Consider the following 72089-nt stretch of genomic DNA (forward strand, 5'->3'; position numbering starts at 1 on the left):
GCTTTGTAGTGGGTTCGATCTTACGGTGCTTGATCCCAGTGACAGAAAGGGAAACGACATGTATGTATCGTTGCTATTAATGATAAAATGATGGGGTCTGTCTCTACATAGATAGATCTTGTCTACATCATGTCATCGATCTTATTGCATTACTCCGTTTTTCCATGAACTTAATACACTAGATGCATGCTGGATAGCGGTCGATGTGTGGAGTAATAGTAGTAGATGCAGCCAGGAGTCGGTCTACTAATCTTGGACGTGATGCCTATATAATGATCATTGCCTGGATATCATCATGATTATTCGAAGTTCTATCAATTGCCCAACAGTAATTTGTTCACCCACCATTTGCTATTTTTCTCGAGAGAAACCACAAGTGAAACCTACGGCCCCCGGGTCTTTCTTCTCAAATATTTGCCTTTGCGGTCTAGTTTTCACTCGCATTTATTTTCAGATCTATTAAACCAAAAATACAAAAATACCTTGCTGCGTTTTATTTCAATTTATTTATTTGCGATCTATCTATGAGTTTACTACAAATTTATCTCACTTTCGTTTGCCTATCTTGAGGCGTCGTACCCCGGAAGGGATGGACAATGTCACATCCCTAGTTTGGGTATGCACTAGGCTAGACCTTCATGTGTGCATCATGTTTAAATTTCTCAGAAACTTGAAATGGGGAAGACAGAAACCCCCAGCACCACTTAAACCAACTAGGGTTTACAAAAATCCTTTTCAATGAACCTGAAATGCCCTTGTAAAATGTTCATCATCTTTGCCTTGGTCTAGAACCTCTGACAAAAATGGTGCACAATTTTCTAGGACATCATTGGGTCACTGGATCAAAACCATACACTATTTGCATTTGGGCATTTAAATGCTATAAAATAATTTAAATGTCCAAATAATCATAAACTAAAATGTTTACTGTTGGAAATATTCCAAACAGTGGGCATGAGCAGTTTCATGATTTTTTAGTTAATTTTAGTATTTTTAGAAACGCCACAAAATACAGAAAGAAATAGAAAAGAGAAATAAAAAGAAAAGGGACTTACCTGGCCAAACTTACCTAGCGCCCACCAACTAGCCCAGCAATGTAGCTGGGCGGCCCAGCCCACCATGGGTTCCTTCCTGGCGTCTTCCACCTCCTGCAAGTAGGCAGGAGGGCGTGTGCCCCGCACGCGCGCACGTGGCCCCGGCCACCTCCTCCTTCCATGCTGGGCCGCTGGACTCCCCCGAGGGCGCCACGCACCCCCTCGACCCTCTGCACCTCCTCCCTCCTCGCAGCTCTCTCCCCTCCCCTCTCTGCTCTCTTCCCGAGCGTAGCCGTCGCCGCCGTTCGCCATAGCTGCAGCCACCGCCTTCCCCTCGCCCCCTCGATATGTCCACGAGCTCCGCCTCCGTCGTCTATGCCGCCTTGACGACCCACGAGAAGCCGGACGCCCCGAACGCTCTCCCCGTTGTCGTCTTCAACCTCGGGAAGCCGAGCTCGCCATGGACGTGTCGTCTGCTCCGAGCCTTCCCCGAGCCCACTTCGGCGCCCCCTGCACTCTCCGTGAGCTCCTTCCCCAAATTCCCCTCTTCTGTGCTTCGTTTTCATGCCATAGTCGTCGTTCTATCGGAGACCGACCTACGCCGCCGCCAAACTTCTCGTCGTCGTGGCCACAACCACCGCAACTCGTGCCTGAGCACACCATCGTGCTCAGCACGATCTCATGAACCCGTAGACACCCGCAACGCCTCCTCCTGTGCTCTGTAGCGCCACCCTGAGGATGCCCGAGCTGCTGCCGGCGCTGAACCTCGTCGCCGGCCACTTTTCCGGCCACCCCAACACCTACCGCTGCCACCACTCAATGCGCGCCACTGCGTGCGTTCGAATGCAACAGACCGCGGCCAAAATGATGCCTTGTGGCTCATTTCCATGCCCCTCCGCCGCGCCTGTCGTCAACGGCATCGAGCCGCCGGCGAGTTGACCTCGTTTGACCGGGGTTTTTACTCCCCTGGGTCAATCACAGGTGGGTCTAGAGCCCTGCTAATTTTAGCTTAGCGCTAATTAAACTTTAGTTAATCAACTAATTCACTGGCATGTGGGCCCAGGCCCCACTCACAGTTTAGTTTGTATTAACTTAACCCTGTTAATTAGTTGTTTCACTGACATGCGGGACCCACACATCAGGTTTGACCTGGCATGGTCAGTTGACCGCTGACGTCACAGTGACTCCATGCTGATGCAGTAATCCATTTCTGGAATTTAAATAAATCTTAAATGATTTATTTATTTCAGAAAAATAACCAAAACTTCTAAAAATCATAGAAAATAATCTATAACTCCAAATGCAAAGATTTATATATGAAAAATGATCAGAAAAATCCAATCTATCCATCTGTACTGGTTTCATGCATGTTTAAGCAACTTAACCTTTCCGTTTAGTGCAAAAAATTTTAAGGCACTATTTAAATTCATAAGTTGAGTTTGGGATTGAACCTTTGGTTCAAAATGACTCAAACCCATCTGGTTGTAGTTGCATTAGGCCAACACACTCATTTTGCCATGTCATGGTCGTGCATCATATTGTGCATTGCATTGATTGTGTTTCTTTCTCTGTTGCCGGTATTTGTCCCCTCTCGATAGACGTGGTTTCGACGATGAGATCGATGACAACGATGAAGAGCTATACTATCTTCAGAAGCGCCAGGCAAGCAGAACCCCCTTGTTCATTCCGATACAATCCCACTCTCTCGCTCCTGCTCCCTTTTACTGCATTAAGACAACAACGATTCATCTGTTACATGCTGCGGTAGTTGAACCCCTTTCCTCTGCATGACCTGTCATTGCCACAGTAAATAGATGAAACCCACTAGCATGAGTGGGAGTTGTTTGAGCCCTGATGTGCCTACTCATTCATGCTTGTTTTCATGCCTGCTACTGCTTAGAGTTGAGTTAGGTCTGATTCATCGGGGATGAATTGGAATGTGGTGAACATGTCCTACTGTTGAGAGTTAAGTGTGTGAACACGATTTGGTAAAGGTAGCGGTGAGAGGCCATGTAGGAGTACATGGTGGGTTGTCTCATTGCAGCCGTCCTCAGGAACTGAGTTCTGTGTTTGTGATCCATGAACAGTTACTACCACACATTGGGCTCCGGGCGCTCCAAGCTCTGTCGACTTATGAATCAACCTGATCTCTGTCTAGGAATTGCAACTAGTTTCTGGTGTTTGTAGGTAGTGTTAGTAGTCTACCAAGTGGCACCCGGTACAGGTGGGCTTGGGACAGACTAGGCATCGTGGCACGGTGTACCAAGCGTAGATCCATCCATCGAGGTGGGCTTGGGAACCATGCACACATCGTTTGGGGCCGTGAGCGAAACCCCGGCCGGATTTCCTTGCGGATGGAACCTGAATAGGCGATAAACCTGGACTAGAGACTTGTGTGGTTAGTCAGGTCATGGCCGACTCCCTCGCCAGGCTTCCGCTTGAAGGTTGCCGAGATACACGACGTGTACATGGTGGTAAGTGGCGAGAGCGTGTATGAAGAAGTACACCCCTGCAGGGTTAACATCATCTATTCGAATAGCCGTGTCCGTGGTAAAGGACTTCTGGGTTGCCTGTACAGTTCATAGACAAGTGAAAGTGGATACTCTAAAATGCGCAAGATAAGCGTGAGTGCTATGGATGGCGTTCTCGTAGGGAGACGGGCGCGGATCCATAGTGGTGTATTGAAATGGTGAATATGTGGACTCATGTGCGCCACCTCAAAAGAGTTACTTGCAGTCATAGTTCAGGTTAGCCAGTGAGTCAAAGCTGGTTTGCTGCAGTTAAACTCCACCACCCCCTTTGTTGATACCGATGCATATGTAGATAGTTCTGATGTAAGTATTGTTGGGTACATTTCTACTCACGTTTTCCTATTTTATGTTTTGCAGAGAGACGTAATTCTCGCTAGTAGTTCCGCGTGGACTTCGACGTTTAGCTTGTTACCTCAGCTATGATCTTGTGCCCTCGGCAGGATCTGGTAGATAGTCAGGCTTCTCCGCCTTTTTCATTTGTAGATGTCTGTACTCAGACATGTTAAGCTTCCGCATGTGCTATTGCTTGTATGACTTGAATGCTGGGTCATGAGACCCATGTTCGTAATATCTGACTCTTCAGAGTCTTATGAATAAATACTTTGAGTCGTAGAGTTTTGTTGTGATGCCATGTTGTATTTACACATATCGAGCATATTGTGTGTATTATTGAAATGCTTGGTATGTGTGGGATCCGACAACCTAGTTGTCTATACTTGGTAGCCTCTCTTATGGGGAAATGTAGTCTAGTGCTTCCACTGAGCCATGGTAGTCTGCTACAGCCCGGTTTACCGGAGTCCTGCTAGCCCAGTTGCTACTGCTCTGGAACACTTAGACTGGCCGGCATTTGTCCTTCTTCGATCCTGTGTCTGTCCCTTCGGGGAAATGTCACGCGGTGTCTTTCGGAGCCCTGTTATCCTGCTACAGCCCGGAATCCTGGAGTCCTGCTAGCCCAGTTGCTACAGCCCGAATTCACTCGCTGATGACCGACACGTTCATTGCTGGGTCATGTATGCCTGTCCCTATAAGTTAGTGCCAATTTGGGTTCACTACTAGTCATGTCGGGCCGGGTTCTCTGTCATGTGGATGCTAGCAACACTATCATATACGTGAGCCAAAAGGCGCAAACGGTCCCGGGCCAGGTAAGGTGGCACCTGTGGGAATACCATGCGTGAGGCCGCAAAGTGATATGATGTGTTACATGCTAGGTCAGTGTGACTTAGGATCAGGGTCCTGACAACTTTGGTATCAGAGCCTGACTGCCTTTAGGATTACCAAGCCAAACTGGTCGAAGTTGAGTCTAGAAATGCTTTAGTTATATAAGGGAATTGATTGTGGGTGGGGACGTAACGCTCTTTTTACTTCTTTACCTCATGCCCTTCTGATCCGAGTCGTCCTATCTTTCCTACGGGGATTAAGAACTAGGATTTCTCTTCTTTCTATCAGGATCATGAGTTACTAATCTGTGGACTTATAGGATTGATGGATTCAAATCTCAGTTCAGTTTCTAGTACTTCCGTGTGTTAATAGTTGGTCTCGGAACCTTGATATTGTGATGTTAAGTGGTTTTGCCACCATTTTTACTGAATGTCTCGAATCTTTTTGAGCATTTACAATCGTTATGCCAGCCGAGTCATCCCAGGTTTGTAAATGGTCTGATCCATTTGCAAATCCTTCCTCCTAGTTCCCGATATACTTTTGGGCCAGATTAAGCACACTAAATGGTTTGTTGAGGTACTACATTGCCTTGACATATATGTTGGAGCTAGTATTATGACCCTAGGCATCCTAGAGAACCACCCACTAATCTAGCAACGCTTTATATTCCTAGTGTGATGATTCCGGTCGTCATTCTCGAAAGCATCCCGTGATGCCATTTAGTTAGTAGGCATTCCATTCCTGGGTTCATGAGTAGTGTTTGCTAGTTCCTTTATGATATTACTAACCTTTGCGATAGTCCTCGAGGTCCGTGGTATCTCATTCTTCCAATACCATGAACTATCATGGCAGAAGTTGTTTTGAACCAAAAGATCACAACAAGGGTGCTCTTGAGGAGTACTCCATTCATATTGTGAATCTGCCAATTTGTAGCGACCAGACCTCAAATAGTCTAGTCTCCGTGCATTAGTGTCATCCCTGTATCGGTAATGCTGACACGCACAGTACTTTGAAGGATTTATAATAGAGTAGCAATCACACACTTATTACATCGAATAGTTCAAGAGAACAAAATACAAATAAATATGGCTTAAGGCCATCTAAAAACGATAACAGCGGAAGGCTTGGAAGATAAAGTGAGTCCATCAACTCCAACGGCATCACTGAGTATAAGACCACGACCTAAGGCTCCTTACTCGTTGTCTGAAAAGTCTGCAACATGATACGTTGCAGCCCGAAAACGGGTCAGCACATGGAATATGCTGGCAATGTAACACATAGAGATTAATGAACAGAATAATGCTATCACTACATGCATATTTGGCTGGTGGAAAGCTCTATGGTTACCGTTTTGCGAAAAGCCAATTTTTCCCTACCACAAAGGAATAAATTTTATTTAACTATCATGGTGGTTGTTAAACATTGAGAAGGTACCTCCAACTCAATTCCAATTAAGAATGTGATTAACCCAATCATATTAAATTAAGTAACATGATGATGAGATTCACATGATAATCCAAGAACTAGATACTCAAGACGCCCATAACCGGGGACACGGCTAACCATGATTAGTTTGTACACTCTGCAGAGGTTTGCGCACTTTTCCCCACAAGACTCGATCGCCTCCGCTTGATTTCTCGCACTACATGGTGTTTGAGAAACGGATGACCGAGACACAGTCTTTCAGAAACACTACTCTTTACTCCGGGTGGACAGTTACACCTACTTTCCCCTACATCTGCTAGCCCACCTCTTCAAGAGGTCATGTAACCTACTCAACTATGCTAGAGCCCATAATAGCTTGTGGCTGCACACGGAAGTTTCTAGCATGAATAATCTCATGATCCCTTTAAGTCTGGGTGGCAGTCCATAGGATGATCACACGGGTACTCCGGGATATCCAAAAATACAGGCAACACTGGGTTCTCCATGTGCCTCAATCCACCCAAATGTAAATTAAAGTAGCCACCTTAAGTTGATCCATTAATTAACAATCTCACATCTGTCATGAAATACACTCAAACCCAAACCACGTCTACGAGCATAGCATAGCAATATAAGCAAACGTAGAAGTAACTCCCAAAGGTTTGATAGTAAACAGGGCAATAGGTAATACCTCATCTACTTCCCAAAACCCACATATTAATCAGATCCTAATCATGCAATAGTTTGAGGATTGATCTAATGCAATAAAACTGGGTGGTAAAGAGGTATGATCAAAGTGTTACTTCCCTTGCTGATGATCCGTGAAACCTAAAGACACGTAGTAGCACGCTTCGCAATCAAGCAAGAGTGCACAAATAAAAATCAAAATAAGATATCTAACCAGAAATTTCAACTTAAGAACTCCGGTTTGCAAAAAGAATCAAATCGAACGAAGCAACGAAACTCAAACGGCGAACGAAACAAGCTTCGTTTACTAATCTGGACCTAAGTCAAATTTTACAGTACCAAAATCTTGTTCAAGTTGGTTAAACAGAAAGAGGGTTTCGAGACGAAACTCTAGGCGCTTGAATCGCCTGATTCCGATAAACGAGCGAAAAGTTAAACTGAAACAAAAATCGGATCAGAAATCGCGATCGAAAATAATCGCGGAAAATCCGAGAAAAAGAAAAGCTAACGAACAGGCTAACGAACGAACGTTCGCAGTCTGCGGTTAAACAACGAAAACCGTTCGTTAAAACAAACGTACGAACGGGCGTTCGCTATTTAGTTAAACGAAAAAAAATAAAATAAACCGATGTAATATAAAAATATGCATCTCGGTTTCGAAATAAAACCGAACGGTTTTTCGAGAAAACCGGCGGCTACCTCGGTTCGCGTGACGGCGGCGGCGGCGAGCAACTCCGGCGCGGCGGCGTCGGGCGAGGGGCGGCGGGGCTCCGGCGGGCGGCGTCGGGCGGCGGGGTCGGTGACGAGCGACGGCGGGGGCGACGGCGTCGGGCGGCGGCGTCGGGCGTCGGCGGCGGCGGCAGCGGATCGGTTAGGGTTAGGGTTAGGTGGCGGCGGCGACTTGGGCTGGCGGCGGGGTCGCGGCTTATAAAGGCCGGCCCGAGGAGTCCCGCTCGGGTACGGCCCGGAGTCGGTTGACTTTTTTTTAAATAATTCATACGTGCAGAAAAAGTACGGAAAAAACTACTAAACAGAATCCAAAAATCCTGAAATAAATTTTCCCCGTCCTCTAAAAATAAGCCGGACAAGATGAACATTTATTTGGTCCTAAAATGCAAGTTTGAAAAACGCGTATTTTTCCTAATTCAAATAAAATCAATAAAATCAAATATTTGTTTTTAATATTTTTCCTCCAATATTTCATTATTTGTGGAGAAGTCATATTATCTCCTCTTAGATATTTTGATATGAAATATTTTCGGAGAGAAAAATAATTAAAACAAATGATCCTATTTTCAAAATTTTAGAAAACCCAAATATGAAATTAATGAAATCCCCAACTCTCTCCGTGGGTCCTTGAGTTGCGTGCAATTTCTAGGATCGCAAAACAAAATGCAAAAAAATATGATATGCAAGAATGATCTATGTATAACATTCCAAATTGAAAATTTGGGATGTTACAAATCTACCCCCCTTAAGATGAATCTCGCCCTCCAGATTCGGGTTGGCTAGAAAATAGGTGAGAGTGGTCCTTCCGTAGATCTTCCTCTCGCTCCCAGGTGGCTTCCTCCTCGGTATGGTGACTCCACTGGACTTTGCAAAACTAGATAACCTTGCTGCGGGTGACTCGGCTGGTATATTCGAGAATCTGGACTTGTTTCTCCTCATAGGTCAATTCACTATCCAGCTGAATCGCTTCTAGTGGCACTATATCTCTCAGTGGTATCTCAGCCATCTCTGCGTGGCACTTCTTCAGCTGAGAAACATGGAACACATCATGAACTCTCGACAATCCTTCGGACAATTCCAAATTGTAAGCAACTTCACCCATACGCTCCAAAACTTTGTATGGTCCTACAAAACGTGGCGCTAACTTTCCCTTAACTCCAAAGCGCTTCACTCCTCGAAGTGGTGATACTCGAAGATAAACTCTGTCTTCGACTTCGTAAACTGTCTCCTTGCATTTAGAATCCGCATTACTCTTCTGCCTGGACTGGGCTACCTTGAGCCTATCACGAATCAACTTCACTTTCTGTTCAGACTCTTTAATCAAATCTGGTCCAAACAACTAGCGGTCTCCAACTTCGTCCCACAACAACGGTGTCCTGCACCTCCTTCTGTATAGAGCTTCGAAAGGGGCCATCTTCAAACTGGATTGATAACTGTTGTTATAAGAGAACTCTGCATATGGCAAATTGTCATCCCAACTAGATCCATAATCTAGCGCACAAGCTCTCAACATGTCCTCTAAAATCTGATTGACTCTCTCGGTCTGTCCGTTTTTCTGTGGATGAAAGGCTGTACTGAACTCTAGCCTGGTACCCAAAGTCTCGTGCAACTGATTCCAAAATTTTGAAGTAAACTGGGTTCCTCTATCTGATACAATGGTCGTCGGAACTCCATGCGGACATACGATCCTGGTCATGTATATCTTTGCCAATTTAGCACTTGTATAAGTGGTCTTTACTAGGATGAAATGAGCTACCTTCGTCAAACGATCGACTACAACCCATATCGAGTCATAGCCTAAACGAGTCCTGGGCAAGCCTGTGATAAATTCCATGCCTAGCTTATCCCACCTCCATTCGGGTATCGGCAATGGTTGTAAAAATCCTGCTGGCTTCTGATGCTCTGCCTTTACTCTCTGACATACATCACAAACTGCTACATACTCCGCAATATCCTTCTTCATTCCGGTCCACCAGAAACTGTCCCTTAAATCCAGGTACATCTTGGTATTTCCTAGGTGAATCGAATATGGTGAATCATGGGCCTCTTGCAAGATCAACTTCCTGATCTCCAGATCATTGGGCACATAAATGCGGTCCTCAAACCATAAGGTATCATGCTCATCCTCACGAAATCCCTTGGCTTTTCCTTTACTCATCCTTTCCATTACATCGGCAATTTCCTTGTCTGTCTTCTGAGCGTCTCTGATCTTATCCATCAAAGTACACTGAATCTCCAATGCTGCTACATAGCCTCTCAGAACTATTTCCAAACATGGTTCACGAAGATCTTCTGCTAACTCCTTGGGTAACTCTTCGGTCATGAGTGTGTTGACATGGCTCTTGCGGCTCAACGCATCGGCTACTACGTTAGCCTTCCCTGGGTGATAATGCAATCTCATATCATAATCCCTAATGAGCTCCAACCATCTCCTTTGCCTGAGATTCAACTCCTTCTGCGTGAAAATGTACTTCAAACTCTTGTGATCCGTGTACACCTCACAATGGTTTCCGATGAGAAAATGTCTCCACATATTCAACGCATGCACTACGGCTGCTAACTCCAAATCATGTGTAGCATAATTCAACTCATGGGGTTTAAGCTGTCGTGAGGCATATGAAACAACTCTTCCCTCCTGCATTAGCACTGCTCCAAGTCCTCGACGAGAAGCGTCACAATATACTTCATAATCCTTGCGTTGATCTGGCAAAATCAACACTGGCGCTGTAACCAAACATTTCTTCTACATCTGGAAACTAGCCTCACATTCCTCAGTCCATTTGAATTTGGTGTCCTTCTTCAACAACTCCGTCATAGGCTTTGCAGTCTTCCAGAAATTCTCGATGAATCTCCGGTAATATCCTGCGAGTCCCAGAAAACTCCGGATTTCTCCAACTGTCGTGGGCGACTCCTAATTTGTCACAGTGTTAACCTTGGTGCGATCTACTGCTATTCCTTCTCCGGATATAACATGTCCAAGGAATCCAACTTCCTTTAACAAAAACTCGCACTTGCTGAACTTGGCATATAACTGATGTTCTCTGAGCTTTCCAAGTACCAAACGAAAATGCTCCTTATGCTCTTCTTCATTCTTCGAATAGACCAGAATATCATCAATGAACAATACGACGAACTTATCCAAAAACTCCATAAACACTTTGTTCATCATATTCATGAAATAGGCGGGTGCGCTAGTCAGGCCAAATGACATAACGGTGTACTCATATAGCCCATACCTTGTGGTAAAAGCTGTCTTGGGTATATCCCGCTCTCGAATCTTCAACTGGTGGTATCCTGATCGCAAATCAATCTTGGAAAATACTTTAGCTCCTTATAGTCGGTCAACCAGATCATTGATCATCAGCAGTGGGTACTTGTTCTTGATTGTTACTTCATTCAATCCACGATAATCAACAACCATCCTCAACGATCCATCTTTCTTCTCCACTAGAAGTACTAGTGATCCCCAAGGTGACGAACTTGGGCGAATATATCCTTTATCTAGTAACTCCTTAATCTGCTTCTTAATTTCTTCCAAATCCTTAGCGGGCATCCTGTACGGTCTCTTAGATATTGGCCCAGTGCCTGGCAAAAGCTCAATCAAAAACTCAATGTCTCTATCCGGTGGCATGCCTGGCAACTCCTCTGGAAATACGTCAGGGAAATCCTTCACCACTGGTACTTCCTCCTGTACAACTCTTGATAAGGAATTTACTTGAGTCCTCTTCGGGACATGCCGGGATACATACTTAATCCTTCTTCCTTCTGGGGTAGTAAGCAAAATCGTCTTACTGGCGCAATCGATGTTTCCTCCATACATCGATAGCCAATCCATTCCCAAAATCACATCCAAACCTTGCGACTCCAAAACTATTAGGTCTGAGGGGAAAACATGCCTACCTATGGCCAATGGCATCTGAAAACATCCTTGGCTTGCCATATACTCTGCTCCTAGCGAGGTTACTAACATAGGTGTTCTAAGAACTTTGGTGGGCAACTTAAACTTATCCACAAATCCCCTTAATATGTATGAATGCGATGCACCAGTATCAAAAAGAACGATTGCAGTAAATGACTTAACCAAAAACTTACCTATTACTGCATCAGGCTGTGCTTCAACCTCCTCCACATTAACGTGGTTCACCTGTCCCCTGTTGAAAGGGTTCGGCTTCTTCCCCGAGCTTCCATTGCCATTTCCATTCTTAGCTTCCGGACATTCAGTTGCATAATGTCCAGTCTTCTGGCTCTTGAAACAAGTAACGTGGCTTAGATCCCTCTTGGCTGGGGTTGATGGGTTGGTACGGTTCTGTCCATTGCTTCCTCCGTTTCCATTGCCATTCTTGGGGCCACTATGATTGTGCGAGCTCCCTCCATTGTGATTGTGACCTCCATGGTTATGCTGAAGGTGTCCTCCCGAGTTCGGGGTAAAACGAGGCTTCTGGTGAGCTCCTGTATTGTACTTTCCTTGTCCATACTTCCTCTTAGGGCTCTCAATCTGCTGCTGCTTCCCTTCAATTATGATAGCTCTATCTACCAACTCCTGGTAGTTGTTAAAAGTTGCCACCATCAACCGCATGCTCAGCTCATCATTCAGTCCTTCCAGAAACTTCTCCTGCTTAGCTGCATCCGTAGCAACGTCATCTGGGGCATAACGTGCTAACTTACTAAAATCCTCCACGTACTGGCCAACGGTACGTCCTCCTTGGCGTAAGTTGCGAAACTCACGCTTCTTCATGGCCATAGCTCCTGCTGAAACATGGGCAGTATGGAAAGCTTGCTGAAATTGGTCCCATGTGACAGTGTCAATGGGGTGAGTGGATGTGTAATTCTCCCACCATGATGTTACGGGTCCATCGAGCTGATGTGCGGTAAAACACACTCTCTCCGCATCTGTGCATCCTGCAGTGGTCAGCTCTCTTCCAACCTTGCGGAGCCAATCATCTGCCACAATCGGCTCGGTGCTACTGGAGAACACCGGTGGATTCAGCCTAAGAAAACGGGCTAAGTGATCAACAGGTGGTGGTGGTGGTGGGTTGTTGTTGTTGTTGTTGCCTTGGTTCTGAACTAGCACTTGCATCAGGGCATTCTGCTGCGGAATCAACTGAGTGATCTCCGGTGGGAAAACAAATCCGGTGTCGCGTCTCGGAGGCATCTGATGGTTTAGAAAAGATGAGAAAATAGGATAGAATGAGGTCTAAAGGGAAAACACTACCGATATGCACATGAGACAAGCACAATCATATCACTCCAATCAATTCAAACAAGGCATACAATCGATCTAACTATCGTTACAAAGTGCTTGAACTATACTATATTCATGGTGGAATACTACTACTAATTGAAGGAAATATGCCCTAGAGGCAATAATAAAGTATTATATATTTCCTTATATCATGATAAATGTTTATTATTCATGCTAGAATTGTATTAACCGGAAACATAATACATGTGTGAATACATAGACAAACAGAGTGTCACTAGTATGCCTCTACTTGACTAGCTCGTTAATCAAAGATGGTTATGTTTCCTAGCCATAGACATGGGTTGTCATTTGATTAACGAGATCACCTCATTAGGAGAATTTCGTGATTGACATGACCCATTACGTTAGCTTAGCAACCGATCGTTTAGTATGTTGCTATTGCTTTCTTCATGACTTATACATGTTCCTATGACTATGAGATTATGCAACTCCCGTTTACCGGAGGAACACTTTGTGTGCTACCAAACGTCACAACGTAAATGGGTGATTATAAAGGTGCTCTACAGGTGTCTCCAAAGGTACTTGTTGGGTTGGCGTATTTCGAGATTAGGATTTGTCACTCCGATTGTCGGAGAGGTATCTCTGGGCCCACTCGGTAATGCACATCACTATAAGCCTTGCAAGCATAGTGACTAATGAGTTAGTTGCGGGATGATGTATTACGGAACGAGTAAAGAGACTTGCCGCTAACAAGATTGAACTAGGTATCGAGATACCGACGATCGAATCTCGGGCAAGTAAGATACCGATGACAAAGGGAACAACGTATGTTGTTATGCGGTCTGACCGATAAAGATCTTCGTAGAATATGTGGGAGCCAATATGGGCATCCAGGTCCCGCTATTGGTTATTGACCGGAGAGGTGTCTCGGTCATGTCTACATAGTTCTCGAACCCAAAGGGTCCGCACGCTTAACGTTACAATCACAGTTTTATTGACTTTTGATGCACCGAAGGAGTTCGGAGTCCCGGATGATATCCGGGAAATGACGAGGAGTCTCAAAATGGTCGAGACGTAAAGATCGATATATTGGACGACTATATTCGGACTTCGGAAAGGTTCCGAGTGATTCGGGTATTTTTCGGAGTACCGGAGAGTTACGGCAATTCGTATTGGGCCTTAATGGGCCATACGGGAAAGAAGAGAAAGGCCTCAAAAGGTGGCCGCGCCCCTCCCCATGATCTGGTCCGAATTGGACTAGGGAAGGGGGGCGCCCCCTTCCTTCTTTCTCCTTTCCCCTTCCCTTCTCCTACTCCCACAAGGAAAGGAGGAGTCGTACTCCCGGTGTGAGTAGGACTCCCCCCTTTGGCGCGCCTCTCCCCTTGGCCGGCTGCCTCCCCCTTGCTCCTTTATTTACGGGGGCAGGGGGCACCCCAGAAACACAACAATTGATCCTTGAGATCTCTTAGCCGTGTGCGGTGCCCCCCTCCACCATATTACACCTCGATAATACCGTTGCAGAGCTTAGGCGAAGCCCTGCGACGGTGGAACACCATCATCGTCACCATGCCGTTGTGCTAACGAAACTCTCCCTCAACACTCGGCTGGATCGGAGTTCGAGGGATGTCATCGAGCTGAACATGTGTAGAACTTGGAGGTGCCGTATGTTCGGTACTTGATCGGTCGGATCGTGAAGACGTACGACTACATCAACCGCGTTGTGATAATGCTTCCGCTGTCGGTCTACGAGGGTACATGGACAACACTCTCCCCTCTCGTTGCTATGCATCACCATGATCTTGTGTGTGCGTAGGAATTTTTTGAAATTACTACGTTCCCCAACAGTGGTATCAGAGCCAGGTTTTATGCGTTGATGCTATGCACGAGTAGAACACAAGTGAGTTGTGGGCGATATAAGTCATACTGCTTACCAGCATGTCATACTTTGGTTCAGCGGTATTGTGAGATGAAGCGGCCCGGACCGACATTACGCGTACGCTTACGCGAGACTGGTTTCACCGTTGCGGAGCACTCGTTGCTTAAAGGTGACTGGCGGGTGTCTGTCTCTCTCACTTTAGTTGAACCGAGTGTGGCTACGCCCGGTCCTTGCGAAGGTTAAAACAGCACCAACTTGACAAACTATCGTTGTGGTTTTGATGCGTAGGTAAGAACGGTTCTTGCTAAGCCCGTAGCAGCCACGTGAAAACATGCAACAACAAAGTAGAGGACGTCTAACTTGTTTTTGCAGGGCATGTTGTGATGTGATATGGTCAAGACATGATGTGATATAATGTGTTGTATGAGATGATCATGTTTTGTAACCGAGTTATCGGCAACTGGCAGGAGCCATATGGTTGTCGCTTTATTGTATGAGATGCAATCGCCATGTAATAGTTTTACTTTATCACTAAGCGGTAGCGATAGTCGTAAAAGCAATAAGTTGGCGAGACGACAACGATACTACGATGGAGATCAAGGTGTCGTGCCGGTGACGATGGTGATCATGACGGTGCTTCGGAGATGGAGATCACGAGCACGGTGCTTCGGAGATGGAGATCACAAGCACAAGATGATGATGGCCATATCATATCACTATATTGATTGCATGTGATGTTAATCCTTTATGCATCTTATCTTGCTTTGATTGACGGTAGCATTATAAGATGATCCCTCACTAAAATTTCAAGATAAAAGTGTTCTCCCTGAGTATGCACCGTTGCGAAAGTTCTTCGTGCTGAGACACCACGTGATGATCGGGTGTGATAAGCTCTACGTTCAAATACAACGGGTGCAAAACAGTTGCACACGCGGAATACTCAGGTTAAACTTGACGAGCCTAGCATATGTATAGATATGCCCTCGGAACAAAGAGACCGAAAGGTCGAGCGTGAATCATATAGTAGATATGATCAACATAGTGATGTTCACCATTGAAACTACTCCATCTCACGTGATGATCGGACATGGTTTAGTTGATATGGATCACGTGATCACTTAGAGGATTAGAGGGATGTCTATCTAAGTGGGAGTTCTTAAGTAATATGATTAATTGAACTTAAATTTATCATGAACTTAGTCCTGATAGTATTTTGCAAATTATGTCGTAGATCAATAGCTCGCGTTGTTGCTTCCCTGTTTATTTTTGATATGTTCCTAGAGAAAATTATGTTGAAAGATGTTAGTAGCAAAGATGCGGATTGGATCCGTGATCTGAGGATTATCCTCATTGCTGCACAGAGAAATTATGTCCTTGATGCACCGCTAGGTGACAGACCTATTGCAAGAGCAGATGCAGACGTTATGAACGTTTGGCTAGCTCAATATGATGACTACTTGATAGTTTAGTGCACCATGCTTAACGGCTTAGAATCGGGACTTCAAAGACGTTTTGAACGTGATGGACCATATAAGATGTTCCAGGAGTTGAAGTTAATATTTCAAGCAAATACCCGAGTTGAGAGATATGAAGTCTCCAACAAGTTATATAGATAAAAGATGGAGGAGAATCGCTCAATTAGTGAGCATGTGCTCAGATTGTCTGGGTACTACAATCGCTTGAATCAAGTGGGAGTTTATCTTCCAGATAAAATAGTGATTGACAGAATTCTCTAGTCACCATCACCAAGTTAGTAGAACTTCGTGATGAACTATAGTATGCAAGGGATGACGAAAGTAATTCCCGAGCTCTTCGTGACGCTGAAATTGACGAAGGTAGAAATCAAGAAAAACATCAAGTGTTGATGGTTGACGAGACCACTAGTTTCAAGAAAAGGGCAAAGGGAAGAAGGGGAACTTCAAAAAGAACGGCAAGCAATTTGCTACTCAAGTGAAGAAGCCCAAGTCTGTACCTAAGCCTGAGACTAAGTGCTTCTACTGCAAAGGGACTGGTCACTGGAGGCGGAACTGCCCCAAGTATTTGGTGGATAAGAAGGATGGCAAAGTGAACAAAGGTATATTGTATATACCTGTTATTGATGTGTACCTTACTAGTGTTTATAGCAACCCTTCGGTATTTTGATGCTGGTTCAGTTGCTAAGAGTAGTAACTCGAAACGGGAGTTGCAGAATAAACAGAGACTACTAAAAGGAGAGGTGACGATGTGTGTTGGAAGTAGTTCCAAGATTGATATGATCATCATCGCACACTCCCTATACTTTCGGGATTAGTGTTAAAACTAAATAAGTGTTATTTGGTGTTTGCATTGAGCATGAATATGATTTGATCATGTTTATTGCATTACGGTTATTCATTTAAGTTAGAGAACAATTGTTGTTCTGTTTACATGAATAAAAACCTTCTATGGTCATACACACCAACGAAAATGGTTTGTTGGATCTCGATCGTAGTGATACACATAATCATAATATTGAAGCCAAAAGATGCAAAGTTAATAATGATAGTGCAACTTATTTGTGGCACTACCGTTTAGGTCATATTGGTGTAAAGCGCATGAAGAAACTCCATACTGATGGGATTTTGGAATCACTTGATTATGAATCACTTGATACTTCCGAACCGTGCCTCATGGGCAAGATGACTAAAAACGCCGTTCTCCAGAACTATGGAGAGAGCAACAGATTTGTTGGAAGTCATACATACAGATGTATGTGGTCCAATGAATATTGAGGCTCGTGGCAGATATCGTTATTTTCTCACCTTCACAGATGATTTGAGCAGATATGGGTATATCTACTTGATGAAACATAAGTCTGAAACATTTGAAAAGTTCAAAGAATTTCAGAGTGAAGTGGAAAATCATCGTGACAAGAAAATAAAGTTTCTATGATCTGATCGTAGAGAAGAGTATTTGAGTTACGAGTTTGGCCTTTAGTTAAAACAATGTGAAATAGTTTCACTACTCACGCCACCTGGAACACCACAGCATAATGGTGTGTCCGAACGTCATAACCGTACTTTATTGGATATAGTGCAATCTATGATGTCTCTTACCAATTTACCACTATCGTTTTGGGGTTATGCATTAGAGACAACTACATTCACGTTAAAAAGGGCACCATCAAAATCCGCTGAGACGACGCCTTATGAACTGTGGTTTAGCAAGAAACCAAAGATTGTCGTTTCTTAAAAGTTTGCGGTTGCGATGCTTATGTGAAAAGGTTTCATCATGATAAGCTCCAACCCAAATCGGAGAAATGTGTCTTCATAGGATACCCAAAGGAGACAGTTGGGTACACCTTCTATCACAGATCCGAAGGCAAGACATTTGTTGCTAAGAATGGATCCTTTCTAGAGAAGGAGTTTCTCTCGAAAGAAGTGAGTGGGAGGAAAGTAGAACTTGATGAGGTAACTGTACCTGCTCCCTTATTGGAAAGTAGTTCAACACAGAAATCTGTTCCTGTGACTCCTACACCAATTAGTGAGGAAGTTAATGATGATGATCATGTAACTTCAGATCAAGTTACTACCAAACCTCGTAGGTAAACCAGAGTAAGATCCACACCAGAGTGGTACGGTAATCCTGTTCTGGAGGTTATGTTACTAGACCATGACGAACTTACGAACTATGAAGAAGCGATGGTGAGCCCAGATTCCGCAAAATGGCTTGAGGCCATGAAATCTCAGATGAGATCCATGTATGAGAACAAAGTATGGACTTTGATTGACTTGCCCAATGATCGGCGAGCCATTGAGATTAAATGGATCTTCAAGAGGAAGACGGATGCTGATAGTAGTGTCACTATCTACAAAGCTAGAATTGTCGCAAAAAGGTTTTCGACAAGTTCAAGATGTTGACTACGATGAGAGTTTCTCACTCGTATCTATGCTTAAGTCTGTCTGAATCATGTTAGCAATTGCCGCATTTTATGAAATATGGCAAATGGATAAACAAAACTGCATTCCTTAATGGATTTATTAAAGAAGAGTTGTATATGATGCAACCAGAAGGTTTTGTCAATCCTAAAGGTGCTAACAAAATATGCAAGCTCCAGCGATCCATCTATGGACTGGTGCAAGCATCTCGGAGTTGGAATATACACTTTGATAAGTTGATCAAAGGATATAGTTTATACAGACTTGCGGTGAAGCCTGTATTTACAAGAAAGTGAGTGGGAGCACTACAACATTTCTGATAAGTATATGTGAATGACATATTGTTGATCGGAAATAATGTAGAATTATTCTGCAAAGCATAAAGGAGTGTTTGAAAGGAGTTTTTCAAAGAAAGACCTCGGTGAAGCTGCTTACATATTGAGCATCAAGATCTATAGAGATAGATCAAGAAGCTTGATAAGTTTTTTCAATGAGTACATACCTTAACAAGATTTTGAAGTAGTTCAAAATAGAACAGTCAAAGAAAGTGTTCTTGCCTGTGTTACAAGGTGTGAAATTGAGTAAGACTCAAAGCCCGACCACGGCAGAAGATAGAAAGAGAATGAAAGTCATTCCCTATGCCTTTGCCATAGGTTCTATAAAGTATGCCATGCTGTGTACCAGATCTATTGTATACCCTACACTGATGTTGGCAAGGGAGTACAATAGTGATCTAGGAGTAGATCAATGGACAGCGGTCAAAATTATCCTTAGTGGAATAAGGATATGTTTCTCGATTATGGAAGTGACAAAAGGTTCGTCGTAAAGGGTTACGTCGATGCAAGTTTTGACACTAAATCTAGATGACTCTAAGTCTAGGTCTAGATACATATTGAAAGTGGGAGCAATTAGCTAGAGTAGCTCCGTGCAGAGCATTGTAGACATAGAAATTTGCAAAATACTTACGGATCTGAATGTGACAGACCCGTTGACTAAAATTATCTCACAATCAAAACATGATCACACCTTAGTACTCTTTGGGTGTTAATCACATAGCGATGTGAACTAGATTATTGACTCTAGTAAACCCTTTGAGTGTTGGTCACATAGAGATGTGAACTATGGGTGTTAATCACATGGTGATGTGAATTATTGATGTTAAATCACATGGCGATGTGAACTAGATTATTGACTCTAGTGCAAGTGGGAGACTGAAGGAAATATGCCCTAGAGGCAATAATAAAGTATTATATATTTCCTTATATCATGATAAATGTTTATTATTCATGCTAGAATTGTATTAACCGGAAACATAATACATGTGTGAATACATAGACAAACAGAGTGTCACTAGTATGCCTCTACTTGACTAGCTCGTTAATCAAAGATGGTTATGTTTCCTAGCCATAGACATGGGTTGTCATTTGATTAACGAGATCACCTCATTAGGAGAATGACGTGATTGACTTGACCCATTCCGTTAGCTTAGCACCCGATCGTTTAGTATGTTGCTATTGCTTTCTTCATGACTTATACATGTTCCTATGACTATGAGATTATGCAACTCCCGTTTACCGGAGGAACACTTTGTGTGCTACCAAACGTCACAACGTAAATGGGTGATTCTAAAGGTGCTCTACAGGTGTCTCCAAAGGTACTTGTTGGGTTGGCGTATTTCGAGATTAGGATTTGTCACTCCGATTGTCGGAGAGGTATCTCTGGGCCCACTCGGTAATGCAAATCACTATAAGCCTTGCAAGCATAGTGACTAATGAGTTAGTTGCGGGATGATGTATTACGGAACGAGTAAAGAGACTTGCCGGTAATGAGATTGAACTAGGTATCGAGATACCGACGATCGAATCTCGGGCAAGTAACATACCGATGACGAAGGGAACAACGTATGTTGTTATGCGGTCTGACCGATAAAGATCTTCGTAGAATATGTGGGAGCCAATATGGGCATCCAGGTCCCGCTATTGGTTATTGACCGGAGAGGTGTCTCGGTCATGTCTACATACTTCTCGAACCCAAAGGGTCCGCACGCTTAACGTTACGATGACAGTTTTATTGAGTTTTGATGCTCCGAAGGAGTTCGGAGTCCCGGATGAGATCGGGGACATGACGAGGAGTCTCGAAATGGTCGAGATGTAAAGATCGATATATTGGACGACTATATTCGGACTTCGGAAAGGTTCCGAGTGATTCGGGTATTTTTCGGAGTACCGGAGAGTTACGGCAATTCCTATTGGGCCTTAATGGGCCATACGGGAAAGGAGAGAAAGGCCTCAAAAGGTGGCCGCGCCCCTCCCCATGATCTGGTCCGAATTGGACTAGGGAAGGGGGGCGCCCCCTTCCTTCTTTCTCCTTCCCCCTTCCCTTCTCCTACTCCCACAAGGAAAGGAGGAGTCCTACTCCCGGTGGGAGTAGGACTCCCCCCTTTGGCGCGCCTCTCCCCATGGCCGGCTGCCTCCCCCTTGCTCCTTTATATACGGGGGCAGGGGGGCACCCCAGAGACACAACAATTGATCCTTGAGATCTCTTAGCCGTGTGCGGTGCCCCCCTCCACCATATTACACCTCAGTAATACCGTTGCGGAGCTTAGGCGAAGCCCTGCGACGGTGGAACATCATCATCGTCACCACGCCGTCGTGCTGACGAAACTCTCCCTCAACACTCTGCTGGATCGGAGTTCGAGGACGTCATCGAGCTGAACGTGTGTAGAACTTGGAGGTGCCGTACGTTCGGTACTTGATCGGTCGGACCGTGAAGACGTACGACTACATCAACCGCGTTGTGATAACGCTTCCGCTGTCGGTCTACGAGGGTACGTGGACAACACTCTCCCCTCTCGTTGCTATGCATCACCATGATCTTGTGTGTGCGTAGGATTTTTTTTTGAAATTACTACGTTCCCCAACACTAATTTGGTGGTCTGCTAGAAAAATTGCTCAGTCGAAGACTCCATGATATCTGCTCCGGCTTCATCCTCCCAATCATCATCACTGGGGTCTGAGTCAGTGTCATCGATGATGATGTAGTTCTCCGGGCAAGTAGAATCATCATCATCTCCTCCTGGTGTGGGGTCTCCCATGAAAACTCCTAGCTTCTGTGTCAGGTCGCCTTGAGTTCTTCCTCTAGTTCCATGATCCTAGTCTTTGCCTTCTTCAGTTCTATCATGTCTGCGCACATCTGGTACTCCTGGCGACGAATGTGCTGGTTTAACTCCTGAATGAAAGCTGTAATAGATCTATCCTTCCTGTTGCTAATCATCTCCCATTGCTCGTCTTGGCGCCCACAAATCTGATAGATAGTATCCTTGAGATCATTGTGGTACACTTCTCCAATGCGTCCCATGGTGATGTGGGCTGCCATGCTCTTTCCTAGACTCCAGGTTGGTGCATCAAAGGAAAACTCTATGGGCTCAGTGACTGGCGTGAACGTCCTTCCTGGAACTTGCTTGAATCATCCAGCGCTCCTCTTCTGGTAGTGTGGCGTTGTAGGTTCCGGTGAAGCTTGGTATTCCGATGTGCAGATACTTAGTAACTTCCTTCAAGTATCGTCCAAAAGGTGTATCCTCATCTGGTTGCGCGAACTTGTTCCTTGCATCCGCCATCCTAAAAGAGTGGAAGAGAGGAGAGGAGTCAGAAATGAGAAGAGAGTAGTGATCTAGGGCTTTAGCTTAGTGGTCGTGTCCTACAGTCAGCGTGTGCTCTGATACCATCTTTGTAGTGACTAGACCTCAAACAGTCTAGTCTCCGTGCATCAGTGTCATCCCTAGATCGGTAATGCTGACACGCACAGTACTTTGAAGGATTTATAACATAGTAGCAATCGCACACTTATTACATCGAATAGTTCAAGAGAACTCAATACAAATAAATATGGCTTAAGGCCATCTAAAAACGATAACTGCGGAAGGCTTGGAAGATAAAGTGAGTCCATCAACTCCAACAGCATCACTGGGTATAAGACCACGACCTAAGGCTCCTTACTCGTCGTCTGAAAAGTCTGCAACATGATACGTTGCAGCCCGAAAACGGGTCAGCACATGGAATATGCTGGCAATGTAACACATAGAGAGTAATGAACAGAATAATGCTATCACTACATGCATATTTGGCTAGTGGAAAGCTCTATGGTTACCGTTTTGCGAAAAGCCAATTTTTCCCTACCACAAAGGAATAAATTTTATTTAACTATCATTGTGGTTGTCAAACATTGAGAAGGTACCTCCAACTCAATCCCAATTAAGAACGTGATTAACCCAATCATATTAAATTAAGTAACATGATGATGAGATTCACATGATAATCCAAGAACTAGATACTCAAGACGTCCATAACCGGGGACACGGCTAACCATGATTAGTTTGTACACTTTGCAGAGGTTTGTGCACTTTTCCCCACAAGACTCGATCGCCTCCACTTGATTTCTCGCACTACATGGTGTTTGAGAAACGGATGACCGAGACACAGTCTTTCAGAAACACTACTCTTTACTCCGGGTGGACAGTTACACCTACTTTCCCCTACATCTGCTAGCCCACCTCCTCAAGAGGTCATGTAACCTACTCAACTATGCTAGAGCCCATAATAGCTTGTGGCTGCACACGGAAGTTTCTAGCATGAATAATCTCATGATCCCTTTGAGTCTGGGTGGCGGTCCATAGGATGATCACAAGGGTACTCCGGGATATCCAAAAATACAGGCAACACTGGGTTCTCCACGTGCCTCAATCCACCCAGATGTAAATTAAAGTAGCCACCTTAAGTTGATCCATTAATTAACAATCTCACATCTGTCATGAAATACACTCAAACCCAAACTACGTCTACGTGCATAGCATAGCAATAGAAGCAAACGTAGAAGTAACTCCCAAAGGTTTGATAGTAAACAGGGCAATAGGTACTACCTCATCTACTTCCCAAAACCCACATATTAATCAGATCCTAATCATGCAATAGTTTGAGGATTGTTCTAATGCAATAAAACTGGGTGGTAAAGAGGTATGATCAAAGTGTTACTTGCCTTGCTGATGATCCGTGAAACCTAGAGACTCGTAGTAGCACGCTTCGCACTCCGGGTACTCTATCGCAAACAAACAATACATACATAAGCAATCAAGCAAGGGTGCACAAATAAAACTCAATATAAGATATCTAACCAGAAAGTTCAACTTAAGAACTCCGGTTTGCAAAAAGAATCAAATCGAACGAAGCAACGAAACTCAAACGGCGAACGAAACAAGCTTCATTTACTAATCTGGACCTAAGTCAAATTTTACAGTACCAAAATCTTGTTCAAGTTGGTTAAACAGAAAGAGGGTTTCGAGACGAAACTCTAGGTGCTTGAATCGCCTGATTCCGATAAACGAGCGAAAAGTTAAACTGAAACGAAAATCGGATCAGAAATCGCGATCGAAAATAATCGCGGAAAATCCGAGAAAAAGAAAAGCTAACGAACAGGCTAACGAACGAACGTTCGCTGTCTGCGGTTAAACGACGAAAACCGTTCATTAAAACGAACGTACGAACGGGCGTTCGCTATTTAGTTAAACCGGAAAAAATAAAATAAACCGATCTAATATAAAAAAAGCATCTCGGTTTCGAAATAAAACCGAACTGTTTTTCGACAAAACCGGCGGCTACCTCGGTTCGCGTGACGGTGGTGGCGGCGAGCAACTCCGGCGGGGCGGCGTCGGGCGAGGGGCGGCGGGGCTCCGGCGGGCGGCGTCGGGCGGCGGGGTCGGCGACGGGCGACGGCGGGGCGACGGCGTCGGGCGCGGCGGCGGCGGCGGATCGGTTGGGGTTAGGGTTAGGAGGCAGCGGCGACTTGGACTGGCGGCGGGGTCGCAGCATATAAAGGCCGGCCCGAGGAGTCCCGCTCGGGTACGGCCCGGAGTCGGTTGACCTTTTTTTAAATAATTCAGACGTGCAGAAAAAGTAAGAAAATAAATACTAAATGGACTCCAAAAATACCGAAATAAATTATCCCCGTCCTCCAAAAATACACCGGACAAGATTAACATTTATTTGGCCCTAAAATGCAATTTTGAAAAACGTGTTTTTTTCCTAATTCAAGTAAAATCAATAAAATCCAAATAAAATCAAATATTTGTTTCTAATATTTTTCCTGCAATATTTCATTATTTGTGGAGAAGTCATATTATCTCCTCTCATATATTTTGATATGAAATATTTTCAAAGAGAAAAATAATTAAAACAAATGATCCTATTTTCAAAATTTGAGAAAATCCAAATATGAAAACAATGAAATCCCCAACTCTCTCCGTGGGTCCTTGAGTTGCGTAGAATTTCTAGGATCGGAAAACAAAATGCAATAAAATATGATATGCAAGAATGATCTATGTATAACATTCCAAATTGAAAATTTGGGATGTTACACAGTTCTACCTTTCTGCATGGGTTATCCGGAAGAAGTATGTTGATCTCATTCGACATGCTAATCTATGCATCCACAACTCAGAAAACCATATGATCCTCTGAGTTGTTCCTCTGTAGTTGTATTCCGATCCTTGTCTATCAGTGGATAGTTAAGTTTACGTGTGCATTCGTGTTTCTCAGTGCGCATTATTCTCATGGTCCATCAAGCCATTCTATTCCGGAATGACTAGGAGAAACAAACTCCAGCACCTCATCCATTTCTTGGACTGGTGTAAGTAGTTCTATTCCGCAGATCAAAATGCCAATCCAGCTTTTGTTCTGTTCTACCTCGGAGTATTACCCTCTTTATGTCAAGAATGTCATGAGAATTGCACCACCTCTTATGAATTCCTGATTTAGTGATACTTCTTGCCATCATTGATCATTCCTCGGTTCCCGTGTTATTGTAACCGGAATGCCGACCAGTGAGTCGTGATGTGCGAAACCAATACTCCTAGCAACTCCGTTGCTTGGTAGTTAACGGACAATATTCTCATTCTTAGCGTGTTGGTCATTAAATCATCATCCTAAGATTGATCGTGCTACCTAGTCCTTATTTCTGGTGCACTCTTCAATCAATGAGTTAGGATTGTGTCAATCCCTCACTCTTTTGATCGTATCTTCTTGCCCTGAAAAGCAAGGTTGTTCTCGAGCTTAGTCATATCAGTCGTTCATGATTTTCCGGATATCTTCTCGGAAGTATTACTAGGTTGTCCCCTGACTGTTATGTTGAGCTCTTGATCAAGTTGGTTTTTCTCTAAACCAGCCATTCTCCAAGAATCTGTATTGCATACCCTTGAGCTAGTTGGTTAAGCTAGACAACAACTTGGAGAGTTGGAAGATAAAAGCTTGTCCGACCTAGCTCATCCCTAAAGGATATCTTGCATCTGTGTTGAAGAAAGATGGTATTTTCATCGATTGATCCTCGTGATCAGTTAATGGACCTATCGTCTTATCCAAACTTTGATTTGAGTGTGGGCTATCGTCAGATCAAATCAGAACCAACAATATTCGTAATGTTGTCTTACTTGTGGTTGTTTCCTCGAGCATACACCATTATATCTTTTGGGTCTGACCAATGCTATCACCATGTTCACATAATTGTGGAATTCCACTTATATGGAAGCCTGGATGAACTGTTGTTGAGCCCATCGGCAACATTTCTATCTCCTCCATGATTCATGATGAACATTAAAGATAGCATTGGAAACTTTGTAAGCATTACCTTCATGTTCCGCTCATGAGGTATACGTTTGGATGAAAGAAGTGACTTCCTCTAATTCATGTGCATTTGATGCAAGTTGCTGCCATGAACTCGAGAAAGCTTGTTTTTGCTTCCTCTGGAATCATCCCAAGTCAATCATGCATGTGCAAAGTATTCTATGGTCTGATAGACTGATCATCTTCATTCCATATGAATTCCATAGCACACCAAGCCACTGACTGATTTGTTCGAGGAAAAGGAGTTAAGTGCTAATCCATGGTAATGCACAAGACTTCGATATCCTCAATGATGGTTCCCCACCTGGACTCCGTAGTATTTCATTGTAAGACTACTATGTGGTCATGCTTGTCTTGGACAGCGTGTTCATAGGTATGTAGCAGAACCAGCTCATGTTTTGGAGCTTGCTATCGTAGTTCATTTCTCGAGAATCTCGCAACGTCATCTCGTCGATTTGTGTTGCAACCTTTCCTTTTCCAGACATGCTGTCTGAAATATCCCGTTACCAAGCAGATCTGAATCTCAGGCAGATATGATGGTTGGAACATTCCCAACATTTGCATTCTGTTCCCAGCTTGCACCGCCATTGTGCCGATCTCCCATGGGCTGCCCTTCTCTGCAGTTGCTGTTCAGGATCATCTTCAAAAGTGGTCCTACCATGGGTCCCATCCATTTCCGATGATAAGCAAAATCATCCATTGCGTTGTCTTCAGCAAGGTAGTCCACATCATCCATTCGAATCCGGATATGCCATTCCTTTGAACTCCTTCAAATGATCGTTGTGAATTTCCTTAGCCTGGTATAGAGAGTTTCAATGATCTCTGTATCAAAAGTAATTCGTTTTGCACTTAAGGGAATAATTCTACGAGAAACCTCCTCGATGGTGCCCTGTTATGGAATCATGACAATTATCTCCTCGCTACGTTGACAACCGTTCACCACCTTCTTAAGTGTGGAATTGTTGCCTACCTAGTGAACCTTCGTCATCTGTTTCACTCCATCCCTCTGATTGTATACTTAATGTCTCAGCTCGAGAGATGTTTCAATGTCTCGCTCCATGAGTTGATAGTCAATTGTTCGATCCTCGAGAAGATCGATTCTTCTAGAGTTTTCCTTTTTCTCTCGTTGTCGTGTTGGTTGAAGTTTCTGAAGCAAGACGTCGAGACAAAGATGGTGACGAATCAACGTTCTTACGAAGTGCAACCTGGATCGTGAAGATTGTGTTAGTCTGCGTCCAAATAATCAGAAACTAAAATGTTTACTGTTGGAAATATTCCAAACAGTGGGCATGAGCAGTTTCCTGATTTTTGAGTTACTTTTAGTATTTTTAGAAAAGCCACAAAATACAGAAAGAAATAGAAAAGAGAAATAACAAGAAAAGGGACTTACCTGGCCAAACTTACCTAGAGCCCACCAACCGGCCCAGCACTGTAGCTGGCCGGCCCAGCCCACCAGGGGTTTCTCCCTGGCGTCTTCCTCCTCCTGCCAGTAGGCAGGAGGGCGTGTGCCCCGCACGCGCGCATGCGGCCCCGGCCACCTCCTGCTTGCCTGCTCGCCGCTGGACTCCCCCGAGGGTGCCACGCACCCCCCTCGACTATCTGCACCTCCTCCCTCCTCGCAGCTCTCTCCCCTCCCCTCTCTGCTCTCTGCTCGAGCGCAGCCGTCGCTGCTGTTCGCCATAGCCGCAGCCACCGCCTTCCCCTCACCCCCTCGATATGTTCACGAGCTCCGCCTCCATCGTCTACGCCTCCTTAACGACCGACGCGACACCGGATGCCCCGAACGCTCTCCCCGTCGTCGTCTTCAACCTCGGGAAGCCGAGATCGCCATGGATGCGCCGTCTGCTACGAGCCTTCCCCGAGCCCGCTTCGACGCCCCCTGCACTCTCCGTGAGCTACTTCCCCAAACCCCCCTCTTCTGCGCTTCGTTTTCACGCCATAGTCGTCGTTCCGCCGGAGACCTACCCGCGCCGACGCCAAACTTCTCGCCACCGTGGCCACAGCCACCGCAACTCGTGCCCGAGCACACCATCGTGCTCAGCACGATCTCATGAGCTCGTAGACACCCGCAGCGCCTCCTCCCATGCTCTATAGCGCCACCCTGAGGATGCCCGACTGCTGCCGCCATTGAACCTCATCGTCGGCCACTTTTCCGGCCACCCCAGCACCTACTGCTACCACCACTCGATGCGCGCCACTATGTGCGTTCGAACACAAGAGACCGCGGCCAAAATGATGCCCTGTGGCTCATTTCCGAGCCCCTCCGCCGTGAATGTCATCGCCGGTGTCGAGCCGCCGGCGAGTTGACCTCGTTTGACCTGGGGTTTGACTCCCCTGGGTCAATCACAGGTGGGCCCAGAGCCCTGCTAATTTTAGCTTAGTGCTAATTAACTTTTAGTTAATCCACTAATTCACTAGCATGTGGGCCCAGGCCCCACTGACAGTTAGTTATTATTAACTTAACCCTGTTAATTAGTTGTTTCACTGACATGCGGGACCCACATGTCAGGTTTGACCTGGCATGGTTTGTTGACCGCTGACGTCACAGTGACTCCATGCTGACGCAGTAATCCATTTCTGGAATTTAAATAAATCTTAAATGATTTATTTATTTTAGAAATATAACCAAAACTTCTAAAAATCAATAATCTATAACTCCAAATCTAAAGATTTATATATGAAAAATGATCAGAAAAATCCAATCAATCCATCTATATAGGTTTCATGCATGTTTAAGTAACTTAACCTTGCTGTTTAGTGCAAATCATGATAAGGCACTATTTAAATTCATAAGTTGAGTTTGGGATTGAACCTTTGGTTCAAAATGACTCAAACCCATCTGGTTGTAGTTGCATTAGCCCAACACACTCTTTTTGCCATGTCATGGTCATGCATCATATTGTGCATTGCATTGATTGTGTTTCCTTCTCTGTTGTCGGTATTTGTCCCCTCTCGATAGACGTGGTTTCGACGATGAGATCGATGACACCGATGAAGAGCTATACTATCTTCAGAAGCGCCAGGCAAGCAGAACCCCCTTGTTCATTCCGATACAATCCCACTCTCTCGCTCCTGCTCTCTTTTACTGCATTAGGACAACAATGATTCATCTGTTACATGCTGCGGTAGTTGAACCCCTTTCCTCTGCATGACCTGTCATTGCCACAATAAATAGATGAAACACACTAGCATGAGTAGGAGTTGTTTGAGCCCTGATGTGCCTACTCATTCATGCTTGTTGTCATGCCTGCTACTGCTTAGAGTTGAGTCAGGTCTGATTCATCGGGGATGAATTGGAATGTGGTGAACATGTCCTACTGTTGAGAGCTAAGTGTGTGAACACAATTTGGTAAAGGTAGCGGTGAGAGGCCATGTAGGAGTACATGGTGGGTTGTCTCATTGCAGCCGTCCTCTGGAACTGAGTTCTGTGTTTGTGATCCATGAATAGTTACTACGACACATTGGGCTCCGGGCGCTCCAAGCTCTCTCGACTTACTAATCAACCTGATCTCTGTCCAGGAATGGCAATTAGTTTCTGGTGTTTGTAGGTAGTGTTAGTAGTCTACCAAGTGGCACCCGGTACATGTGGGCTTGGGACAGACTAGGCACCATGGCACGGTGTACCAAGCGTAGATCCATCCGTCGAGGTGGGCTCGGGAACCCTGCACACATCGTTTGGGGCCGTGAGCGACACCCCGGCCGGATTTCCTTGCAGATGGAACCCGAATAGGCGATAAACCTGGACTAGAGACTTATGTGTTTAGTCAGGTCGTGGCCGACTCCCTCGCCAGGCTTCCGCTTGAAGGTTGCTGAGATACACGACATGTACATGGTGGTAAGTGGCAAGAGCGTGTGTGAAGAAGTACACTCCTGCAGGTTTAACATCATCTCTTCGAATAGCCGTGTCCGCGGTAAAGGACTTCTGGGTTGCCTGTACAGTTCATAGACAAGTGAAAGTGGATACTCTAAAATGCGCAAGATAAGCGTGAGTGCTATGGATGGCGTTCTCGTAGAGAGACGAGAGCGGATCCATAGTGGTGTATTGAAATGGTGAATATGTGGACTCGTGTGCGCCACCTCAAAAGAGTTACTTGCAGTTATAGTTCAGGTTAGCTACCGAGTCAAAGCTGGCTTGCTGCAGTTAAACTCCACCACCCCCTTTGTTGATACCGCTACATATGTAGATAGTTCTAATGTAATCCTTGCTGGGTACATTTGTACTCATGTTTGGCTATTTTATGTTTTTGCAGAGAGACGTCAGTCTCGCTAGTAGTTCCGTGTGGACTTCGACGTTTAGCTTGTTACCTCAGCTACGATCTTGTGCCCTCGGCAGGATCTGGAAGATAGTCAGGCTTCTCAGCCTTTTTCATTTGTAGATGTCTGTACTCAGACATGTTAAGCTTCCGCATGTGCTATTGCTTGTAAGACTTGAACGCTGGGTCATGAGACCCATGTTCGTAATATCTGACTCTTCGGAGTCTTATGAATAAATACTTTGAGTCGTAGAGTTTTGTTGTGATGCCATGTTGTATTTACACATATCGAGCATATTGTGTGTATGATTGAAATGCTTGGTATGTGTGGGATCCGACAACCTAGTTGTCTATCCTTGGTAGCCTCTCTTATGGGGAAATGTAGTCTAGTGCTTCCACTGAGCCATGGTAGTCTCCTACAGCCCGGTTTACCGGAGTCCTGCTAGCCCAGTTGCTACTGCTCCGGAACACTTAGACTGGTCGGCATGTGTCCTTCTTCGATCCTGTGTCTGTCCCTTCGTTGAAATGTCACGCGGTGTCTTTCGGAGTCCTGCTAGCCTGCTGCAGCCCGGTATCCCGGAGTCCTGCTAGCCCAGTTGATACAGCCCGAATTCACTCGCTGATGACTGACACGTTCGTTGCTGGGTCATGTATGCCAGTCCCTGTAAGTTAGTGCCACTTTGGGTTCACGACTAGTCATGTCGGCCCGGGTTATCTGTCATATGGATGCTAGCGACACTATCATATACGTTAGCCAAAAGGCACAAACGGTCCCGGGCCAGGTAAGGTGGCACCCGTGGGAATACCGTGCGTGAGGCCGCAAAGTGATATGATGTGTTACATGCTAGGTCGGTGTGACTTAGGATTGGGATCCTGACAGACAACCCCTTTAACAGGTCGAGTTGCGAGGATTTGTTATCTGTGTGCAGGGGCTGTTTACGTAGTGTTGCTTGGTTCTCCTACTGGTTCGATAACCTTGGTTTCATATCTGAGGGAAATACATACCGCCACTCTGCTGCATCGTCCCTTCCTCTTTGGGGAAATACCGACGTAGCTTCAAGCGACATCAATCCACATAGATTAGATGCATATCAGGATGTAGTGTTTCATCTCCTGCATAAGGATTAGTTAGTGGTTTCTCTATCATACCCAAAGGAATTTCATAATAAATATTTTTAGTAGGTGCAGTAGGTTGAGGAGCAACTTGTTATTCTTAGGGTCGACGGGAAGATACCCCGAACAAACCCCTCAAAGGATGATTTCCAAAATGACAAGTAACCGTAAATTTCAGCATGTAATATAAAATTTTCATTACCAAAATCCACTCACAAAAAAAGACACATCCATGACATTTTGGGCCGAACAAATTTTTTTCTGTCATACTTATGACACTTCTATGGCGATAATTGTGACAAAACCCGGTATCATCATAGATGTGGTGGGATCCTACTTCTATGACAAAAAATCATGATAGAAAATGGGCTTTTCGTCCTGGGCGGGACGGAGACGCGGCTGCATGACATTCTTTGGGCCATCCATGACGGAGAAAACCATGGTAGAAGCAAGGGCGAGGAAAATATTAGGGGAGTTCCCGATTACGGTGGGTGGTCAGGGGCCGAGCAATGCATGTTTCTCTCGTACGTACACGCGTGTGTGCGAGGCGTTGCGCTCTAACTGAACCCGAGCGAGGCGTTGGGCTCTAAATGAACCCGAGCGATTGCACTGTAGGCTACGCATTACTGAACCCGAGTGATCGATCGATCCCTTGCTGTTAACTGAACCCAAGTGATTCCTTCGCTAGTGCTGCCCACTGAAGCCGATCAAACACTGCTGCCTCCTTCCCTGGATGAACAGTGAGCTTGTTGAGGGGGTTTGGATGAACAGTTCCCGGTGGGGTGTTGGATGAACAGGACCCCATGGTAGTAGAGGCCGTTGCCGCTGGATGAACAGTACCCCGATCGATCGAGCCGGTGGATGAACAGGACCCCGTGGAGGGCTGGATGAACAGGACCCCGTGGAGGGCTGGTTGAACAGTAGCCGGTGGAGGGCTGGATGAACTGTAGCCCGTGGATGGGTGGTTGAACAGGACCCCGTGGAGAGGGCTGGTTGAACAGTAGCCGGTGGAGGAGCGGTGGAGGCTGGATGAACAGGAGCCCATGGATGAACAGTCGCAGGTGGAGGCTAGAGGAGGTCAACGGTGGATGAACAGGAGCGCGTGGAGGCAGTCGACGGTGGATGAATAGTAGCCCGTTGTCGGATCACGGGTTCTGGTAAAACCCTCACGGTTCGAACACTAGGGTGCGCGCGAAGTTCTCCCCCTACCGATCCACGTTCTAGCATGCTAAGATCTCAAGAACGAACTCGACAAACTCACAACACAAGGGACGCAAGATTTATACTGGTTCGGGCCATCGTTCTGGTGTAATACCCTACTCTAGTGTGGTGGTGGTGGATTGCCTCATGGGCTGATGATGAATAGTACAAGGTGAAGAACAGCCTCCTGAGGATGAGGTGTTCTTGTGCTTGGCGAACTTGTGTGGGTGAGGATTCGATCAGCTCAGGCTTACTTGCCGTTCATCCCCTTCTACTGTGGTGGCTAGTCCTATTTATAGAGGCCCTAGTCCTCTCCCCAAATATTGAGCGGGAAGGGAGCCAACAACGGCCAATTTGAAAGGGGACAACTAGTACAGCTTATCCTGACAAAAGCGGTCTTCCCCTGCAAAAGGCTCTGGTGATGACGCCGCCTTGGGCTCCATGATGACCTCCGTCTTGCCGTCCTGCTGGTCTTGGTCTCGTTGCACCGATATGGAAACCTTTGCTTGATGCCTCAGTACTTCGTGCCTGCGCTTGCCTCCTTAGCACCAAAGAGGAAATAAGGACGCTGTGCGCGCTGGCGCCCGCCTGGTCTCGATCGTCATGGCTCACATCACGAGAACCTCGCGAGGTTTTCCTTGCCTTGATCTCTCCGCCCCTCGCGAGCCTTCCTGGCGAGGCCGCTCCCGAGGAGGTCTTGCGTCGTCCGCCTCGCGAGGCTTGGCCCCTCGCGAGGGTCTTGAATGCCTTGTTGATGAAGATGGGTCGTACAGGCCTGCTAGCACAGCCACGCTGTGGGCCGCAGGCAGGCAAGTCTGGGATCCCCGTTCCCAGGACACAGACAGTAGCCCCCGGGCCCAAGGCGCGCTCGGGCTTGGATTTGAGGTGAAGCCAAAGGTCAAGTGCGGAGCGCCGTGGGCCCCAACAACCTGCGGCCTTATTCGACGCGTGGTGGTTGATTGGACGTGGGCGTCTCCGCTTCCCCACGCTACCTTGGCAACTGCCCGACTTGACAAAAAGGCTGGTGTGGACAGTGCTTGCCTTCATTGCTTCCCTTCGCCTTGCTCAGATCCCCTTTCTTGCGCCCTGCTTCCGAAATCCTTAGATCTGCTCTCCATCTTCTCCCGCATCAGCGACTAATGGCGCCGCGCAAGGTCAAGCCCTCCACATCGCTGGCCTGGTACGAACCTGCTCTCGACGTGCCCAACGTCTCGGAGAAGAGCCTCGCCGCCACGCGCTTACTGACGGCGGGGGAGAGCAACGAGAAGGGGAAGACGAAGGTCCGGGTTACCTCCGTCGTGCCGGAGCCCGAGGGAAGCACGTTCTTCCCCTTCTTCACGAGCAGCATCGCCGCGGGGTTGATTCCTCCCTTCTCTGACTTCTTCTCTGAGGTCCTTGGCCACTACGGGCTGCAGGTGCTGCATCTTCATCCCAACTCCATCCTTCTCCTGTCCATCTTCCCCTACTATTGCGAGGCGTGTCTGGGCGTGATGCCGTCCGTCACTCTGCTGCGCCACTTCTTCCTCCTCCGCGTCAGCGAGGGCCACATCTCCGGGTGCGCCAATTTCATTGCGGCCGGCAAGGCCAACTCGATCTCAAACACCGGGAAGAAGGCCGACAACCTCAGGGCCAAATGGGTCATGATGGGCGCCAAGTGCATCCACCCGCGCTTGGCGCTGCCGACGGAGATGCCCCAGTCCGACAACGGGTGGTCTCATGCAGAGCTTACTGATGAGCGGGTGTCGTCGGTGTTCGAGCAGATGAAGGCCGACCTGAAGCCGGGAAATGCGAGGGCGGCCAAGGTGACGGGGGCTATGCTTCTGAGGGAATTCTTGACGCTGTGTGTTGCTCCTCTTCAGGCGCGTGCGCGCCCCTTGTGGAGGCTTGCAGATGAAGAAGACAAGATTCACCTGAGCTCGGAGGCCTTGCCCGACGACGAGCAATCCGTAGTCTTGCGCCTTTTGGTCGGGGACAACCAAGAGTACCCACCAAGCGCCATTATTCCTCTATTTCGCCGCATAGACTGGGAGCAGGTCGTGGCCGCCAGGCCTACCTTCGAGGGGCACGGGCTGGTGCCGCCGGCGCCTAATGGGGTCCCTGCAGCGGCGAAGCCGGTGGAGCTATCTTCTAACGAATCCTGCGGGAAGGAAGAAGGGGAGGAGGACTCGGAGGAGACCCCCGAGGAGATGGGGGAAACCTCCCCCTTGATCAAGGCTGACATCCACCGCGCCCTTCCTCACGACGCCGAGGTCGACACCCGCCAGGAGGAGGGAGAGCTGCCCGTTATCCCGACGAGGGGCAGGTCGTCGCTGATTTCTCGAGGTGCTGCGTCCGCCTTGATGCCGCCTGGAGCTGGCTCCCGCGCTTCTGCTGCGCCGTCTTCTACTCCCGGAGCCCGTTTTCCCACTCCTCAGGCTCCGACACTTTGGGTTTTAGGCTCCCCAAGCGGAGGGTGGACTATGTCACGGTGGATCAGTAAGTGCTTCGAGCTTCGTCTTGTTCCTACTTGTACTTGCTATTTTCTGACGTTCACCCTTGGTTGATCAGGCTGATTCCTTCGGCGAAGAAAAGGAAGGAGGATACAGCGGCCGCGCCCACCTCTGTGGAGAAAGGAGGTGACATCACTCGCACCTCCCCAGCCCGGTCACCCTCGCGAGGCCAAGAGGAGCATCGTCGGGAGGAGTCGGCCCCCGTGGCCCCGCTGGCTTCGGAAGTGCCGGTGCCTAGCTCGGCTGATGAGGTCCCGAAGGCTCAGGAGCCCTTGATCTCCCAGGCTCTGGTAACAACGTCGCCCCCTTCTCCTGCTGCGCCCCTGGCCCTAGGTTCTTCTGCTTCCTCTGCCATCTTGGAGCGCGCCCTTTCGGAGATGGCCTAGCTGCGGGAAGATCTCCTGGGCGCGGACCCGCGCCTGGTGGCTGGGCGCCTGGAGATGGCCTCGGGCTGGCTTCACTCCGCCTCGGTGGTTCGAGCGTCACTGAGCCAGGCCACGGCAGCCTCCGAGAAGGCAAAGCAGGCCGCCGCCAAAGCTGTGGCCGATCGCGAGGCGGTGCTGAAGGACGCCGAGGCCGCCCGCGACCGCTGCCGGGAGCTGGAGGACGAGCTGAAGAGCCTACACGACCAGCATGGAAAAGAGGCACGTGGTCGCCAGGCGAGGGAGGAGGAGATGAGGGCTCGGGAGGACGCCATCAAGGGCCGCGACGCCGAGCTGGGAGAGCTAGCGAAGGCGCAGGCCATGGAGCGCAGCCGGCTGGAGGAGTTTGAGCAGGAGGCGAAGGCGAAGGAGGCCGATCTCGACGCCAAGGCAAAGGTCCTGGCTGAAGACCGCGTGGCTTCTCGCGTGTCGAGGAGAGGTCCAGCGTGGCGCTGAAGTCACTGTACGAGAAGGGCTTGGAGAGGCCGCTGACCACTGACGAGGATGGCTCTGCTCAGCTACTTCTCCACTTGGTGAAGGCGCTTGAGGAAGTCGTGGAACACATCGGTCCCATGGCTGAGCAGAGGCTCGTGTCCTTTCTTCAGCTGCACTGACGCGTGTCTTCAGCCATCTGTACCTTCATGACCCCAGTGCTCGTCTTGACAAGCTGCTGGAGCCTGTAGCTGATGAACACTGCACGTCTGCCGCCGCAGCCGTGAAAGGTTAAGTGGAGGCCCTGCTGAAGAAGTTCCGTGGCTTCGTCCTCGCGCCTTCGACCGGCGATGCCCCCAATCCTGCGGCCCCGGCTGATGGTGCAGGCGATGGCGATGCCACCAAGGGAGGAGCAACTTCTGCGGGTGACGGCAGTGTCCAGGGGTGACTTGCTTGCGGCTGCTTCCTTGTTTTATTCTTGCAACATGCATGATGCCTCGTGGAGGTGTTTAAAACGTGCTTGGTATTGGGAGAACGATATGGCTTGTTATATTTGCTTTGAGATTTTGCGATTTTTCTTCCTATTTGCTTTATGTTCTGCGTCGGCAGAGCCCAGCCCCGCGCATACCTCAACCGCCGTTGGGCCGACTGGAGACCAGGACAGACCAAGGAGTGAGGGGCTACGTGACCAGTTAGGCTCCTGAGTCGCGATGCTCAGGAGTCCCCCTTGACGCGCAAACAGCTTATAGGAAGGAGATGCGAGGATAGGTTAATGTTCTACGTCGGTAGGGCCCGGCCCCGCGCATACCTCAACCGCCGTTGGGCCGACCGGAGACCAGGACGGACCAAGGAGTGCGGGGCTATGTGACCAGTTAGGCTCCTGAGTCGCGATGCTCAAGAGTCCCCCTTGACACGCAAACAGTTCCATACCTTTGCCCACGCCGAGGCTCGGCTCGGGAGGGGCGTGCGACGACTAGGTCCGAGGGACCTGGCTTGGGCAGCGTACGCTCGGGTGTGACCCGAGCGCAGCCCCCGTGCCCAGCCCGCTCGCGCGACTCTCCCGATTGGAGGTGTTGCGGTGAGGCCGGACACTGAGCTCTGGGCTCCCTGACGTTGGTACGGCTGTGAGGCCGCCCTCAGTTGTTTATCACCAGCGCGGAGCGTAGTGCTTCCGCTTGTGCACGGGCATAGCCGCTCCTCGGCAGTGTCAACGGCCAGCGCGGAGCATGGTGCTTCCACTGGGCGTGGGAGGGGGACTCCCTACTGCGGAGATCCCCCGGGTCGTGTACAGCCCCGCGTTGACACGTGGCTTGCACGGCAGGGCTAGACGAGGTGTATCTGGGCACTCGTGAGCCAGCGCGGGACTCACGAGGCCCTACCTCAAGGCGGGTTGCGCCTGGTCTTCGTTCTTGTTTGCTGTGTTAGTCCTACGAGGTGGTCAGACAACCTACGCCGAACGAATCTCCTAAGGTTATCGCGTGAGAAAGCCAAGCACCAACGGCCCCAGGAAGTGACACGAACGGGGCCGGCCCGCTAGACAGAGCTCAGCCACTGGATTTATCGACGCTGCAGGGACGGTCCCGAGCACAGACGCCGTGCCTAACCTACTCACGCAAAGGATCCTGAAGAAAGACGGCCAACGCGCAGCTCCCATGACGGGTGACGATCGAGCAGGTAATAGTTATAGGTAGATTAAGCATGGAAGCAGCAGGCTTAAGTAAATGCGGGAAAGGTACATGCCACTGGGTCAGGCCCGAGCGGCTTGGGGATGATGCAGCCCGAGGGGCACCCCCAGCAAGGTAAGCTAAAGCCATAAAAAGGGATACATGCCACAGGGACGGACCCACGCGGCCTGGGAATGATGCAGCCCGAGGGGCGCTCCCAGCTAAATGAACTTGGAAAATGTCACCTGGCTCTGTTTGTGAAGGAGAGTTGGGGCTCTGGAGGTCGAGGTGGTTCCTTGAGGACCGTCTCCATCTCCGTTAGCACAGCGTGGTGCCTAGCCTCCTGAGCCGCCAGGATGCTCCACAGGTTGCGCTGATAGGCGGTCGCCACGCACGGCAGGACAAAAGGCATGCGTACGTAGCTGTGAGGTGGTCCCTGGCAGCGTCCCACGCGCGAAGGCCAGAAAAGCTCCTGAGAGGCGGCCCTGTTGAGCCCTGGGACGTCGATGCAGATGCGCAGCCCGGCATCCTCGCCTGGATGGGGAGCTGCGCCCGGTGAGCGGCGGCCGCCGCACATGGCCCATGCATCTTGCAATTCCTAAGTGGTCTTGGTGATGAACTCCTGAACGGTGGGCACTCCTTGCCATGTGTCTTCCTGAGGGAAATGTGCCGCGAAGCACGCCTCCAAGTGGTGCCCAAGCGCCTCCCTCATAATGTCAGCAAGGTCTGAGGCCCTCTAGAAGAGAGCCCCCAAGCCCTCCCCGAGAAGGGCGCCGGGCGCGCTTTCCTCTGCGATGGAGGGAGGCGCCCCAGGTGAGGGCGCCGGTCCTGACGAGGCGCCGCTTGCCTGAGGCCCCGCGTGGTGCTGCTTCCTCTTCTTGGGGGTGGCCTCAGGAGCGCGCTCGCCCTTGTTGTCGGGGTCGTCGATTGCTGCGGGTTGTAAGGCACGCTCGAGGGAGCACACCGCATCTATTTCTTCGCACGGGACCATGATGATTCCGCCGCTTCCCGGCATCTTGAGGACATTGTAGCCATGATGGGTCACCGCCATGAACTTGGCCAGGGCTGGGTACCCGAGGATCGCATTATATGGCAGGCGGATGTAGGCGACGTCAAAGTCGATGAGCTCGGTGCGGTAGTTGTTGCGTTCTCCGAAGGTGACGGGGAGGCGGACCTACCCTATCGGTGTGGTGGAACCGTCGGTCACTCCTGAGAAAGGCTTGGTAGGCTGAAGCTGGTCATATGGCACTTGGAGGTTGTCGAACGTGTCGACGGACAGGATGTTGAGCCCTGCGCCACCGTCGATGAGGGTCTTGGCAACTTGCACATTGCTGATGACTGGGGAGCAAAACATCGGGAGGGCGCCTGCGGTAGCCACGCACTTGAGTTGATCTACCGAACTGAAGGTGATGGGGCACTTGGACCATCTGAGCGAGTGCGTGGCCTCGAGCTTGGGGAGGACTGCATTCACTTCACGACCAAACTGTTTGAAGATACGCTGCGAGGCTGGGGTCTGAGCTCCGCCCAAGATGCAGGCGATTGCACGCGGCTCTTGGAAGCCCCCAGTCCCTCGTCTTGATGGTGGTCGTCATTTCTTCTTGGCGGTGGCAGTAGTGGAGGGAGTCGGGCATTGCCTTGAGGACGATCCTCACGAGGCTGGTCCCTCCAGGTGCCCTCGGGAGGCTGGTCCTGCCAGCGGTCCTCACGAGGCCGGTCGCGCCACTCCTGGCGCGGGCCACGGTCATCCCAGCGTCCGCCACCACGTCCTCGTCCTCAGCCGTAGCCCCAGTCGCTGCGCTCGGGGCATCGACCGAAGCATCCTTCTCGAATGGTCGTGAGCTCTTGACAGTCACTGGTGTTGTGGGTATGCAGGTTACGGAAGGCGCAGAACGGTCGGCTGCTCTTGGATGACTCGGGCTGGTCTCTCCCGTGCTTGGTGTCCGGCTCCGCCGCGAGCACGGCTGCTCCCTTGCGCTTCACATCCTTGGCCTTGGCTTTCTTCTCCTCCGGGTCCACAGCTGGGAGCTCGAGGAGGGAGAGGCGCCCCTCCTCAGCTCTTGCGCACTTGGTCGCCAAGTTGAACAACTCCAGAAACATCCACAACTCCTCGTGGATAGTGAGCTCCTCCTTCATCTTGATGTCGCAGACGCCATCAGAGAACGTGGAGATGATGGCCTCGTCCGTCACCTTGGGGATCTTGAGGCGGACGTTGTTGAAGCGCTGGATGTACTTCTGGAGCGTCTCTCCTGGTTGTTGCTTGACGCGGCACAGGTTACCCGCGGCCGGCGGGCGGTCGTGAGTCCCCTCGAAGTTGGCAACGAAACGGTTACGCATCTTGACCCACGAGGAGATCGAGCCTGGGGGCAGGTTCAGGAGCCAGGAGCAGGCTCCATCCTTGAGAGCCATGGGAAACTAGTTCGCCATGACTTTCTTGTCGCCGTTGGCTGCCTCGATATTCAGCTCGTAGAGACGCAAGAACTCCGCGGGGTCGGGGGTGCCGTCGTAGCGAGGAGGCAGATCTGGCCTGAAATTGCCCGGCCAGGCGACGCTACGCAGCTCGGGGGTGAAGGTGCGGCAGCCGGCCGTGGTCACCGGGGCCCGCCTTGGAGGTGGAGCTTAGTCTTGGCGCCCGCGCGCCGCTACGGCAAGGGGCGCGGTGCCTAGCTTGCCATAGCAAACAATCCTGGGGCGGTGGTGCGAGGAGTGGTGGAGCGTTCTCTTGCGGTCGAGGGACTTCTTGACAGCTTCTTTCTTCACGCGCGGGCGCCGGACGCGGTGGGTCGCGCCACGGAGCCGCGCGCCTTGGCGCCAGGGCGCCGTCTTGGGGCAGAGGTGGTGGAGGTGCTCCGTGAGCTACGTCGCCCGTAGCTGGCGGAGGGCGAGGTGGAGAGAGGGACGGCACAGGGGAGCCCCTTACGGCACGGACAGGCTCGGCGATGCGGTCGAGCCAGTCCTCGTAGAGGTCGTCGACTGGGCGGTAGCGCAGGAACTCGTGCGCCATGAGGAGCGCGGCCCGCGCGTCCATGGTAGCGCGACGTGCATGGGACGAGGAACCGGCCGAGGTCAGCGATGGAGTGGCGGCGCGGCCGTCCCGTTGCACCGAGGGGTGTAGCGAGGATGCTTGCTGCTCGTTCCCCGCCGGGCTGGTGGCGGTGTTGGCGGCAGGCGACGGAGAACGATGAGGTGGCCCACCGACGGGAGCCGTCTGAGCGACACGGGTGGCGAGGGCAGCCCGACGCTCAGCACAAGCGCGACGAGCGTCCGCCATGGGGACGACTGAGCAACTGGACGCGGAGCAACGGAAAGGAAGCTTCGGCGCACCCCTACCTGGCACGCCAAATGTCGGATCACCGGTTCCGGAAAAACCGTTAAGGTTCGAACACTTGGGTGCGCGCGAAGTTCTCCCCCTACCAATCCACATCCTAGCATGCTAAGATCTCAAGAACGAACTCGACGAACTCACAACACAAGGGACGCAAGATTTATACTGGTTCGGGCCACCGTTGTGTTGTAATACCCTACTCCAGTGTGGTGGTGGTGGATTGCCTCTTGGGCTGATGATGAACAGTACAAGGGGAAGAACAACCTCCTGGGGATGAGGTGTTCTTGTGCTTGGCGAACTTGTGTGGGTGAGGATTCGATCAGCTCAGGCTTACTTGCCGTTCGTCCCCTTCTACTGTAGTGGCTAGTCCTATTTATAGAGGCCCTGGTCCTCTCCCCAAATATTGAGCGGGAAGGGAGCTAACAACAGCCAATTTGAAAGGGGACAACTAGTGCAGCTTATCCTAACAAAAGCGGTCTTCGCCTGCAAAAGGCTCTGGTGGTGACGCCGCCTTGGGCTCCATGGTGACCTCCATCTTGCGTCATGCTGGTCTTGATCTCGTTGCACCGATATGGAAACCTTTGCTTGATGCCTCGGTACTCCGCGCATGCGCTTGCCTCCTTAGCACCAAAGAGGAAACAAGGACGCTGCGCACGCTGGCGCCCGCCTGGCGCCCTCCTGGTCTCGATCATCATGGCTCACATCACGAGAACCTCGCGAGGTTTGCCTTGCCTTGATCTCTCCGCCCCTCGTGAGCCTACCTGGCGAGGCCGCTCCTGAGGAGGTCTTGCGTCGTCCGCCTCGCGAGGCTTGGCCTCTCGCGAGGGTCTTGAATGCCTTGTTGATGAAGATGGGCCGTACAGGCCTGCTAGCACAGCCACACCGTGGGCCACAGGTAGGCAATTCTGGGGTCCCCCGTTCCCAGGACGCCGACACCCATGGAGGCAGTCGACGGTGGAGATGAACGGTATCCCGTGGAGTCCCATTTTGCGGTATGCCACACCACTCTCAATGAACAGGACCCCCGTTTCAACCATAGTGCTCCACCACAAGTCCGTTTACTCTGTTTTGCGGTATGCCACACCCCTCCCGATCAACAGGACCCCGTTTCGACCGTAGGAGGTCCGTTTCCTCCGTTTTGCGGTACGCCAGACCCCTCCCGATGAATATGATCCCGTTTCTGCCATGGCCGGTCGAACATAAGGCCCTTTCCTCCGTTCTGTGGTACGCCAGGCCTCGTTTCCATCGGCTATTCCGTCCAAGCCGGTTGGCTCCCAATGAACACGACGACGCATTCCATTCCGACCCAGCCGGTTGCCTCCCCATGAACACGACGACGGCCAGCTTCTCCGTTTCGACCCAGCCATGTACATGAGCCCATGCCGTACGTATGCGTGAGTAGGTGTTCGAGACCCCGCCCGTATGTACGTAGGTGGCCATATTTTATTTCTTGCACCCTGGTCGCTGTACGTACGTGTACATGCTACGTGCGCGCCTCTACTACAACACGTGCGCGCCTCTTCTACGACACGTGCCCTTCCTTACACGGCCACGGTTCATCGCTGCAGCCTGCAGACAGACCGATCGTGTGTACGTGCGTACACGTTCACGACCAGAATGACAACGCTACGTACGCTTCGACCAGGTGGGTCCCGACTGTCATGCATTTCCTTTCGTGCGAAGATGTAGCTGGTGGGTCCCAACAGTTAGGGTGTGAATGTTTTTTTTGCCCGTAATACGGACGCACTTCCTTGCATGCGCAGATATAGCTGGTGGGTCCCAGCATTTAGGGGCGAAACGTTTTCTTTCGTGAAATACGGTGGCCCGTCCGGTGGGTCCCTGCTGTCAGGTGGAGGAATAATTATTTTGCACGTAATAAGGAGGCACTTCCTTGCTGCGGCCGTGGACCCAGCTGTCAGCCTCTCAACGTACAGTACTCTTCCGATGGAAGTCGTTCATTGACCACGTTGACCATGCAGCGCCGAGAACACCAAGGCGGTGGACGACGGCGAGGCCTAGATAGGGAAAGACGCGGAGCCGGCCGGGGAAGACGCGGCAGTGGATGCCCACACGGAGAGGAGTACGAGGGTTCACTGGTTCGACTACGGTGTGAGCCTGCCGTCGTTGCAGGGGCTGGCTAGCGGTGGGTGTAGTAGGGGGCGGTGAGGCCTCCGCGGCAGCACAGCCGGCCACGGGAGGCAAGAGAACGCTGTGGTTTGGACGGCTGGAGCAATAAAATTAGAGGTTGAAGAAGCAGGACGACCATTTGATGTTAACAATCCAACGGTCACTAGTGATAGAATCGTTTGTTGACTAAGTTGACAAAGCCCTCCGTCCACGTCAACTTAGTGGGCCCACAAGTCAGCCTCCCACTATGGAGGGTCCCAGCTATTAGGGGGAGTATTCATTTTTTTTGGTGTAATAAGGAGGTGCTTGCGTGCGGCCATGGACCATGTGGGTCCCAACTGTCAGCCTCTCCATGTACGTCCCTCTTCCGATGTTGTCGTTTGTTGACAACGTTGACCACGCCGTGCCGAGAACACCAGCGCGATGGACGACGGCGAGACCCAGGAAGGGAATGACCCCGAGGCGGCGAAGTCACAACAGTGGAGGGATGTGGGTGAGTAGAGGGATGGCCTGGCCAGCGGTGGGAGTAGTAGGGGCGGTGAGGCCTGCGCGGCAGCACAGCCGGCCACGGGAGGCGAGAGCAGGCGGTCCCGCCGGCGCTGGATTTGGCGGCTGGAGCAAGAAGGTCAAAGATTGAAGAAACACGATGGCCGTTGGATTGACATCCAACGGTTACGTCTGCTAGAATCGTTTGTTGTCGTATATAATAAGTAAAAGAAATCTTGCATACACGTCAACTTAATAGGCCCACAAGTCAGACCATTCCCTATTTTTTTAACAATTTATATATAGCTCATTGCAACTTCTTATGCAATTTATTGTAGTACGTTTTTTTGTCGGCCAGGGCGAGGGTTAAAAATTTAAACGAAATTTCGCATATTTCTGTGGGTTCCAAATTATTTTTAATACCGAAATGTCGTGCCAGATTTAAAGTACTTTGAATATATATTTGAATTAGGTTGAAGCCCAGTGAAATTGGAATCTGAAAATGTGAAAAAATTCAGAAATTATAAAGTAATTGCCAATTTGTCAGCTGTTTTTATATATACAGCCCATTTCATATTACTTTCAAGATTTGCAGGCGTCTTGAAAGAGTTGCAACCCATTAGGGCGTAGAAAATTAAGTAGGCCTGGATTGGGTATTCTTCATAAAAAATAAACTGGGCTCATTTTCACAAACAAAAAATAGCTGGGCTGGTCATGTGGCGCACAGAAAATATAAGCCTGCGCTAGACGGGCCACAGCCTAGTTGAAACCCTGCTCCGTCTCAACAACAACAACAAAATACTGCTCGAGTAGTTACATCCTAGGTGTCAGCCGATCTTGTGTTGTTCTCTTGCCTATTGACAATATACGCTGACAATGTTGTGGGTCCCAGATGTCAGGAAACCACTAGCAGGAAGCATTTTCTTTTTCCATATGCTCACAATTGAGTATATATATAACAAAAAATGAGGAACTTCCTTGCGTCCGGCCATGGACATGGTGGGCCCCTACTGTCCTCCTCTCCACGTATAGTCCTCTGCCGATTCCTCTTGTTTGTTGACCATGTTGACAACGAAAGAGGGCGGTGCCGCGGCGAGCGCAGCAAAGCGCGCGGAGGACGACGGTGAGGACGCGGAGGGACGGTGGGGCGGTGATGCGTGCGCTGAGGCACAGCCAGCCGTGGGAGGCGGAAGCAGGTGGCCCCGCCGGCGCTGGTTTGGTTTTGGCGGCTGGAGGAACACAGGACTGAAGAAACACGACAGACTGTAAAAGTAGCAGCAGTACTTAACAACCTTAACTGAAACCAGCAGGGGCACTTAACAACCATAGCTGAAAGCAGTATGAGTACTTATACTGGTTCAACCGTACAAAGCACGCCTCGAAAAGTGCTACTTTGCCAACAGTTAACCAAAGGGTGAGGCCGCCAAGCCCCAGGACAAGGCCCAGGCGCCACCCTGCGCATCCACAACCTTCTAAAAGCGGTTTCATCTCACAATGTGGTTAATAAACAGGATATTCGCTTTAGAGCCATGGAAAAGCAGGAACATAATCTTCTATCCTATTCTCCAACATGGACGGGCCTTCATTATTTGAGACCACCCATGAATAAGTATCTTTTCACCTCCAAGGGCAATGGAGTAGGTCGACATAAACATCATGTTGTGACCAAGCACAAGTCTGACCCGATCATGGTCAGGCATCTGTATAGGAACAATAGACCTGGGCAGTTCCTATTTCAAGAAGATCACAGTTGTAAAACTGTGCATAAGCAAGAGTTTATGATCATCATACACTACAAAAAAATACACTTCCGTGATGATACGTGTTTGTCACAGTAGGTCGCGTTTTTTGTCATGACAAATTTATGACAGAATCAAGATAGTCATATCTATGCTGTCGTACAAGTGTTCCGTGACATTACCAAAATTATCATCACGGAAGTGTCCACTTCCATGACGATAAATCGCACGTCACAGAAGTGCTTTCGTCAAGGGTGACCGACACGTGGCATCCACTGTAACGGAACGCCGTTAAGCTACCGGGTCCGGTTTTGGATCCGATAACCCGTTAACAGCCCCAACCAATGGGGATTTTCCATGTGTAAAATCATCATTGGCTGGAGGAAACACGTGTCGGCTCACCGTTGGGACAGATGTCATCCACTCATTGGACCCAAAGCGCCTATGATACGTCGACACGTGGCACGGCCCAACAGAGGCCCATTTCTGTGAAAAGGCCAGCCCATTTGACTTGATCAAAAGTTGGCGGGCTGGCCCACGGCAAGCCTGCTAACAGCCTGTTCGCATATAGCCCATTTACAGCCCGCTAACCTAGGGCCCATTTACGGCCTATCCGAATTAGGCCCAGTAGCGTCATCTGGGTCTTCCAATATAATTCCAGCCCGTTTTAATTTCCGGCCCATGTATGGCCCATGACGTCTTTTGGCCCATCTGAGGCCCTTAGTAACCCTCGGCCCGTTAACGGCCCGTGGTAAAACTGGCCGTGATGAACAGTGTATCACTTTATACCCATTAACGGCCCATTATACCGTTGGGCCATTTCCAGCCCATGTTATCTTTCGGCCTTCTCAGGGCCCATTTATTCTTGGGCTCATTTCCAGCATTCGTTTACTTATGACCCGTTACGGGCCTTTTCTGCTTGTGGGCCAAATTCAGCCCGTGGATACAGTCGGCCCGTTTGTGGCCCGTTAATCTCTTGGGCCATTTTCATAGCATCATCAAATACGGCCGTTTAACGGCCCGTTATAGTCAGCCCATAAAACGTATGATTTCCACTCTAGCCCTTTTACGGCCCCTTATATGGCCCGTACAAGGCCCATAGATGAGACGGCCCGTAGAAGGCCCATTGACCCGACGGCCCACAGAAGGCCCATTGACCCGACGGCCCATCGAAGGCCCATGGATCCACTGGCCCATGGAAGACCCATCGATCCGACAGCCGATAGAAGGCCCACGGATCCGACAGCCCGTAGAAGGCCCATGAATCCGACGGCCACAGAAGGCCAGGGATCGTCCATCCCGTAGATGGCCCATGGAACGTACGGCCTATGGAGGGCCATGGTCACTACAACGTTTGGACGACTTGGCCCCCGTTTGAACGATATAGCATATTCAAAGAATTATCCTACTGTCGGGGGTTGGGTGCGACATATGCCAAAGGATGGCTTATCATGGTGGGAGCGAGTAGAATGTCGCCGGTGCCTGGAAGCGGGATGAGGCGTAGACACGTACGCCGACAAACTTTACCCAGGTTCGGGGCTCTCCGTGGAGATAACACCCCTAGTCCTGCTCTGCGGGGTCTCCGCATGATCACTAAGGCACTAGTGGTACAATGGTGCTCCTTGAGCTGTTTGCTAGAGGTGGAAGAAGGCAGGCACGCTCTCTCCTCCTCTAGGTATGAGTCTAGTTCTAACAGGTTGGAACCCATTGCATGGGTGCCCTGGGGGTTTATATAGGCCTCCCCCCAGGGGTACATTGGTAATCTGCCGGGTGTAGGACTCGGCTGTCAGTGTCTCTGGCCGCCGGCTTCTCCACCGGCTGAGGGGGCCTGCCGCCTGGTGAGGCCCGCCGACTAGTCTGGTACAGAGCCGACAGGCCGCTCCCGCCGCTCGCGGGTCTTGCCGGCTGCTGATCACTGTAGCCGTGATGCTAATGACGCAGGCTCGGTCAGGGGGGCGTGGCTACAGTCCCGCCGCCTCGCGGGCGATTACTATAGCCACACCGCGTCTCATCTGGTTGATGATGCACGGGGCCCGAGGGAGGGACAAGCCGCCTGCTGGAAGCCGGCTTCCCTCAGGTCCGGCTGCTCTGGCTTCCTCCATCTTCAAGGCTCTCACTGCCTGGTAGGGCACGCAGCCTGCAAGCCGTACCGACAGGCCGTCGTGGGAACAGGGCTCCGCCTGTCAGGAGCAACGTTCAGGGGAGAGAGGCAACAGTGCCACGTCGTGCGGAGATCTCCGCCTGTACGGGGCACTGTGGCCACGCCCGACCCTGGATTCGGGGGGATGGGCTACGCTGTAGCCATACCCTGTCTTGTCTCCTTGGTGAGGGCGCAGACTTTGAGGGCGCCACTGGCCGACTGCTAGGGGCCGGCCTCTCTGGAGGCCGCCCACCAGGAGTCAGCCTGTTGTGATGCCGTCTTCTAGAACTCGGCTACCTTCTGACAGTCGGTCGTTTGGCAAACCGGCCGCCAGAAGGCGGGGATCCATCTTGACGTCTTCAGGGGCGCAGCCGGCCCCGATGTCTGGAAGGGTTTAGGGCGTCGGGTAAGGTTACCCGTGGCCCATTACTCCGACAGTAGTCCACGAAGCTGGTGAGGGGCCACGGTTGAGGAGCCAGGGAGCCTCAACAGTTTCCTCCTCTGGGTGCTCTGAAGGAAGCTCCATCCGACTTCTGGGAGCCAATCGACAGGAGTCGGGTAAGTCTAGTCGGATCCTTTTGGAATTTCGAATGCATCGGCGGGAACCAGGTGGCGTGCTTGCTAAGCTTCTCGGCCCGCCGCCCGTCGTGGGCGTGCCACATGGCGCCAGCCAGCCGGGTCGGCCTGCCAGCCCACGCGCATGACGAGACGCGACCGCAGGCCGGGCCCTCCACCACCAGGCCTTGGTCCGCGAGCGGATCTGCTGCGGCCGAGGCGGGTGGTTGGATTTCCCCGCGGAGTTACTGCACGCAGTAACCCGCGCGGTAAAGGCGGGAGCATGGGGTCATGGGCGCAGTTAATCCCACGATCCCACGCCGACCCCCTCGGCTTCGTAGCCCGTAGGCTATAAGTAGGGAGAGGAGAGGGAGCGGCGAAGCACGCGCGCCTCTCCACCCCGCTCTCCCTTCTTCTTCTTCCTATCGCCGCAGCGCCCCGAGCCCCGCCGAAGCGCTGCCGCAATTTGTCTCGGTCGAGTCCGTCCGTCAACCTCTCGTCCCCATGGCGCGCTCCGGAGCCTGGGACGGCTCCACAGTCCACGAAGACCACATAGACTTCCTCCGCTAGACACGGCGGCTGCCCAGCAAGGACTATGTGAAGGTTCGCCTCGCGCCGGAGGGGGAGACCTCGCCGGCGCCGGAGGAGGGCTAGCGGGTCGTCTTCCGCTCGCACTGCCTGCGCGGCCTCGGCCTGCCGGTGAGTGGCTTCTTCCGGGCCTTCCTCGAATTCTACAATCTCCAGCCGCACCACCTCACCCCAAACGTGGTGCTGCTGCTGTCCGCCTTCGTCACTCTGTGCGAAGGCTTCCTCGGTGTCCTCCCCACTATCGAGCTTTGGGGGGAGTTTTTCTACCCCAAGCTCGGCACCATCGTCGCGGGCGTGCCGGCTCAATGCGGCGCCTTAATCGCGGTGTGGAGGCCGGGAGGCGACAATCCATTTCCTCCCATCACGCTGATCTAGTCGGTGCAGATGTGGCAGCAGTCGTATTTCTACGTGAAGAGCATCTTCGCGGAGGGTGACTGGGTCAACCTGCCGGCTTACGCTGCCGGCCCGCCAGCTGGGAGGCGGCCCAACTGGTCGTACCGGGCCAAGACACTGTCGCTTTCTGGAGCCGCCGCCATCGCGCGGCTCCGGGTGTTGATACAGTCGGAGGGCCTAACCGGGCCCGACTTGCTGTCCGCCTTTGTGGCGCGCCGGGCGCTCCCGCTCCAGGGCCGCCCTCACATGATCTGTCAGGCGAGCGGGCATCGGAACCCGAGCCGACTATGCACCAAGGAGATGCCTCACGCAGAGGTAGCTCATATGGTGAAATACCTTGCGAACTGCAAACTCATGGAAGAGTGGCGGTTCGGCAAGGAGCCGTATTCTCGCGCCGACCTCCCGCCTATGGTAAATTTCCTTTCCTTCTCTATCTATTTCTTTTTACCGAGTTCCGTTCGTCTAACCCGACCAACCGGCTCTTCGAACAGAGCTCCGTCCTCCAGCCGGCAGCCGATGCTGCGGGGCCGGAGCATCAATTTCTCCCCGACCGGGCGGAGAGTGATGTGGATGACCCCAACTTGGGGGCGGCGGCCTTGGAGGACGACGCCGAGAGAGGGGGCAGCGCAGCAGGCGGCTCAGGGCTCGGCGCCAGCCTCGAGGACAGGCCAGACGACGACGCGGGGGAAGTCGTCCCGCGCCGCCAGCCGGGGTTCGACCAGCAGGGCGCGAGCTCGTCTACCGCGCCGGCAGCCCGAGGCGGTGCGCACAAGCGCAGGGCCGCGCCGAGCCTGTTCGGCAGCTGGCCGAAGAAGCCCAGGGGCTCGGCCGCGGCGCCAAGCGGGATGAAGCGGCCGCGAAAGCCATCCGCTTCCGCAAGGTAGTGAAGGAGCCGCAGCTGGTTTCCGCGTAAGTACTGTCTTCCTCTCGTACTTTCTCCTTCCTTGCCGGTCTTGTCTGAGTTTCTTCGCTTTGTTTCCCTTTATCTAGGGCCCCGCTCTCTCTTAAGAAGTCGGCCGCAGCCTCCATCGTGGGGTCGGCGGAGACTTCCACCACCACCCGGAGGATTGATCCGGCCGCCGACCCCCGGGAGGCGAGGGAGCAGAACGGGCGGGAGGTGTGCGAGGAGCAGGATGCCGCCCGCCTAGAGAAGGCGGAGGCAGACAGGGCGGAGGCCGCCGCTTTGAAGAAGCTCGCGGAGGCCGAGGCCGCTACCGCGGCAAAGCAGCAGGCCGAGGAAGCCGCACACCGTCAGTCGGCGATGTTTGTCACCCCCCTGAACTCTGCGCCGCCACCACCGGAGTTCGTGGCGCAGACTAGGGAAGCCGGCGGCGAGCACCCTATCATGGAGAGGGACAGCGGCGACGTCGCCATGTCGGACGTAATCGTGCCCCCACAACCACCTTCTGAGGAGGCGCGAGACAAGCAGCCGGCCGACCCGCCAGCACCACCGGCCGGAAACGAGATGGTGACGGGCCCGACTCCCGGGGTCCGCACACCCTTACGTCGCCGGCTCGCGAAGGCGGCCTCGGCACCATGCCCGCTGGAGACCGGCGCCGCAAGCTCCTCGATCCTGGACACCAAGGCAACCAGCGCCGCGCCCACTGGGTGGGTGCGGGGAGGCGGGATGGGCCCTCTGAGCAAGGCGATCATAGACGTTCAAGCCAAACTCCGTGCCGAGGTCGACGCTCTCAAGCACTGCAACAAGGCGTTCCTGGAATCACGAGAGGCCATCCGGGTACGCTCCTTGCCTCTTTGTTTTTAATTCTTGTACTGTTTCGTGGAGGCGCGCCAGCGCACCCACTGGGTGTAGTCCCCGAGTTTTGGGCCGGCTGCTGAGCAGGCGGCTCGGAACTTTAATTAGCAGGCTCTGAGTGCTATATTCCTTGCTACAGGACTATCATAACCTCCGTGCGCCCGCCTTCAACTCCAAAGTCCAGGAGTTGGATCAACATGCCGTCGACTTGTCGGCGAGCCGGAGTAAGTCCTCTTCTTTCTCTGCGGGGGCGCGCTGGCGCACCCGCGGGCTGTAGTCCCCGAGATTCGGGCCGAATGCTGAGCAGTCGGGCCGGATCTTCCTGGCAACTGCTCTTCTTTTGTTGACATTTGATAGCTTCTTTCTCCGCGGGGGCGCGCTGGCGCACCCACAGGCTGTAGTCCCCGAGATTCGGGCTGGTTGCTGAGCAATCGGGCCGGATCTTCCTGGCAACATCGTCTTTCTTCACTGATTGTTGATGTCCTTTTCTTCTTCTTCTTTTTCAGAAGCCAACGCCACCCTGCAGCAGCAGCTGGGAGAAGTCAACGCCGCGCTGCGCGTCTAGGAGGTGGACTGCAACAAGCTGGCCGAGGAGCATGAGCGGCTGGTCACGTAGCTGGTGGAGCAAGCGAAGCTTCTCAAGAAGGCCTAGAAGGAGGCGGAGGACAAGGACACCGGCCTCCTTGCTGAGTTCGCGGCCGAACGCTCCGCCTGGACAAATAAGGAGGCAATGCTGACTGCCTGCCTCGGCGAGGTTGAAGACATGGTCGACGGTAGGCTGCCTTCTTTACTCCTTCTTCAAACTGCCGGCCTCTGATCAAGCCGACTTCTTGTTTCTAATCTGACTCTTAGCTTCTTTTTTGTCTGAGCAGACTTCTTCCCAGGTCACTCTGGTGCTGCCAACCAGGCTATCGAGGCCGACCGTGAAGGACGGAGGGCGGAAGGCGAGGAGATCGCTGTCGACTCCCCCCGCACTTTTGGCGAGCAACTTCTCAGCATCCAGGCTCGTATTCGGCCGGCTCATCGGATGTTGCGCCGCCTTCAGCGTGTCGGCGCCCAGGTGATCGCCGCCCTGTGGCTAGACATGCCGGCCCCACACACGCCCAGCCAGACTGCCGACTAGCTGGAGGTGGCGGCCGGCCGTCTTGAGGCGTGGAAGGGCTACTCGGCCCGGGCTGCAGCACGTCGAGCCTTGGAGTTCGTCAAGGCATGGTACCCTAGGCTAAATCTAGCCCAGTTGACCACGTTTCGACTGTAGGCTCAGGAGGAGCTGGCGGCGATGGAGGATGATCTTGTCAAGCGGGCGGCGGCAATCGCTGAGTACACCAACACCAGCATCTTCATCCCGGAGCGGGCCGAGAACGGCGCCGAGGCGCCACCAGAGTGGTTCGGGCTGAACCCAGAAGACAGCGAGGATTCGGCCGAGGTGGTCGACTCTAGCAGCGAGGAGGAAGACGAGGAGGAGGAGGAGGAAGGTGAAGAGGAGGCGCCAGAGGTCGGAGCGGACGACCAGCCTCAGCTCGACCGCGCCTCCAGCAACGAGCCACGCCTGAGCGAGCCGGCTGCTGCTGAGGGCGACCAAGCGGAGACCGACCAGCCGGCCGCCCAACCAGCCGGCACCACCGACTCAATCACTCCGCCAACTCCGACTGCTGCATCGTAGGCTGCCATTTACCTTTGTTCTTTTCCTGCTTATTGGTCTCGACAAACTTTGTTAATTTCGCACAATTCCACCCGCGGGGTGCGTTCAAAACTTTTGTTGAATGTCGGCCGAGGGCCTTTTGATGTGTAAATATCTTATCCGAGTTCTATCTTTCCTTGCTTTCTGCTCTTTTGGCTTTTTTCCTTTGCCGCCTTCCCTTGGTTGCCGTCTTGCCAGCCGAACAGCCGCTGTGCGTACTGTGGCTGGGTCAAGTACTTAACCACTTTAGGGAAGGCAAGTACTTAACCGGCTAGAGTTTGCTGGCAAGTTAAATAGAAGCCGGCCGACCAGCTGCTCGGCAGCCGGTCGGTGAGGCGAGAAGCCGGCTTGCACTATGTGTATGCTTTTAGGTACTTAGCCATTTTTCATGCAGACACCCTTTTCGCCTTAGCTCCTGCCGACCGAACAGTTGCTCTGCGAGCTGCGGCCTCTGGCAGGAGAAAGCAAAGGTGCCAACACATTACTTGTCCGGCTGCAGGAAGCATTTCATAGTACAAACCGGCAAGTCCCCAGGTCGACTGGTCGAACCCGATGCCAGACGGTCTAATGGGATAACACAAATGACAGGCATAATACTTATCATATAGATAAAAGAGGGCAGTCCCCGAGCTCTTCTCGGGGGACCCTGAGTCTTCGTACGTAATACAAAAGTTGGCGTGGTACATACTGCTTTTAACTATAAAACCTTCGAAGGAGATTCGCATTCCATGGTCGCTCCGTCTCCTTGCCAGAGTCATCTCTTTTACATGCTCGAGGCTTCTGAGCATCGATGAGGTAGTAGGAGTCGTTGCCCAACACCTTGCTGATGATGAAGGGGCCTTCCCAAGGTGCCGAGAGCTTGTGCTGGCCGGCTGTTCGCTGGATCAGCCGGAGCACAAGGTCTCCTTCTTGGAAGGATCTTGGCTTGACCTTTCGGTTGTAGTATCGGCGCAGACTCTGCTGGTAGATGGTGGACCAGCAGAGTGCCAACAGCCGGCCCTCTTCTAGCAGATCGACGCTGTCTTCTCATGCTTCTTCTGCCTCTTCTTCGGTGTACCTGGTGACTCGAGGGGAGTCGAATTCTATGTCCGTCGGGATGATGGCTTCGGCACCGTAGACGAGGAAGAAAGGAGTGAAGCCGGTTGACTTGTTCGGGGTTGTGTGCAGACTCCAGAGGACGGCCAGTAGCTCGTCGAGCCAGTAGCCAGCCGAACGCTCCAGAGGCTCGACCAGTCGAGGCTTGATGCCGGAGAGGCCGTTTGCTCGCTCCACTTGGTCGTTTGACTACGGATGGGCTACAGATGCTAAATCCAGTCGGATGCTCTGCGTCTCACAGAAACGGGCCAAGGCGCCTTTGACGAAGTTCGTGCCATTGTCGGTGATGATGCTGTGTGGTATGCCACACCGGATGGTGATGTCTAAGATGAAAGTCACAGCTGTCGGACCATTCAATTTCTTGATTGGTTTTGCTTCTATCCACTTGGTGAACTTGTCCACTGCGACAAGGAGATGAGTCATGCCACCTCGTGCTGTTTCGAATGGTCCCACCATGTCCAGGCCCCAGACAGCAAAGGGCCAGGCTGATGAGGCTTGGAGCGGAACTTCTGGCACCCTTTGCATTTCTGGACCAAGTCTTTGGCTTCTTCTAGAGCAGTCGGCAAGAAAAAACCATGGCGGAAAGCTTTGGCAACAAGTGCTCTTGAAGCCGCATGGTGACCACACTCGCCTTGATGGATATCTTTGAGGATTGATTGGCCTTGCTCCGGCTCCACGCAGTGTTGGTAAACACCAGTGACGCTGCGCCTCACAAGTTCTCTGTTGACGATTGTGTACGCTGCTGCCCGGTGTTGCACCTGCCGGGCCGAGATATCATCAGTCGGTAGTTTTTTGTTCACCAGGAAGTTGAGGATGGGGTGGGCCCATGAAGGTGCTGCAATTTCTTCAACTACCAGGACTGCTACTTGCACGAGGGCGGTTGGGCTGGGAGGCGGTGGGTTGGAGTCAGTCGCCGCTTGCTGAATTGATGAAGTCCCCGGGCCAACTGCTGCAGTCCCCGGGTTGCCTGCCGAAGTTCCCATGCCGGCTGCTGGGGCTCTCAAGTCGGATCCGACTGCTTCAGGGGGAGCCAGCACAAATTCGGAATCTGACTCTGGCGATGGTTTGACAGACGGCTTGAGGAGGTGTTGCAGGGCAACGCCAGCTGGTATTGCTTGCCGGGTGGAGCCAATTCGGGCCAGGCGTCGGCTTGCTCATTGTCATTTCATGGCACGTGGAGGAACTCGCACCCTTCGAAGTATCCACTGAGTTGCTGTACGAGGAAGTGGTAGCTGGCCATATTTGCATCCTTGGCGTCCCAGTCGCCCGATGACTGCTGGACCACCAAGTCGGAGTCTCCATAGCACAGGATCCGGCGAATGCCGAGTTCCTTGACAAGCCGGAGCCCGTGTATGAGCGCTTCGTATTCAGCTACGTTGTTGGAGGCGGCAAAGTGAATTTGCAGCACATATCTGAGCTCGTCGCCTTTGAGAGAGGTGAGGACGATGCCGGCTCCCAAACCGGTGCGCATCTTTGAACCATCAAAATGCATCTGCCAATGAGTGGAATCTGGCGCTGGCGGCAGGTACTGGGTCTCGGCCCGGTCGACGAGGAAGTCGGCCAGTGCTTGTGACTTGATGGCGGTGCGAGGCTGGTAGTAGATGGTGTAGGGGCCAAATCTATGGCCCATTTGGCCACTCAGCCCGAGGCATCTCGGCTTCCAATGATCTCGACAAGCGGAGGTGTGCAGACCACAGTGATTGGGTGCTCTTGGAAGTATGGCTTCAGCTTCTTGGCAGAAAAGTGCACGCCATAACACATCTTCTGGTAGTGGGGATAGTTCTGCTTGGAAGTGGATAGTAGGTAATACACCGGCCTTTGGACTGGTAGGGCTTTGCCTTCTTCCTTGCGTTCCACCACTATGACTGTCCTGACCACCCGGCTGGTAGCGGCGATGTAGAGGAGCATGGGCTCCTTAGGAGTCGGGGATGCCAGGACAGGCGGAGTGGTCAACATTTTCTTGAGCTGCAGAAAAGCTTCATCCGCCTTATCGTTCCACTCGAAAAAGTGGTCTTCTTCATGAGCTGATACATGGGAAGAGCCTTTTCACCCAGCCGACTGATGAAACAGCTGATGGATGCCAAGCAGCCGGTGAATTTTTGCACGTCCAGCAGTCGGGTGGGCACCTCCATCCTCTTGATGGCCTTGATCTTCACAGGGTTGCACTCTATGCCGCGCTCTGAGACCAAGAAGCCAAGAAGTTGGCCGGCTGGTACTCCAAAGACGCATTTCTCCAGGTTGAGCTTGATCTGAAATCGGCGCAAATTCTCAAAGGTCTCCTTGAGATCTTCTAGCAGCGTCTGACGCTTCTCCGTCTTCACCACCACGTCGTCCACATAGACATGGGCGTTTCTGCCGAGTTGCTTGAGGAGAAACTTCTGCATGCATCGTTGAAACGTGGCGCCAACGTTTCTCAAGCCGAACGTCATGGTCAGGTAACAGAAGGCTCCGAACGGCGTGATGAAGGCGGTCTTCAGCCTGTCGGTGATACGTCCATTTTGCATCATGCTTTTATATCGATATTTATTGCATTATGGGCTGTTATTACACATTATGTTACAATACTTATGCCTATTCTCTCTTATTTTACAAGGTTTATATAAGGAGGGAGAATGTCGGCAGCTGGAATTCTGGGCTGGAAAAGGAGCAAATATTATAGACCTATTCTGCACAACTCCAAAAGTCCTGAAACTCCACGAAAGTTATTTTTGGAAATAATAAAAAATATTGGAAGAAGAATCTACGTCAGGGGGGCTCCACCCGTCCACGAGGGTGGGGTGCGCCCTACCCCCCTAGGCGCGCCCCCTACCTCGTGGGCCCCCTGTTGGCCCTCCGGTGCCCATCTTCTGCTTATGAAGTCTTTCATCCGAAGAAAAATCGGAAGCAAGCTTTCGTGACGAGGCGGAACCTTGGTGGAACCACTCTAGGGCTCCGGCAGAGCTGTTCTGCCGGGGACACTTCCCTTCGGGAGGGGGAAATCATCGCCATCGTCATCACCAACGCTCCTCTCATCTGGAGAGGGCAATCTCCATCAACATCTTCACCAACACCATCTCCTCTCAAACCCTAGTTCATCTCTTGTATCCAATTCTTGTCTCCAAGTCTGGGATTGGTACCTGCAGGTTGCTAGTAGTGTTGATTACTCCTTGTAGTTGATGCTAGTTGGTTTATTTGGTGGAAGATCATATGTTCAGATCCTATATGCATATTAATACTCCTCTAATTATGAACAAGAATATGCTTTGTTAGTAGTTACGTTTGTTCCTGCGGACATGGGAGAAGTCTTGCTATTAGTAGTCTTGTGAATTTGGTATTCGTTCGATATTTTGATGAGATGTATGTTGTCTATCCTCTAGTGGTGTTATGTGAACGTCGACTACATGACACTTCACCATTATTAGGGCCTAGAGGAAGGCATTGGGAAGTAATAAGTAGATGATGGGTTGCTAGAGTGACAGAAGCTTAAACCCTAGTTTATGTGTTGCTTCGTAAGGGGCTGATTTGGATCCACTTGTTTCATGCCATGGTTAGGTTTACCTTAATACTTCTTTTGTAGTTGCGGATGCTTGCAATAGGGGTTAATCATAAGTCGGATGCTTGTCCAAGAAAGGACAGCACCCAAGCACCGGTCCACCCACATATCAAATTATCAAAGTACCGAACGCGAATCATATGAACCTGATGAAAACTAGCTTGACGATAATTCCCATGTGTCCTCGGGAGCACTTTTCTCTATATAAGAGTTTGTCCAGGCTTGTCCTTTGCTACAAGAAGGATTGGGCCACCTTTCTGCCCTTTATTTACATTTGTTACTTGTTACTCGTTACCAATTATCTTAACACAAAACTATCTGTTACCTATTATTTCAGTGCTTGCAGAGAATACCTTGCTGAAAACCGCTTATCATTTCCTTCTGCTCCTCGTTGGGTTCGACACTCTTACTTATCGAAAGGACTATGATAGATCCCCTATACTTGTGGGTCATCAAGACTCTTTTCTTGCGCCGTTGCCGGGGAGTGAAGCGCCTTTGGTAGGTGGAATTTGGTAAGGAAAAATTTATATAGTGTGCTGAAATTTACTGTCACTTGTTACTATGGAAAGTAGTCCTCTGAGGGGCTTGTTCGGGGTATCTTCACCCCGACCAGTAGAGCAAAGAGTTGCTCCTCAACCTACTGAACCTACTGAAAATGAAAAATGTCTACTTTGAAATTCCTCCGGGTATGTTAGAAAAACTGCTAGCTAATCCTTTTGCAGGAGATGGAACAAAGCATCCTCATGAGCACCTAATATATGTGGATGAAGTTTGTGGATTATTTAAGCTTACAGGTGTGCCCGGTGATGTTATTAACAAGAAGGTCTTCCCTTTATCTTTGAAGGGAGATGCATTGACATGGTATAGGCTATGTGATGATACTGGGTCATGGAACTACAAACGATTGAAATTGGAATTTCATCAGAAGTTTTATCCTATGCATCTTGTTCATCGTGATCGCAATTAAATATATAATTTTTAGCATCGCAAAGGAGAACGCATCGCTCAAGCTTGGGGGAGGCTTAAATCAATGTTATCTTCATGCCCCAATCATGAGCTCTCAAGAGAAATAATTATTCAAAATTTTTATGCTCGGCTTTCTGATAACAATCGCACCATGCTCGATACTTCTTGTGCTGGCTCTTTTACTATGAAGACTATTGAATACAAATGGGATTTACTGGAAAGAATTAAATGCAACTCTGAAGATTGGGACCTCGACGAAGGTAAGGAGTCAGGTATGACACCTAAGTATGATTGTGTTAAATCTTTTATGGATACCGATGTTTTCCGTAAATTTAGCACTAAATATGGACTTGACTCTGATATAGTAGCTTCTTTCTGTGAATGCTACTCATATTGATCTCCCTAAGGAGAAGTGGTTTAAATATCATCCTCCCATAGAAGTAAAAGTAGCTGCACCTAGTAAAGTTGAAGAAAAGACTATCACTTATAATGATCCTATTGTTCCTACTTCTTATGTTGGGAAACCACCTTTCCCTGTTAGGATAAAGGATCATGCTAAAGCTTCAAATGTGGTCCGTAAAACCAATATTAGAACTTATGCACTTCCTGAGCAAATTAGAGTTGAACCTAATATTGCTATTGTTAAAGATCTCTTGTCTGATAATATTGATGGGCATGTTATTCATTTCCGTGATGAAACTGCTAGAATTGCCAAACCTTGTGCTAAAGATAAACATAGACCTGTGGTAGGCATGCCTGTTATTTCTGTTAAAATAGGAGATCATTGTTATCATGGCTTATGTGATATGGGTGCTAGTGCTAGTGCAATACCTTTTGACTTATACAAGGAAATTAAGCACGATATTGCACCTGCTGAGATAGAAGATATTGATGTCACAATTAAACTTGCCAATAGAGATACTATTTCACCAATGTGAATTGTTAGAGATGTTGAAGTCTTGTGTGGGAAAACTAAATATCCTGCTGATTTTCTTGTTCTTGGTTCCCCACAAGATAGCTTTTGTCCCATTATATTTGGTTGACCCTTTTTGAACACTGTTAATGCTAGGATAGACTGCGAAAAGGATGTCGTTACTATTGGTTTAGGTGATATGTCTCATGAGTTTAATTTCTCTAAATTTCGTAGACAACACCGTGAAAAGGAATTGCCTAATAAGGATGAAATAATTGGTCTTGCTTCTATTGCCGTACCTCCTAGTGATCCTTTAGAACAATATTTGCTAGACCATGAAAATTGTCGTGGAATTGTCACGGCAGATGTCCACGTGCTAGGACTTAGTCGTGGAGCCATCGCAACTAGGAAGCTTAAAGGGGTTAACAGGACAAGGAACACGAGGGTTATACTGGTTCGGCCCCTTACGGTGAAGGTAAAAACCTACGTCCAGTTGAGGTGGTATTGCTTACGGTTTCGATGACCAGGGAGCTTAATTGCTATGCCTGGCTTTTGACGAGATCTTACTTGTCCCTAAACCACCGCCGGGTCGTCCCTTTATATAGAGAGGTTGACGCCCAGCGGCCCTCAGAGTCCCAGCCGGCTCATAAGAGTATCCGGCTCGGACTCTCAACTATTCTTGCCTTACACTACAAGTTTTACCCTAACGGCGGCTAATGCTACGGGCCTTAAGCCATCTCCGGGTCTTGGGCCCGTTATTGACCCGCCGTCTTCATCTTTGGTACTAGGCTTCGCGTAGTAACCATCATGGGTAACCCGGCCCCTCCTGGGCGGGTGACTCCAACGGTTATATCCTCAACATTAGGCCCCAGATTGATTTGAGCCGGCTCATGTCAATCTTGAATCCTTGCGATAAAAAATCTTCCGGCTTACAATTGTGTGAAGGCTATAACCCGTCATGATGTCATCTTCTGGATTCCGGGTAACCCGCCGTGACGTCATCTTCCATTAAGTTAATTTTTTATTCCGTCGCATCTCCAACGGATCTTTCTTTAATGGTCATCCCGAAAATCGAGGCGCCTTTGTGGTGAGATAATCACGCCGTGGCCTCCTCGTTTCTTGTGCCCACTTATGAGCCTCTCTTTATAAATAGCCCGGCCCGATGAGCCTCCAGTCACTCGTCGCCTTCATCTTCTTCCTCCTCTCGCCACTGTGCTGCCGCCCGAGCTCCGCCGCCGCCGCCGCGGGTCTTCTCGTCCTCACCAACTCAGGCCGCTGCATCAACCTGACGTGACCAGATAAATGGCGGCGACCTCCGCAACTCTCCAGCACCCGTAAGCCCTTGCCACTCCGTAGCATAGATCTGCATTAGGGTTCTTTCCTATTCTTCCCGTGTTCATCGTCGTTCATCGCGAGCTTCTTGATAGATTTCATTATTACCATCCTTTCTTGATCTTTAGACTGTATAGAACTGTTGCGGTAGTTGTTTCACACCCATTCCCAATGTACATTGATCCCTTTTCATTGCATAAAGGCTCCGTTTGAACCTATGAACTTCTTCTGCGTCTGTTTTAGGTCTAGAAACTTTCCCTTTCCAGTCGATCGTTTGATCCAGAATAATTACTGCGATCTATGAAACTTGTTTGCGCCACACTTAGTCAAAAATTGCATCTGTTTAGCTATGGCGGCTCATATCTCCGGCTTAAAGAGGTCACACGCTGTAGAAATTTCCGGCTTATTCATAATAGGGCTTTAGACAACCGGAATTACCGATGATGCCCTCAGCGGCTTAGATAACCCGATGCATTTAGCCATATGTCATTAGGCCCCTTCATAAGCCGCCACTTTAATCATTGAACTGTAAACTTCCTCCGGCTTATAATTGAACCGGACATTTCCTTTCATCATAGGCTTCCGTCTTTCACAATGCCTCCCAAGGCTCCCAAGGCACCCATCACGTGCAACTGGATGAGATCCAATGTTACTGACGAAACCTTAGCGGACTTCGTGAAGACGGGTCACCTGCCCAAGAAGGATGTCATGTCTTACCGTGCCCCTGACCCGTCGGAGGAGAGACCGCAACCAAGGGAGGGGGAGGTAGTGATTTTTGCTGATCACATGAGCCGGGGCTTCGCACCTCCCGGCTCAAAATTCTTTAGAGACGTGCTGAATTTCTTTGATCTGCGGCCGCAAGATATAGGACCCAATTCCGTGTCAAATATATGCAACTTCCAAGTATTCTGCGAAGTCTTTCTTGGGGAAGAGCCCAGCCTGTTGCTCTTTAGAGAGCTCTTTTATCTGAACCGCCAGAACGAGTGTGCCAACGGGCCGAGCCTGGAACTTGGTGGAATCTCCGTTCAATGCCGGAGAGACTGCCTCTTTCCTTATGCTGAGCCGCCAAGCCATCCGAAGGACTGGAACCAGACGTGGTTTTATTGCCAGGACACTTCTCCGGCTGACGAGAGGCCTCTGCCCGGCTTTCGTGCCCTGCGTCTGGAGCCAAATCACTCTCTGTCGGATAAGGTGACTCAAGCCGAGCGTCAACCTCTGATCCCCACCATCAACAAAATTAAGGTTCTCCTGGGAAATGGCCTCAACGGCATTGATCTGGTCCGGGTCTGGATCTCTCGGCGGGTGATCCCCTTAAGCCGCCGCCCCGGCTTAATGTGTGATTACACGGGCCGGAAGGATGACCCTCTGCGGCACAGCCCCAATGATCTTCCTGAGGACGTTGTGGACGACATGACTAAATCTCTCCTGAATGAGAGCTTAGCCGACTGTGGGAGGACCGGCTTAAGCCCCTTCTACAAGACTAACCCGGCCCCAGCGGTAAGCCACTGATCTGAACACCTTATTTTCTCCTTAGATAGTTTTCATCCGAACCTTAAGAAGTCTTCATTGTATTTTCAGGATGATGATAAATTCTGGAAGGTCAAGTATGACCATGAGGCGGCTAAAAAGGCCAGAAAGGCTAAGAAAGCCGCCAGGAGAGCCGCTCCCCGCACGAAGGGAAGCAGGCCTACTGCCTCAGAGCTGCTTCAACTAAGTGACAGCTCCGAGTCAGAGGTAACCTCTGAACCTGTAAGCTCTTGTTTTGTTTCTTGTTTATTCCTATCCACCTTACTGATACTGATCATCAGCAGGATGACACCGGAGCAAGTAACCCGGTGACTGAAGAGGTAATGACACTTTCCTCCGACTCGGAGCCCTTGCCAAGGCTGAATGTCTGAAGAGTAACCCGAAAAGTAAGATTTTCACATCCTTTAGCTTATCAAGATCCTCAATTTCTTTTGAAGCAACAGATTCATGAGAGCCGGCGGCACACCCGGACCAACAAGGATGCAGATCTCTCCTCCGGCTTACCTGAAGCGTCCAGGAAGCGCCGCACCGAGGTTATCTCCAACTTATATCCTTTTCATCCTTTGGCGGGCGTTATACGTCAACCGGTCAATTCTTCTGATTCAAATTATCAGGAAAATTCACCTTCCTCTGGTGACTCTATGCAATCGAACCTGCCGGCTTTCAAGACCGTACCCGGGTAATGATGATCATCTCTTGTTGTACTTATCTTTGCTCATACTTTTGTACTAACCTTTTGTCCTTTTAGTGCCCAGGCAAAGCTCAGCAAGAGGGCAAAGAAGAATAAACCGGTCGAAGAGCCGGTCTTGCCTGAGCCGGAGGTTTCAGCTCAAGAGCCGCCAGCTGCCTCTGCTCCTGAAGCCACCGCTCCAAACGACGAGCCAGCCATGGAGACTTCCACCAACCCGGACATCTCCAGCCCGGCTCAGCCGGCCGATGACCCGGATGTGGTAATCACCCGGACGGAGTTTGTTGAGCCCGGGAGACCCACTGCGCTGGCTAAGTGCTCTGCGAAGGAAGAGTTGCTAGAGCGCCGCAGGGCCAAGCTGGACATCACCAACTACGCCAACCAGAGCATTGGAGATATCATCTCCGGCTATGTCAATCAGGTGCACAGCAGCCGGGACCTGGAGATTGACATGCTGAAGCAGATACAGCAGAAGTCTGAGGTACCACTCTATTGCTTACTGCATAGTCCTCTTTACCATACTCTAGCCCCCAAGTCTACTACTTATGATAGAATATGTTGTAGACTTAACTTCCGGCTTACTTTCATGAACCGGTAATTTTGTAGATAGAAACTTTCGACATGCATTAGCCCCCAAGTGCCGAGTGCCTTTGCTTGGAAAGTGCTTGGGACTTTAAAGTTGCATAATAATTATTCATACTATAACCCAGAAATTGCACAGGCTGCTTGCAAGAAATTAGAGGCTGATATCTCTGAGCTCAAGAACCGCCTGAAGACTCAGGAAACTGAGACCCGGAAGGCCAACACCAAATTTGAATCCAGTATTGCCGCTCAAGAGAAGCTGAAGAAGAAATTTTAAGCTGAAAGGAAAACTTGGACCGAAGAGAAGGTTGCTCTGGTAAGCCGGGCCGAACAGGCGGAGAAGACTCTGACGGAGAGAACCGCCGAACTCTCCGGCTTAAAGCGCCACGTGTCGCAGATGGTCGCCGCAATCTTCGGTAAGTCATTCCGCCGGCTCTCGACAAGTTTATAGTCTTTATGTCTCATAACTCCCATCATTGCCAGCGGCTTATCTTACTTTATTAAACAGGTCCCAGAAGCGCCAACCTCAATCAAAATGTGCTGACCAAGTTGAAGGCCGTGTACACTCTGGTGGAGCAACTCTACACCGGGTCACAGCGCGCCTTGGCCGTGGTGGCCCTATCCAATGAGGTTCCGACTCACCTGGCAGACGTACTTCGCTGGCTTGCCGTTCTTCCTCAGCGTTTCCAAGAGCTGCGACGAGCTTCTGCAAGAGCCGGAGCCATAGCTGCTCTGAGCCGGGCCAAGGCTTTCCTTCCAGAGCTAGACCCGGCTGACATTGCACTTGGTTACCCCAGCTTGAAGGAAAACGGCACCCCCTTCGACCAAAAAGACTTTGCTGCCTGTGTGAAGATCGTGCACCCGGTGGCCACCCTGATTGGGAATGACACCGATCTGACCAAGTACCAGCTGGGCTACGACGCAGAGAATCAGAGGATCCCCACTCCGCGTTATGAAGCCATCAGCTTAGTCCCGCCGACTCGTAAGCACACCTTTGCCCCAGAAATTGACCCGGCCGGGTTAATTGACGAGGAAGCTCAATTTGAAGCTTTGAGCGGCATTGACTGGAAATCGTCAACCTTCCAGGGCTTGGGAACAGCCGGAGGAGCAGAGAGGGATGAGCCGGAAGCTTCGAACCGGCAAGCATCTTGACTCTTTAGGCGGCTTGTTAAACAATGCTTCACCCTTTTGGACTCGGGGAGTCTTGTAATAGAGTAGGACCAACATTTTAACTTTGTCGTGCCATCGTGCACGTGTTGAATGCTTAATTCCATTGAAGTTGCTTCGTTATATTCTTCCGGGTCATAATTGATCATTTATTTTCCTTAAGCTCAAATAGCTGTCTTTAACTATCCTGCATAGAAAAACAAGTCACAAGTCTCTAGGCGGCTTACCGCACTGAGAATCATAGTCTCATACATATAACCCGGAATATGAATCTAAGTCACCACAGACTGGTCCTCAATTATGTCCTTGATATAACCGTAATAACATACTTACAGGCCTTCAAGTACGCTTCCGGTTTATATAACCCGGATAATAAGGTTGGTACCTCAACTCCGGTTTACCAGTCTTAATAATGCTGATTGTGTGTGACCAACACTGTGAATCAAAGTTAAGTCGGCGGAATAAGAACCGCCGTGTACACTGTTGATACAACCAGAAGAACTTGCTGTAAATCAGAAAATCAAAACTTAGGGGCTTCCAGTTTGAATACGACCAGAGACCCGTCCCAAAGGGGTTAAGCTAAGATTCGAAAGCGATCATATAGCCCCCAATGGGTTTGGCGATGCCGATCAAGAGGGTACCGACAGCTATGTTCTCTTTGGTTCGAATACGACCCATGTTTGAACAGGAGGCCCCCAAATGACCTTAAGAGTTTTTTAAGGACGCTGATTCGAATACGATCCACGTCGGTTCCCAAAGGGGGTTGAGCTATGATTCAAATATGATCAAAGAAAACTCCCCAATGAGCTCGGCACTTTGCCAATCAAATGGGTATCGACAGCTATGTTCTCTTTGGTTCGAATATGACCTATGTTTGAACAGGAAGCCCCCAAGTGATTATATTGCGTACGGCTAGATTCGAATACGATCATAAGCCGGATCCACCTCCAAGTTACCATGTGATCTTGTAATGGAAACAACACATTTACCTTTGGAGGAGAAAAAAGGACAGAGGTCCTGCTTTATTGCTTATCATAATATATACATGGCTATAGAAATATGTACATTATGAGAGCCGGTGGCTCAAGTGTAATAAGGCCGAAGCTGAGCTATGTTCCACGGCCGACGGGTCTCCTCCTCCAACTTGCGTGAATCTTTATGCTCCCGAACGTCAATAAGGTAGTATGACCCGTTGTGCAAGTTCTTGCTGACCACAAAGGGCCCTTCCCAAGGCGGGGATAGCTTGTGTGCATCTGTTTGATCTTGGATGAGCCAGAGCACCAGATCACCTTCCTGGAAGACCCGGGACTTAACCCGGCGACTGTGATAACCGCGCAGGTCTTGTTGGTAAATCGCTGAGTGAGCTGCTGCCACATCACACTGTTCGTCCAACAAGTCAAGAGCATCTTGGCGCGCCTGTTCATTATCCGCCTCAACATAAGCCGCCACTCGAGGTGAGTCATGACGGATGTCGCTGGGGAGGACTGCTTCCGCTCCGTAAACCATGAAGAAAGGCATATAACCCATAGATCTGTTAGGAGTAGTATTGATGCTCCATAACACGGAGGGTAACTCCTCCACCCAACAACCCGGCGTCCGTTGCAAAGGGACCAAAAGCCGGGGCTTGGTGCCTTTCAGAATCTCCTGATTAGCTCTCTCAGCTTGACCATTGGATTGAGGGTGAGCCACTGATGAAACATCAAGCCGAATATGCTCTCGTTGGCAAAACTCCTCCATGGCGCCCTTGGACAGATTGGTACCATTGTCAGTTATAATGCTGTGTGGAAATCCAAAGCGAAATATCACCCTTTTCATGAACTGAACCGCCGTGGCTGCGTCACCCTTGCTAACTGGCTCTGCTTCAACCCACTTTGTGAATTTGTCAACTGCCACCAAGAGGTGGGTCTTCTTGTCCTTGGACCTTTTAAAAGGCCCAACCATATCAAGCCCCCAGACCGCAAATAGCCAAGTGATTGGTATCATCCTCAGCTCCTGAGCCGGCACATGAGCCCGTCGTGAGAACCTCTGGCAACCATCACATTTACTGACCAAGTCCTCCGCATCAGCATGAGCCGTCAGCCAATAAAAACCATGACGAAAAGCCTTGGCCACAAGGGATTTTGAGCCGGCGTGATGGCCACAATCCCCTTCGTGAATCTCATGCAAGATTTCTTGACCTTCCTCAGGGGAGACACAACCCTGGAATGCTCCCGTAACACTGCGGCGATGCAGCTCACCATTGATAACAATCATTGACTTAGACCGCCGGGTTATTTGTCTGGCCAAAGTTTCATCCTCAGGCAACTCTCCCCGGGTCATGTATGCCAAATATGGTACTGTCCAGTCTGGGGTGATGTGGAGAGCCGCCACCAACTGTGCCTCCGGGTCAGGGACAGCCAAGTCTTCCTCTGTAGGTACCTTAACAGAAGGGTTATGCAAGATGTCCAGGAAAGTATTAGGCGGCACCGGTTTTCGCTGAGAGCCCAGCCGGCTTAATGCATCAGCCGCCTCGTTCTTCCTGCGATCAATGTGCTCTACTTGGTAACCCTGAAAGTGTCCAGCAATGGCATCAACTTCACAGTGATAAGCCGCCATGAGAGGGTCCTTGGAATCCCACTTGCCTGATACTTGTTGAGCCACTAAGTCTGAGTCGCCAAAGCACCTTACCTGGCTCAAACTCATCTCCTTAGCCATCCGAAGACCATGGAGCAAAGCCTCGTACTCAGCCGCATTGTTAGTACAAGGAAACATCAACCGTAGCACATAATGAAACTTATCACCCTTGGGGGAAGCCAGTACAACTCCAGCCCCCGAGCCCTCCAATTGCCTAGACCCATCAAAGTGAATAGTCCAATATGTATTATCCGGCTTTTCTTCAGGCACCTGTAGCTCTGTCCAATCGTTGATGAAATCCACCAAAGCTTGAGATTTAACAGCAGTGCGTGGCACGTATTTTAGACCATGAGGCCCAAGTTCTATAGCCCACTTAGCCACTCTCCCTGTGGCCTCTCTGTTTTGAATGATATCTCCAAGGGGGTAGAACTAACCACAGTCTTAGGGTGACCCTGGAAATAATGCTTAAGCTTCCGGCATGCCATGAACACACCATAAACAAGCTTCTGCCAGTGTGGATACCGCTGTTTGGACTCGATGAGCACCTCACTGACGTAATAAACCGGCCGCTGAACCGGATGCTCCTTACCCTCTTCCTTGCGCTCCACCACCACAGCCACACTGACGGCCCATGTGTTAGCAGCTACATACAGTAATAAAGGCTCCTTGTCAACCGGATCAGCAAGGACCGGGGGCTCGGCCAGCTGTCTCTTCAAATCCTCAAACGCAGTATTAGCAGCATCATTCCAGATAAAGTCATTAGTTTTCTTCATCAACTGGTACAGCGGCATGGCCTTCTCACCCAAACGGCTTATAAACCGGCTTAAAGCAGCGATACGACCCGCCAGGCGCTGGACGTTGTTTATGCACGCCGGCTTAGCCAGAGAGGTGATTGCCTTGATTTTTTCCGGGTTAGCTTCAATGCCTCTGTTAGAGACCAGGAAACCCAAGAGCTTGCCTGCAGGAACACCAAAAACACACTTGGCCGGGTTAAGCATCATTTTGTAGACCCGGAGATTATCGAAGGTTTCCCTCAGATCATCTATCAAGGTTTCCTTCTCCCTGGACTTAACCACAATATCATCCACATAGGCATGAACATTGCGCCCAATCTGGTTATGAAGACAGTTCTGCACGCAACGCTGATAAGTCGCCTGTGCGCTCTTGAGTCCAAAAGGCATAGACACATAACAGAAGGCTCCAAAGGGAGTGATGAACGCCGTCTTCTCCTGGTCCTTAACTGCCATTTTGATCTGATGATATCCAGAATATGCATCTAAGAAACTTAAACGCTCACAACCCGTCGTGGCATCAATGATCTGATCAATATGAGGGAGAGCGAAAGGATCAGCCGGACATGCCTTGTTTAAGTCCGTGTAGTCTACACACATCCGCCAAGTGCCGTTCTTCTTGAGCACGAGCACCGGGTTAGCTAACCACTCTGGGTGAAAGACTTCAACAATAAACCCGGCTGCCAAGAGCCGGGCCACCTCTTCTCCAATGGCTTTCCGCCTTTCCTCATTAAACCGCCGAAGGAATTGCCTGACCGGCTTGAATTTTGGATCAACATTGAGTGTGTGCTCAGCGAGTTCTCTAGGTACACCTGGCATGTCAGAAGGTTTCCATGCAAAAATGTCCCTATTCTCACGGATGAACTCGATGAGCGCGCTTTCCTATTTTGGATCCAGATTGGCACTGATGCTAAACTGCTGAGATGAATCACCTGGAACGAAATCAACAAGTTTAGTCTCTTCAGCCGACTTAAATTTCATTGCCGGCTGATGCTCCGTAGTCGGCTTTTTCAGAGAGGTCATATCTGTTGGGTCAACATTGTCCTTGTAAAACTTCAACTCCTCTGTTGCACAAACGGCTTCTGCATAAGCTGCATCGGCTTCCTCACAATCCAGGGCCACCTTCCGGCTGCCATGAACCGTAATGGTCCCATTGTGACCCGGCATCTTGAGCTGCAAATACACGTAACACGGCCGTGCCATGAACTTGGCGTAAGCCGGCCGCCCAAATATGGCATGATACGGACTTCTTATCTTGACCACCTCAAAGGTCAATTTTTCCACCCTGTAGTTGTATTCATCTACAAAGGCCACTTCCAGTTCGATCTTACCAACTGGATAAGCCGACTTGCCAGGCACCACACCATGGAAAATGGTATTGGATTGGCTGAGGTTCTTATCAATCAACCCCATACGACGGAAAGTCTCATAATAGAGGATGTTGATGCTGCTGCCTCCATCCATGAGCACCTTAGTGAACTTAAATCCTCCCACCTGAGGAGCCACCACCAGGGCCAAGTGACCCGGATTATCAGCCCGGGGAGGGTGATCCTCCCTACTCCACACAATAGGCTGCTCGGACCATCTTAAATAGCGTGGAACCGCCGGCTCAACAGCATTTACAGCCCTCTTATGAAGCTTCTGATCTCGCTTACACAGACTAGTGGTAAATACGTGATACTGTCCACCATTAAGCTGCTTTGGATTGGTCTGATAACCCCCCTGTTGCTGTTGATGACGCTGGCCAGACTGCTGATTAAAGCCCCCTTGACCGTTCTGAGGATTAGAATTTGAGCCGCCGCCCGGGCCATTGTTGCCATTAAAGGCATTGGAATTCTTAAAGGCCTTCATGATTGCGCAATCCTTCCATAGATGAGTAGCTGGCTTCTCCCTAGAGCCATGCCTTGGACATGGCTCGTTCAACAGCTGCTCCAGCGTCGGGCCTGACCCGCCGGCTCGGGGAGGTGGCCTCCCCTTGCGTCGCTGGTTATTACCCTGTGAGCTGGCGTTGGCCACGAACTCTAGGCTGCTGTCGGCCTTACGCTTGCCACCTCCTTGGTTCCCCGGGTTATTCTGAGGACCCTTGCCATTGCCATTCTTCTTTCCCTTCCCTGTCCTTTCATCATCTGAAGCGGGGTCCTTGGTACTATCAGAATCGGCGTACTTGACGAGAGCCGCCATCAGCGTTCCCATATCATTGCAGTCGCGCTTAAGCCGCCCGAGTTTCATCTTCAGGGGCAAGAAATGGCAATTCTGCTCCAACATTAAGACTGCAGAGCCGGTGTCCATCTTATCAGATGAATGTATTATCTCTTTGACCCGGCTAACCCAATGTGTCGTAGACTCACCCTCCTGCTGTTTACAGTTAGTCAAATCCACAATTGACATAGACTGCCTACAGGTATCTTTGAAGTTTTGGATGAACCGGGCTTTCAGCTCAGCCCAAGACCCGATGGAGTTCGGTGGTAGCCCTTTCAACCAAGTGCGGGCAGTCCCATCTAACATCATGGTGAAGTATTTGGCCATCGCCGCTTCACTGACCTCCAGCAATTCCATGGCCATCTCGTAACTCTCGATCCAGGCTCCGGGTTGTAAATCAGCCGTGTAATTAGGCACCTTCCGAGGCCCTTTGAAGTCCTTGGGTAGACGTTCATTGCGGAGAGCCAGTACTAAACAAGGTACACCTCCAGTCCTCGTAGGGATACCCACGTCGACGGAAGTTGTCGGATAAGCCGGGGGTGTCTGGTAAGCCGTCAACTGAGGCACCTCCTCCGCCTCTTGCCGCGCTCTGTCTTGGTCTACTGCGTGAAAGGCTCCGTTATGAGCCGGGCCATGGCCAGGGGGCAAGTCATGGCGTCGGACATTACTTGAGCCGGTCGCTGAAACCATGTGTCTGCTATAACTCGGGCTCCGGCCTGGATGAGGGGTTGAATGGATCATGTCCCGGCTGTTAGAGTACGCCTCTTGCTGCGCCAGCGCTGTCTGAAGGAGTTCTCTGACCCGGCGGGTTTCAACAGCCGTTGGAGAGTCGCCATCAATTGGGACAGCCGCCAGCCGTGCTGCCGCGGCGACCATGTTTTCCAGCGGGTTAGCATAATGACCCGGTGGTATTGGCACATACTGAGGAGGGGCAGGGTTCACCCGGGGAGGCCCCATCACTTGTGGCTGAATAGGTGTCCCAGCCCCGGGGACTATGATCTCCGGCGGGTTACTAGACCCTGCACCTGGCGTGTTGAAGAGGTTTCGAGGATCGTAGACCGGAGGGAGTCGAGATTGGGCCTTTTGATGCCTCCTTCTCATGACCTCATTAGATGCGTTCTGATCCATCGTCTGGGCGTCTGAATCAACTAGGTCTGGGTGTCAAGAGCCGGCCTCTCCGCAGCCATCCTGATCCCTTCCGCCGCCAGATCCTCCTTGGCCTTCACTAGATCTAACTTTAACTGTGCCACCTCCGTGTCATGCTGAGCTTGATCCGCCGGGTCAACCGTGGCGGTCAACAGGGCCGTCATCTTGTCCGTGAGGTCCATCAGCACCTGAGCCGGCGAGGGTACCGGGTTTCCTGACCCAGCGGCAGGGTTTTGAACAGGCTGTGCACCGGCCATGAAGATCCCAACCCGGTTCGACGGCTCAAAAGGATCCGGAATACTGTCACCATCGGAACAACCCCTGAGCCTGCCATCTTGAAGTTGATACAACGAGTTTGACTCATCTGTGGACGACTCGCCGTCAGAGCCGGCGGCCGTCTCATCACCAGATCCCGACCCTACAGAGAGTCCTCCATGAACACATCCCACAAAAGCATGCTTCAAGGCAGGTTTAGCCCGGGCAGGTCATGCACGCTGAGCCGTCTCGATGAGATCGGCGCAGAGATCCGGCTCAGGGCCCGGCTCACCAATCTTGCCAATGAAGACATGAATTCCGCCGAAGGGGACCCGGTACCCGTACTGAATTGAGCCGGCGTCGGGGCCCCAGTTTGCATTGTCGATGTAGAGCTTGCCGCGACGACTCTTGGTCATCCGGCCCACAGCGTATCCCTTGAGCCCTTCGAAGCTGACCTTCAAGAACTCAAATCCACCGTGCGCTAGCCCCACGGTGGGCGCCAACTGTCATGGAATTGTCACGGCAGATGTCCTTGTGCTAGGACTTAGTCGTGGAGCCATCGCAACTAGGAAGCTTAAAGGGGTTAACGGGACAAGGAACACGAGGGTTATACTGGTTCGGCCCCTTACGGTGAAGGTAAAAGCCTACATCCAGTTGAGGTGGTATTGCTTACGGTTTCGATGACCAGGGAGCTTAATTGCTATGCCTGGCTTTCGA

The sequence above is a fragment of the Triticum aestivum genome, chromosome 5D, assembly GCF_018294505.1.
Source record: "Triticum aestivum cultivar Chinese Spring chromosome 5D, IWGSC CS RefSeq v2.1, whole genome shotgun sequence".
In the NCBI taxonomy this organism is placed as follows: Eukaryota; Viridiplantae; Streptophyta; class Magnoliopsida; order Poales; family Poaceae; genus Triticum; species Triticum aestivum.